The 71,797-nt window shown below is 41.5% G+C and overlaps 4 protein-coding genes across 6 annotated transcripts in view; 2 read left to right on the top strand and 2 right to left on the bottom strand.

The window, feature by feature from the left end:
* Positions 1-10,303, bottom strand: part of LOC133617950 (tetratricopeptide repeat protein 39C-like) — a 47,537-nt gene extending 37,234 nt beyond the window's left edge. For both annotated transcript variants that reach the window (XM_061978364.2, XM_061978365.2), the window contains exons 1-2: positions 9,897-10,303; positions 3,948-3,996 (exon numbers count right to left, since the gene is read on the bottom strand). In XM_061978364.2, coding sequence (XP_061834348.1) covers positions 3,948-3,996; positions 9,897-10,030 — 183 coding nt within the window. In that variant the 5' untranslated portion in view covers positions 10,031-10,303. The remainder of the gene's footprint in view (positions 1-3,947; positions 3,997-9,896) is intronic.
* A 9,119-nt stretch (positions 10,304-19,422) lies between these two features.
* Positions 19,423-40,082, top strand: LOC133617946 (allantoinase, mitochondrial). Its single transcript, XM_061978348.2, has 12 exons — positions 19,423-19,631; positions 24,016-24,211; positions 27,345-27,496; positions 32,276-32,390; positions 32,450-32,596; positions 32,660-32,702; positions 37,301-37,394; positions 37,463-37,649; positions 37,710-37,848; positions 37,908-38,080; positions 39,756-39,788; positions 39,846-40,082. Exons 2-12 carry the CDS (start codon positions 24,065-24,067, stop codon positions 39,993-39,995), a joined length of 1,380 nt encoding a protein of 459 aa, XP_061834332.2. The 5' UTR covers positions 19,423-19,631; positions 24,016-24,064; the 3' UTR covers positions 39,996-40,082.
* A 3,123-nt stretch (positions 40,083-43,205) lies between these two features.
* Positions 43,206-52,253, top strand: agxta (alanine--glyoxylate and serine--pyruvate aminotransferase a). Of its 2 annotated transcripts, none has more exons than XM_061978367.2 (10): positions 43,206-43,461; positions 45,042-45,234; positions 45,360-45,424; positions 45,483-45,583; positions 45,648-45,718; positions 45,783-45,966; positions 46,038-46,107; positions 51,744-51,839; positions 51,902-52,030; positions 52,106-52,253. In XM_061978367.2, the coding sequence occupies exons 1-10, from the start codon at positions 43,303-43,305 to the stop codon at positions 52,211-52,213; spliced, it is 1,176 nt and encodes a 391-aa protein (XP_061834351.1). In that variant the 5' UTR covers positions 43,206-43,302; the 3' UTR covers positions 52,214-52,253. The 2 variants fall into 2 exon arrangements, with proteins under 2 accessions (XP_061834351.1, XP_072771224.1); XM_072915123.1 differs by having other exon boundaries at positions 43,436-43,568.
* Positions 52,254-58,097: 5,844 nt separating this feature from the next.
* Positions 58,098-69,168, bottom strand: LOC133617486 (uncharacterized). Its single transcript, XM_061977419.2, has 2 exons — positions 68,766-69,168; positions 58,098-60,547 (listed from the first exon to the last, which is right to left on the bottom strand). The coding sequence occupies exons 1-2, from the start codon at positions 68,938-68,940 to the stop codon at positions 58,338-58,340; spliced, it is 2,385 nt and encodes a 794-aa protein (XP_061833403.2). The 5' UTR covers positions 68,941-69,168; the 3' UTR covers positions 58,098-58,337.
* Between the last annotated feature and the right edge of the window lie 2,629 nt (positions 69,169-71,797).

Here is a 71,797-nt window from a genome sequence, read left to right as displayed (position 1 = left end):
CTGGTAATGTAACCTGTGACATTCCTATCCCAAGTTTTATTGTCAAATGTTGCTGGTATTGTAACCCGTGACATTCCTACCCCAAGTTTTATTGTCAAATATGTTGCTGGTAATGTAACCTGTGGCATTCCTACCCCAAGTTTTATTGTCAAATATGTTGCTGGTAATGTAACCTGTGACATTCCTACCCCAAGTTTTATTGGCAAATATGTTGCTGGTAATGTAACCTGTGACATTCCTACCCCAAGTTTTATTGGCAAATATGTTGCTGGTAATGTAACCCGTGACATTCCTACCACAAGTTTTATTGTCAAATATGTTGCTGGTAATGTAACCTGCGACATTCCTACCCCAAGTTTTATTGTCAAATATGTTGCTGGTAATGTAACCTGTGACATTCTTACCCCAAGTTTTATTGGCAAATATGTTGCTGGTAATGTAACCTGTGACATTCTTACCCCAAATTTTATTGTCAAATATGTTGCTGGTAATGTAACCTGTGACATTCCTACCCCAAGTTTTATTGTCAAATATGTTGCTGGTAATTTAACCTGTGACATATTTCTACCCCAAGTTTTATTGGCAAATATGTTGCTGGTAATGTAACCCGTGACATTCCTACCACAAGTTTTATTGTCAAATATGTTGCTGGTAATGTAACCTGCGACATTCCTACCCCAAGTTTTATTGTCAAATATGTTGCTGGTAATGTAACCTGTGACATTCTTACCCCAAGTTTTATTGGCAAATATGTTGCTGGTAATGTAACCTGTGACATTCCTACCCAAAGTTTTATTGGCAAATATGTTGCTGGTAATTTAACCTGTGACATATTTCTACCCCAAGTTTTATTGTCAAATATGTTGCTGGTAATGTAACCCGTGACATTCCTACTCCAAGTTTTATTGTCAAATATGTTGCTGGTAATGTAACTCGTGACATTCCTACCACAAGTTTTATTGTCAAATATGTTGCTGGTAATGTAACCTGTGACATTCCTACCCCATGTTTTATTGTCAAATATGTTGCTGGTAATGTAACCTGCGACATTCTTACCCCAAGTTTTATTGGCAAATATGTTGCTGGTAATGTAACCTGCGACATTCCTACCCCAAGTTTTATTGGCAAATATGTTGCTGGTAATGTAACCTGTGACATATTTCTACCCCAAGTTTTATTGTGAAATATGTTGCTGGTAATGTAACCTGTGACATTCTTACCCCAAATTTTATTGTCAAATATGTTGCTGGTAATGTAACCTGTGACATTCCTACCCCAAGTTTTATTGTCAAATATGTTGCTGGTAATTTAACCTGTGACATATTTCTACCCCAAGTTTTATTGTCAAATATGTTGCTGGTAATGTAACCCGTGACATTCCTACCAAGTTTTATTGTCAAATATGTTGCTGGTAATGTAACCTGTGACATTCCTACCACAGGTTTTATTGGCAAATATGTTGCTGGTAATGTAACCCGTGACATTCCTACCACAAGTTTTATTGGCAAATATGTTGCTGGTAATGTAACCTGTGACATATTTCTACCCCAAGTTTTATTGTGAAATATGTTGCTGGTAATGTAACCCGTGACATTCCTACCAAGTTTTATTGTCAAATATGTTGCTGGTAATTTAACCTGTGACATATTTCTACCCCAAGTTTTATTGTCAAATATGTTGCTGGTAATGTAACCCGTGACCTTCCTACCGCAAGTTTTATTGTCAAATATGTTGCTGGTAATTTAACCTGTGACATATTTCTACCCCAAGTTTTATTGTCAAATATGTTGCTGGTAATGTAACCTGTGGCATTCCTACCCCAAGTTTTATTGTCAAATAGGTGCTGGTAATGTAACCTGCGACATTCTTACCCCAAGTTTTATGGTCAAATATGTTGCTGGTAAGATTACCTGTAATATTTGACAATAAAACTTGGGGTAGGAATGTCACAGGTTACATTACCAGCAACATATTTGCCAATAAAACTTGGGGTAGAAATGTCACAGGTTACATTACCGGTAACATATTTGCCAATAAAACTTGGGGTAGGAATGTCACAGGTTACATTACCAGCAACATATTTGCCAATAAAACTTGGGGTAGGAATGTCACAGGTTACATTACCAGCAACATATTTGCTAATAAAACTTGGGGTAGGAATGTCACAGGTTACATTACCAGCAACATATTTGACAATAAAACTTGGGGTAGGAATGTCACAGGTTACATTACCAGCAACATATTTGACAATAAAACTTGGGGTAGGAATGTCACAGGTTACATTACCAGCAACATATTTGCCAATAAAACTTGGGGTAGGAATGTCACAGGTTACATTACCAGCAACATATTTGCTAATAAAACTTGGGGTAGGAATGTCACAGGTTACATTACCAGCAACATATTTGACAATAAAACTTGGGGTAGGAATGTCACAGGTTACATTACCAGCAACATATTTGACAATAAAACTTGGGCATATTTGACAATAAAACTTGGGGTAGGAATGTCACAGGTTACATTACCAGCAACATATTTGACAATAAAACTTGGGGTAGGAATGTCACAGGTTACATTACCAGCAACATATTTGACAATAAAACTTGGGGTAGGAATATCACAGGTTACATTACCAGCAACATATTTGACAATAAAACTTGTGGAAGGACTGTCACAGGTTACATTACCAGTAACATATTTGACAATAAAACTTGGGGTAGGAATGACACAGGTTACATTACTAGCAACATATTTGACAATAAAACTTGGGGTAGGAATGTCACAGGTTACATTACCAGCAACATATTTGACAATAAAACTTGGGGTAGGAATGTCACAGGTTACATTACCAGCAACATATTTGCCAATAAAACTTGGGGTAGGAATGTCACAGGTTACATTACCAGTAACATATTTGCCAATAAAACTTGGGGTAAGAATGTCACAGGTTACATTAACAGCAACATATTTGACAATAAAACTTGGGGTAAGAATGTCACAGGTTACATTAACAGCAACATATTTGACAATAAAACTTGGGGTAGGAATGTCACAGGTTACATTACCAGCAACATATTTGACAATAAAACTTGGGGTAGGAATGTCACAGGTTACATTACCAGCAACATATTTGACAATAAAACTTGGGGTAGGAATGTCACAGGTTACATTACCAGCAACATATTTGACAATAAAACTTGGGCATATTTGACAATAAAACTTGTGGTAGGAATGTCACGGGTTACATTACCAGCAACATATTTGACAATAAAACTTGGGGTAGGAATGTCACATGTTACATTACCATATTTGACAATAAAACTTGGGCATATTTGCCAATAAAACTTAGGGTAGGAATGTCACAGGTTACATTACCAGCAACATATTTGCCAATAAAACTTGGGGTAGGAATGTCACAGGTTACATTACCAGCAACATATTTGACAATAAAACTTGGGCATATTTGACAATAAAACTTGGGGTAAGAATGTCACAGGTTACATTACCATTAACATATTTGACAATAAAACTTGGGCATATTTGCCAATAAAACTTGGAGTAGGAATGTCTCATGTTACATTACCATTAACATATTTGACAATAAAACTTGGGCATATTTGCCAATAAAACTTGGGGTAGGAATGTCACAGGTTACATTTAATATAAAAAATGTTTACACTTAATATATGTTTCTATTGCTCCTCATTTCCCACAGGCCATAAACAATATCAATAATGATCAATATCAACCGATATAAAACACCTATATGGCGATACAGTTTTCAGCCCTATTCCGTCCGATAGGTTCTACCTCGGACTGGGCTGGAGTACAACATTGAGACCCTTTGTGGTCCTGGAACAGCTCGATAAGAGCGACCTGGCAGCCCTAAATTGTACCTTGAGGGGCAGACGTGGATCTGATCAAATGTTCCGTGGACGCACACTCACCAGGAAGCTGACAAAACTGGCCCCGAAGCTCATCAGCGGGCTCTGGGTCCTGACACAAAGAAGGGAAAGAAGAGAAGTGGGCAACATGACAGACCATCCTTTGTATTCATCACACCTCCAACAAACGCATCCTTGTCATTGCAGTACATAGAACAGATGGCATCTGTAAAGCTGCCGTTGAACGAGCGTGACAAAGACATTTAGGAGTTCTTAGGGTGGATTGACCGACAAAGTAATGGCCGTGAAACGATATCAGTAAGGTTGGTTTTATGTTATAAAAAAGCACATTTGTATCCTAACAAAAACCTGGAGCCTCATGTATTAAGAGTTGCATGAATTTCCTACTAAAAATAGACGTTCAAATCCAGAAAAAACTATGTACGCAAGAAAAAATCCAAAGGTATGAAGGTGTAATTGTCACGGCGAGGGCTCGAACCCGCTTTTCTCCGGCAGCTGGGTCTGCCAGCACCTCCGTTGGCAGCGTGCCGAGACACGCCCCTGCTCGCACTGGCCGCATTACACCCACATGCCGGCAAGGCTGTGGGCGACCAGCAATCAGCACACCTGGGACTGATGAAGGCGAGCTGTATTTAGACCAGTGAACCCAAGGATCCTCGCCGGAACTTAATCTTCTGTCGTGTACCGTAAGCCGGTAACCCAGCTTTATGCTCTCTCTCGCTGCGTTTTCCCCTCCGTGTTTCATTGTTCTTCCTCGTCGTCCTCCCCAGCAATCTGCGTGATCGAGCTGTGCGCCTCGACTTCCCTTTCAGACTTTGGACTGCCACCCTCGATCCTCGACCCCTCGCATGGACACGGACTCTGACGCCTCTCTCTCTCGCCCTGGATCATCTGCCTGCCCCACGGACTGCCTTCCTGCCTTGCTCCTTCTCCTCGTTTCAACATTTGGTAAAACACTACAGCTAATCACACACATAGCCTCACACACATACCTTGGATCTAGTCACACTCAATTTCCCCCTGTTTAATTGATAGTACTATTTGGTATTATATATATATAATACACACAGCAACATTGCCCCCTTGTGTCTGTGCCGTCAACTCCCTCCTGTATCAGTTATTGTCCGCCATGTATGTCGCGGACTCGACGTCTAGGTCCAGAGTATATAAAGTCACCAAAAAGGAATGGACAGTGAAGGTGAAGGCAAAAGAGTGACCAGATCTCTAGATCCCTAGATTGATTGTTGTAAAATGTTCTTTATCACATTGAGTACTTTTACATGTCCATTAAAGATTTGATTAATTGATGATGGCTCAGGTGTGATTCACTACAATAGGGCCCCACAGCACACTGGATTCCAGGTAATTGAGATAGCACAACACTGGATATTGTTCAGATAAGTTACATTTAAGAACTTGCACACAAAGCAACACTGGAGGGGACTATGACGTGCGCATTTTCCGGGCATGCATATTAGTTTGCGTTGTGTAGGCTGACACAATAATAATAATGATGAATAACTATAGAAGAGATCAAATTTGGTATTTTTATAAACGACTGTAACATAGAAATGTTTGTCAACATTATTATGCTCCAGGCAACATTTTTTCTACATAAATGTCGATTTATGAAAGTGAGGCCTACATTTTCTAATTGGCTTAATTGTTTAAAATTAATAATCAAATCTTGGAGGATGATTAAGAGTACAAAAGCCCTTAAATGTATATATTTGTTAAAAACATTTACAGTGATTTTTTTTCATATGTTTTATTATTATTATTATTTATGAATATTTAATACTCGACCTGTATTTGCTTTGCTTGACACGTTTTGCTGATGTCGTGATTTGCTCAAACTGATGTGTATATTGTTGGTTATGTTGAAAGTGTCTTGACTTTTGTGTGCGTTATAAATGTATGTTTGTTGTTCAATAAAAAAATAAAAAATAAAAACTTGACAAGCTGGCTGTCATTGAATGTCCTAACTGTCTTAAAAACCCTTCTTAATCTCTTCTCGCTGGCCTTTAACCTGAGCTGAGCCCGCCCACTAGGCCACCATTTCTAGTTCCCCCGCCCCCCCCTTTAGTTTTTTTTCCAAATTTGTCCCACTTTTATTATTTTTTATCTTGCAATTTTACTTTTCATCCGAACCCTTTCATCGTATTTCTTCTGCACTATCTTGTTTAGCTTATGCATGGATTATGTTCCTTGTTTTGTTATTTGCTCTATGCTTTTTAACCTGTAAAGCACTTTGGTCCAATTTAAAAATTGTTGTAAAGGTGCTATATAAATAAAGTTGCCTTGCCTTAACAACACAACAACATTATGTTTGTTGGACTGTCTTAGTGTATGTGCATGCACCAACCACTTGATGACAAAATATAGGGTAACACTTTAGTATGGGGAACATATTTTAAGTAACAAAGACTTAATTTAGAGTTATTTGGTTACGGTTAGTTCATACTTGCCAACCTTGAGACCTCCGATTTCGGGAGGTGGGGGCGTGGTTAAGATATATATATATATATATATATAAGAAATACTTGACTTTCAGTGAATTCTAGCTATATATATATATACATATATATATATATATATATATATATATATATATATATATATATATATATATATATATATATATATATATATATATATATATATATATACACATACATACATACATACATACATACATACATACAGGTAAAAGCCAGTAAATTAGAATATTTTGAAAAACTTGATTTATTTCAGTAATTGCATTCAAAAGGTGTAACTTGTACATTATATTTATTCATTGCACACAGACTGATGCATTCAAATGTTTATTTCATTTAATTTTGATGATTTGAAGTGGCAACAAATGAAAATCCAAAATTCCGTGTGTCACAAAATTAGAATATTACTTAAGGCTAATACAAAAAAGGGATTTTTAGAAATGTTGGCCAACTGAAAAGTATGAAAATGAAAAATATGAGCATGTACAATACTCAATACTTGGTTGGAGCTCCTTTTGCCTCAATTACTGCGTTAATGCGGCGTGGCATGGAGTCGATGAGTTTCTGGCACTGCTCAGGTGTTATGAGAGCCCAGGTTGCTCTGATAGTGGCCTTCAACTCTTCTGCGTTTTTGGGTCTGGCATTCTGCATCTTCCTTTTCACAATACCCCACAGATTTTCTATGGGGCTAAGGTCAGGGGAGTTGGCGGGCCAATTTAGAACAGAAATACCATGGTCCGTAAACCAGGCACGGGTAGATTTTGCGCTGTGTGCAGGCGCCAAGTCCTGTTGGAACTTGAAATCTCCATCTCCATAGAGCAGGTCAGCAGCAGGAAGCATGAAGTGCTCTAAAACTTGCTGGTAGACGGCTGCGTTGACCCTGGATCTCAGGAAATAGAGTGGACCGACACGAGCAGATGACATGGCACCCCAAACCATCACCCAACCATGCAAATTTTGCATTTCCTTTGGAAATCGAGGTCCCAGAGTCTGGAGGAAGACAGGAGAGGCACAGGATCCACGTTGCCTGAAGTCTAGTGTAAAGTTTCCACCATCAGTGATGGTTTGGGGTGCCATGTCATCTGCTGGTGTCGGTCCACTCTGTTTCCTGAGATCCAGGGTCAACGCAGCCGTCTACCAGCAAGTTTTAGAGCACTTCATGCTTCCTGCTGCTGACCTGCTCTATGGAGATGGAGATTTCAAGTTCCAACAGGACTTGGCGCCTGCACACAGCGCAAAATCTACCCTTGCCTGGTTTACGGACCATGGTATTTCTGTTCTAAATTGGCCCGCCAACTCCCCTGACCTTAGCCCCATAGAAAATCTGTGGGGTATTGTGAAAAGGAAGATGCAGAATGCCAGACCCAAAAACGCAGAAGAGTTGAAGGCCACTATCAGAGCAACCTGGGCTCTCATAACACCTGAGCAGTGCCAGAAACTCATCGACTCCATGCCACGCCGCATTAACGCAGTAATTGAGGCAAAAGGAGCTCCAACCAAGTATTGAGTATTGTACATGCTCATATTTTTCATTTTCATACTTTTCAGTTGGCCAACATTTCTAAAAATCCCTTTTTTGTATTAGCCTTAAGTAATATTCTAATTTTGTGACACACGGAATTTTGGATTTTCATTTGTTGCCACTTCAAATCATCAAAATTAAATGAAATAAACATTTGAATGCATCAGTCTGTGTGCAATGAATAAATATAATGTACAAGTTACACCTTTTGAATGCAATTACTGAAATAAATCAAGTTTTTCAAAATATTCTAATTTACTGGCTTTTACCTGTATATATATATGTGTATACATATATATATATATATATATATATATATATATATATATATATATATATATATATATATATATACATATATATATATATATATATATATATATATATATATATATATATATATATATATATATATATATATATATATATATAAATAAAAGAAATACTTGAATTTCAGTGTTCATTTATTTACACATATACACACACATAACACTCCTCTACTCATTGTTGAGTTAAGGGTTGAATTGTCCATCCTTGTTCTATTCTCTGTCACTATTTCAGAACACACACATTTTACAAATATACATTATAAAATCAATAAGAAAACGGGAGTCTGAATTAGGATCAGAAGTTCCTACATAAACATTGCGTACTCACGTCGCCTTTTTGTATTGATTACTGCAGCTGTGCACTGGATTCATTCACAAATACAAACTACAACTCACAAACACTTTAGAGTTAGGCTCCACCATCAGAATGTGTACTTAAACTTATAAAGATCACATGGATATTATTCAGTGAGTTGATTCACCAAAACTAACCTGTTATACAGGAGGGAAAAGCACACAGGAAGTTTCAATTGTTCACAGACTGGTCGCGCTCATCAGAATGACAAGACACTTCCGGTCTGCAGGCGATAACATTCAATTGGGAAGAAACGCCCTACTGCCCCCTACTGACCAATGTGAATACTGATAAATGTATAATGACAGCTCCAAAAACGAATTCAAACCACAAAATAAAATAAATAAATCAACACAAAAATGTGACACATTATGGGTGGGTCACATATGCATGTACAGTAGATGGCAGTATTGTTCTGTTTAAAAGTGTCACAACATTGCTGTTTACGGCAGACGAACTGCTTTACAGTAGACGAAAACTTGACTGCTGTTGTTGTGTGTTGTTACCGCGCTGGGAGGACGTTAATGAAACTGCCTAACAATAAACCCACATAAGAAACCAAGAACTCGCCCTCGATCATTAGCTGTTTATATTGTGGGAAAGCGGACGTGTGAAGAGGCTGTCAACACGTCACTCAGGTCCGCATGGAGCTGGAGGGGGCGTGGCCTCCAGCTCCGCCTGAATTTCGGGAGAAAATTTGTCCCGGGAGGTTTTCGGGAGAGCCGCTGAATTTCGGGAGTCTCCCGGAAAATCCGGGAGGGTTGGCAAGTATGGGTTAGTTGTATAATAAGGCCATGCAGAATAAGTACTTAAACCTCTTAAGGTTTGCTTACATGCTTTTTTATTTAAGACCCCAATTCAGTAGTGTACACAATTTTGGAAATAAGAGCTAAAAGGTGCTGTGGCCAACTAAGCCTTTAGAGGTTTTTAATAATGACTAATTAAGAGTCAATATGTTACTAATTTGCATGTTAATAATTAATGGTGAATATGTTCCCCATACTAAAGTGTTACCAAATATAGACAATATGTGGGGAAAAAAGGCCAACATGATGGTGTTCTTGCTCTATTTGCTTTGAAACATGTAACTGTGAGGCACCTTTAATGCTTTTATATAAACTTGTTACAACTACTAAAAATGTCTTTAAAGTTGCAAACGGGAGGTTCATCCCATTCTCTCCGGATGTGACGTCATCAAGCCAATCGACCCTCGCACAGATGACATTTTGTACACACTAATAACGATGCAGAGTGCTTTGATGGTGCGCGCGCATGCGCAGGCCATACCTGTATCTCCGAAAGAGCTGGTCGCTCTCCTTGAAGCCGTTGTTGAGCAGCATGTTGATGCCTTGCAGAGCCAGCTCGGCGTCATCGATGTGCTCGGCCTTCTCCTCCTCCACCTGCTGCTCCGGGCCCGCCATTGCTCGTCAGGGCGGTGATGATGATGATGATGATGATGATGATGATGATTGGGATCCTGCCGCCCCGCAACAACGCCGCATTGGTTCCGATGGCACCTTCTTGGAACTCCGGAGAGAAAGTCCTCCAGTGGCGCAGCTCCGCGCTCTCCACACCTGGGCAGTGCGCGCTCAAAAGGGCCGAAGATCGTATACAAAAGTGACAAACTCCTCACTTGGACTCCAAAATCACTCCTCCACCTTCCTCGCCTCCATCACTTTCCCTCCTCGTCCTGCAGCATCCGGTGCATTACGTCATCACATCACACGCAGCATCCGGGGCATTACGTCATCATAACACGCAGCCCCCCCCGCCAGGCTGCTCAGCCAGTGGCACGTGACGCGTTGCGTCATGACGCACGCAAGGAGGTGCTGGCCGATACCTGGCATCATAGGCGCCGATCTACATTTCTGCCAGTATTGTCCCGATATCATGAAGTATTTCGGTACTTTTCTAAATGAAGGGCGCCACAAATAAATGTAATAGGCTTTATTTGAACAAAAAATCTTAGGGTACATTAAAGGCACTTGTCACGTTCAAAAAACAAACAATCGTGTTCCCATGTTTAGTTTTTACTCATTTTTACTAATTGCTTTTTATCTAGTTTGCACTTTGTCTGTGTTATTATTATTATTATTTTTTATCTAGTTTGCATTTTGTCTGTGTTATTATTGGGTTTTTTTTTTATCTAGTTTGCACTTTGTCCGTGTTATTATTATTGTTTGTTATCTAGTTTGCACTTTGTCTGTGTTATTATTATTATTATTGTTGTTTTTTATCTAGTTTGCACTTTTTGTTATTATTGTTATTTATCTAGCTTACACTTTGTCTATGTTATTATTATTATTGGTTTTTATCTAGTTTGCACTTTGGCTGTGTTATTATTGTTGTTTTTTATCTAGTTTGCACTTTGTCTGTGTTATTATTATTATTGTTTTTTATCTAGTTTGCACTTTCTTTGTTATTATTGTTATTTATCTAGCTTGCACTTTGTCTATTATTATTATTGGTTTTTATCTAGTTTGCACTTTGGCTGTGTTATTATTATTGTTTTTTTTATCTAGTTTGCACTTTGTCTGTGTTGTTATTATTATTATTGTTTTTTATATAGTTTGCACTTTGTCCATGTTATTATTATTATTGTTTTGTTTTTTATCTAGGTTGCACTTTGTCTGTGTTATTATTATTATTGTCTTTTATCTAGTTTGCACTTTGTCTGTGTTATTATTATTGTTTTTTATCTAGTTTGCACTTTGTCTGTGTTTGTCAGGACTTGGACTGTGGAGTTTTTGTTTTCCCAAGATGCAAAAGGATTTGGATCGGACATGGCTTGAAGGTAAATACATATTTAATAATATAACTATAAAGAAAGGATCAAACAAAAAGCGCGCACAGGGGCGGAGGTACAAAACTTGACTAATGAAAACAAAAGACTTGCACGGGGGCAAAAAACTATGAACAAATAAACAAAACACTAACTGTGGCATGAATCGAAACAAAACTTACTTGGCATGGACATGAAGTGCGCAGCGGAGGACAGAGTGTGACAGGGGGCATAAATGCGGGGATAGCAGGGTGAGAAAGGCTATGACTCCAGAACGAACAACAGAAAATCAAAAGCTTAAATAACACAGACATGATTAACAACAGGTGCGTGACATGACAGGTGAAACTAATGGGTAACTATGGTGACAAGACAAGGGAGTGAAAAGACAGAAACTAAACAAAACATGACTTAAAACAAAACATGATTACACAAACATGACAGAGCCCCTCCCTTAAGGACAGATACCAGATGTCCATAAAAATTAACAAGAGTCATGGGAGGGCGGGAGGGGGACATGGCGGTGGGTCGCCAGACCACGTGTCCCCTTATCCACCGGGGTAGAGTTAGGTGGCGGCGGCGAGTGGAACGCCGCTGCAGCAGGCGAGGCGGGCGCCCAGGGATTGGCCACATTCGTGGCCGACTGGGAGGTGGGCGCACTTGGCGTGGCGGGCGACCAGGTAGCGGCCATATCTGTGGCCGACGAGGAGGCAGGCGCGTCGTGAACTTGGCAGGCGTGGCAGCTCGGCGTGGCAAGTCAGGCGGCGAAGCTCGGCGTGACGCGTCCAGCGGCGAAGCTCGGCGTGACGCGTCCAGCGGCGAAGCTCGGCGTGACGCGTCCAGCGGCGAAGCTCGGCGTGGGTCTTGGTTTTGGTGTGGGTCTTGGTCTTGGCATGGAGAGTCTTGGTCTTGGCATGGCGAGTCTTGGTCTTGGCATGGCGAGTCTTGGTCTTGGCATGGCGAGTCTTGGTCTTGGCATGGCGAGTCTTGGTCTTGGCATGGCGAGTCTTGGTCTTGGCATGGCGAGTCTTGGTCTTGGCATGGCGAGTCTTGGTCTTGGCATGGCGAGTCTTGGTCTTGGCATGGCGAGTCTTGGTCTTGGCATGGCGAGTCTTGGTCTTGGCATGGCGAGTCTTGGTCTTGGCATGGCGAGTCTTGGTCTTGGCATGGCGAGTCTTGGTCTTGGCATGGCGTGTCTTGGTCTTGGCATGGCGTGTCTTGGTCTTGGCATGGCGTGTCTTGGTCTTGGCATGGCGTGTCTTGGTCTTGGCATGGCGTGCCTTGGTCTTGGCATGGCGTGCCTTGGTCTTGGCATGGCGTGCCTTGGTCTTGGCATGGCGTGCCTTGGTCTTGGCATGGCGTGCCTTGGTCTTGGCATGGCGTGCCTTGGTCTTGGCATGGCGTGCCTTGGTCTTGGCATGGCGTGCCTTGGTCTTGGCATGGCGTGCCTTGGTCTTGGCATGGCGTGCCTTGGTCTTGGCATGGCGTGTCTTGGTCTTGGCATGGCGTGTCTTGGTCTTGGCATGGCGTGTCTTGGTCTTGGCATGGCGTGTCTTGGTCTTGGCGTGGAGGGTCTTGGTCTTGGCGTGGAGGGTCTTGGTCTTGGCGTGGAGGGTCTTGGTCTTGGCGTGGAGGGTCTTGGTCTTGTTGAGCTGGTACCGGAGCTTGGCGTCGTGGAGCTGGTACCGGAGCTTGGCGTCGTGGAGCTGGTACCGGAGCTTGACGTCGTGGAGCTGGTACCGGAGCTTGGCGTCGTGGAGCTGGTACCGGAGCTTGGCGTCGTGGAGCTGGTACCGGAGCTTGGCGTCGTGGAGCTGGTACCGGAGCTTGGCGTCGTGGAGCTGGTACCGGAGCTTGGCGTCGTGGAGCTGGTACCGGAGCTTGGCGTCGTGGAGCTGGTACCGGAGCTTGGCGTCGTGGAGCTGGTACCGGAGCTTGGCGTCGTGGAGCTGGTACCGGGGCTTGGCGTCGTGGAGCTGGTACCGGAGCTTGGCGTCGTGGGGCTGGTACCGGAGCTTGGCGTTGTGGAGCTGGTACCGGAGCTTGGCGTTGTGGAGCTGGTACCGGAGCTTGGCGTCGTGGAGCTACTGGTGCAGGTGGAGGTGGTCTAGCTGGGGGTTGCGGCTTGGCATGGTGAAAGACCGGTGGTGGTGGCCGTGCTGGAGGCTGTGGCTTGGCGGGTCGGTAGACTGGTGAGGGCGGTCGTGCTGGAGGCTGTGGCTTGACAGGTCGGAAGACTGGTGGTGGCGGCCGTGCTGGAGGCTGTGGCTTGGCATGGTGATGCCGAGCCACCCCACCAACACAGCTCCCGACCCCAGCCCCCCCCCTCAAGGGGCGGATACCAGACGCGCTCCCTGCGGTCTGGAACTCTCTGTAGGGGTGGGCGGAGGAGGGCAGAAACTTCCCCATTAAATTGTCCAAATTGTCTTTTTTGTACCTGTGTTTTTGTGGGTGAAAAAAAATATTTTTGTGACTTGGGCATGACTTGAGTCCTGGGGGGCGGGGCATGAAATTTGGGTGGCTTGTCTTGACCGGATCTAATGTTCAAAATCATATTTTGGTAGTGTTGAATCATGGTCATGGGATTGGAGTCTTTTGCTGGAGGTGAGTGATCAAAAGAAAAAGAGTTGAAAAAAAAAATCCTGGTCTGTGACGTCATTTTGGAGCTGCGGAGCTGGCAGCAGCCTGCTTCCGCCCGGAGTGGGAGGAGCCTGCGGGAGCGCTGCGTGCGGTCTGCTCGCCTTCCCTGACGTCCTCGGTCTGGAGCGGCGCTTCCGGGATTGCGGTGACGCAGCCTCGTCCTCGGACCAAATGGAACTAATGGGAATAAGCTTCCCATTTGGCCCCCACGTCAGGTCTCGCTCCGCCATGGCTCCTAACGACTCCTAACGACTCCCAACTTCCTTCTTCGACCAAATTCTTTGCGGGAAAGCGATTAGCTGGAGTCATAATGTCAGGACTTGGACTGTGGAGTTTTTGTTTTCCCAAGATGCAAAAGGATTTGGATCGGACATGGCTTGAAGGTAAATACATATTTAATAATATAACTATAAAGAAAGGATCAAACAAAAAGCGCGCACAGGGGCGGAGGTACAAAACATGACTAATGAAAACAAAAGACTTGCACGGGGGCAAAAAACTATGAACAAATAAACAAAACACTAACTGTGGCATGAATCGAAACAAAACTTACTTGGCATGGACATGAAGTGCGCAGCGGAGGACAGAGTGTGACAGGGGGCATAAATGCGGGGATAGCAGGGTGAGAAAGGCTATGACTCCAGGACGAACAACAGAAAATCAAAAGCTTAAATAACACAGACATGATTAACAACAGGTGCGTGACTCAAAACAGGTGCGTGACATGACAGGTGAAACTAATGGGTAACTATGGTGACAAGACAAGGGAGTGAAAAGACAGAAACTAAACAAAACATGACTTAAAACAAAACATGATTACACAAACATGACAGTGTTATTATTGTGTTTTTTTTATCTAGTTTGCACTTTGTGTGATTGTTTTTTCATCTAGTTTGCACTTTGTGTTATTATTATTGTTTTTTATCTAGTTTGCACTTTGTGTTATTATTACTGTTTTTATCTAGTTTGCACTTTGTGTTATTATTATTGTTTTTTATCTAGTTTGCACTTTGTGTTATTATTACTGTTTTTATCTAGTTTGCACTTTGTCTGTGTTATTATTATTATTATTGTTTTTTATCTAGTTTGCACTTTGTGTTATTAGTTTTTTATCTGGTTTGCACTTTGTGTTATTGTTTTTTATCCAGTTTGCACTTTGTCTGTGTTATTGTTTTTATCTAGTTTGCACTTTGTCTGTGTTATTATTATTATTATTGTTTTTTTTATCTAGTTTGCGCGTTGTGTTATTATTATTATTATTGTTTTTTTTTATCTAGTTTGCGCTTTGTTATTATTATTGTCGTTTTTGATCTAGTTTGCACTTTGTGTTATTATTATTATTGTTTTTTATCTAGTTTGCACTTTGTGTTATTATTATTGTCTTTTATCTAGTTTGCACTTTGTCTGTGTTATTAGTTTTTTATCTGGTTTGCACTTTGTCTGTGTTATTGTTTTTTATCTAGTTTGCACTTTGTGTTATTATTATTGTTTTTATATAGTTTGCACTTTATTATTATTATTATTATAGTTGTTTATCTAGTTTGCACTTTGTCTGTTATTATTATTGTTTTTTATCTAGTTTGCACTTTGTGTTATTATTATTGTTTTTATATAGTTTGCACTTTATTATTATTATTATTATAGTTGTTTATCTAGTTTGCACTTTGTCTGTTATTATTATTGTTTTGTATCTAGTTTGCACTTTGTCTGTTATTGTTTTTTTAATCTAGTTTGCACTTTGTGTTATTATTATTGTTGTTGTTTTTATCTAGTTTGGACTTTGTTTTATTATTATTGTTTTTTATCTGGTTTGCACTTAGTGCAAACTAGATAAAAAATAAAGTAACACAAAGTGCAAACCAGATAAAAAACAATAATAATAATAACACAAAGTGCAAACTAGATAAAAAATAAAGTAACACATTGTGTTATTATTATTTTTGATCTAGTTTGCACTTTGTGTTATTATTGTTTTTTATCTAGTTTGCACTTTGTGTTATTATTATTGTTTTTTTTTAATCTAGTATGCACTTTGTGTTATTGTTTTTTTTATCTAGTTTGCACTTTGTCTGTTATTATTATTATTGTTTTTTATCGAGTTTGCACTTTGTATTATTATTATTATTGTTTTTTTATCTAGCTTGCACTTTGTGTTATTGTTTTTTATCTAGCTTGCACTTTGTATTATTACTATTATCATTATTATCGACTCATCTTTGCCTTATTCTTTTTATTTTCCTATTTTAATGATGTTGGATCTGTGTTGTTGTTGGGGACAAGTGTTGTAAATTAGCTTTGGCTACAAACACTATGATGCATACATTGGATCACTGCTTCAGATATCTATGTTTCTGTATCTGTCCCTATTTCAAATAAACCTTTAAATATATATATATAAACATATGTTTATTATTGCAATGTAGTCCTTAAATAAAATAGTGAACATATTACACTGCAAAAAGTCAGTGTTCAAAAACAAGACCAAAAAAAATACAAAAATGAGGGGTATTTTATTTGAACTAAGCAAAATTATCTGCCAATAGAACAAGAACATTTGGCTTGTCAAGACTTTCCAAAACAAGTAAAATTAGCTAACCTCAATGAATACCAAAAATACCTTAAAATAAGTATATTCTCACTAATAACAACTGTACTACTACTACATGAGTACGTATTTTCTATTGTTTCATTGAAAATAAAACAACAAAGTCCATTTGGCTGTTATCTGTTTTAATTATGAGACACAATTGTGTCAAAGTCATGATTTTTTATTTTTTTTTACATGCTTGAAACAAGAAATGAATACTTTAAAAAAGTAGTTTTTGTCAGGACTCGGACGATGGTGTGGTTTGTTTCCCCTTGGTGCAAAGCGACTGGACCGGACACGACGTGAAGGTAGTGACATCTTTTAATTTTAACTCAAAAGCTCCAAAAAGGGTATAAACAAAAGGCGCTCACCGCGGAGGTACAAAACTTGGCTATGAAAACAAAACTAGCACAAAGGCAGAACTATGGACAAAAAAAACGAAAACACTTACTGTGACAAGAAACGAGCAGCATGGATGATCAGCATAAATAACAAGGGTGTGTAGAGAGCAGAGGTGGGACCAAGTCATTGTTTTGCAAGTCACAAGTAAGTCTCAAGTCTTTGCCCTCAAGTCCGAGTCAAGTCCCGAGTCAAGACAGGCAAGCCCCGAGTCAAGTCCAAAGTCAAGACTGGAAAGTCTCAAGTCAAGTCCTAAGTCCTGCATTTTGAGTTTCGAGTCCTTTCAAGTCCTTTTAACCACAGACTAATATATTAACACAGATTGTGTAGGCTTTTCAAACGCTGTATTTATTTATTAAAACAAGTGCATTTTAAATTGCAGGAAAGAAAATTGTGCTGACATTGCACTTTATAATAGCACTATTAACCAGTCATTTTAAACATTAACTCATTCCTTTACAGAACAAACACATTGAAAAATAAAGTGCAAATGTACTTATTTGTACAAAAGTGTTAACATTGAAAAAACATGACATATACGTGAACATAACAAAAAAGTTGTACTTTTTATATGTCAGGGCCCTATGCTGCATTGCATTTGCAAAAGACCAAATTAGCCAAGAGTCTGTCAGTCATTTGTGCACGATGGGGGCGTAGTATGATGCCACCATGGCTGAAAACTCGCTCCACTGGAGCACTGGAGGCAGGCACTGCCAAGACTCTCATGGCCACTCGGAACAGTGAAGGAAGAGTCTTCATGTTCAATGCGCAGAACAAAAGGGGGGAGAGAGTTGTTTTGGGTTGGTGCACTACTTGTAAGTGTATCTTGTGTTTTTTACGTTGATTTAATTAAAAAGAGAAAAAGAAAAAAATTTTTTTTCTTGTGCGGCCCGATACCAATCGATCCACGGACCAGTACCGGGCCGCGGCCCGGTGGTTGGGGACCACTGAGGTAAACAACCAACAGTATGTCAGAAAGCTAGCTAAAACGGTACACATATTCATAATATAGTATACATTTTAACTGACCTTTATTTTACTATTTTTGTCTTTTTTTAGGTGGCTAAAATACGCGGTGCTGCTGACCGCCGTCTAACGTTACGTGTGATATATTGACTAACGTAACCCTGCTTAAAAAAAATCACTGAACAAAAAGTATGAATAAGGTAGTGAACTGCAACAGATTCCCGTGTTTGCAATAACGTTATAACGTTAGCAGTGAGTTTACAGCCTCACTGATTTAACTACACAGCAAATAAAAGTCACGTTACTTAGCCAATAAACGTTATCTTACATTCAAAACTTACCATTCTTTGTGCAACTTCAAATGCCGGACGAAGTTGGAAGTTGTTGCCTCTCCATCAGTAATTTTCGAACCGCATGTGTTGCATACTGCAAACCGTTTTGTGTTGACCACCTCGTAATTTTTATACCCAAACAAAATTATTTTAGGTATCATTTTTTGTTCACTGGCGTGTGGTTTGGACATGTCTTCTTCGTTGGTTGTCCTGCAATTTGATTGGATGAATGCTGTGTGATGAAAACAAAGTAGATCTAATTTGATTGGCTGTTGTACTGACATCACACCAGCTGACACACGCAACGCTGATAGACAAGTACACAATGAAAAATACGGAGCGCTCCCGAATAACTTTTTCATCTTTGGGTTTTGGGGAAAGTAGCAAGTCATGTCAAGTCATGTCAATTCAAAAGGCTCAAGTCCAAGTGAAGTCACAAGTCATTGATGTTAAAGTCTAAGTCGAGTTGCAAGTCTTTTTACATTTTGTCAAGTCGAGTCTAAAGTCATCAAATTCATGACTCGAGTCTGACTCGAGTCCAAGTCATGTGACTCGAGTCCACACCTCTGGTAGAGAGTGATGTCGCCAGGCTGACTGCCTGGCAACTACAGGCTTAAATAGTGATGTGGTGATTGACAACAGGTGCATGAGTCCAACACGTGAAACAGGTGAAACTAATGGGTCACTATGGTGACAAAACAAAGAAGAGTGCACAAAGAGTCCAAAAACCAAACCGAACATAACCAAAACAAAACATGATCACGCAGACATGACAGTTTTATACTTGTGAGTGATGACACAGCTTTGCAACAGTTGATATTCTAGTTTCAAGCATGTTTTACTCAATATAGGTCATCAAATCTCAGCAACAAGCTGTAATATCTTACTGAGATCATTTAGGACCAAAACCCTTAAAACAAGTAAAACATTAACATAAAATCTGCTTAGTGAGAAGGATGATCTTATCAGACAGAAAATAAGCAAATATCACCCTTATTTGAGGTATTTCATCTTACTTAGATGTCACTTTTTGCAGTGTAGTTCTGAGAGGACTCCACTAGGGGTCAGTGTGGCATCTGTGGTGTGTTTGCAACTTTGCAAAGGGGGAAGGACTGCGAAGAGAAATGAAGTTGTTGTGTTTGAGTGAACTTTGGGAAGTGTAAGCGCCATGTACCCTCTCTGTCTGTCAAGGTCATGACGTCCCTAAGGGGTTGGCTGAAGGTCAAGTGCAAGTCTACAGGGTCGCTTATTGGGGACAGACCATATCCGACCGGTGTTGACGCGGAGCAGCGTTGAAGCAGTCCTACAGCTCTGTGGTATGTTCGCGACGACATAAAGAAACAACGGCCATTGTTCAAATGTGCGCACACAAATATTGACAAATCCAATGCATTGGTGACTTATTTCACTTGTCTTGCGAAGTTGCGCGCGGGTTGACAAAACTTTGACTTTTGGAGGAGGAGGTGCGCAGGTTTTGCTGACGAACATAAACCGCCACAGGAGGACAATGTGGCTGAACGAGATCATGAACGTGACAATCTCCAGGTGGTATGCAGGCTCCCATCTAGTGGTATGCAGGTACCATCTAGTGCATACTTGCCAACCCTCCCTTTTCCGGGAGACTCCCGAAATTCAGCGCCTCTCCCGAAAACCTCCCGGGACAAATATTCTCCCGAAAATCTCCCGATTTTCAGCCGGAGCTGGAAGCCACGCCCCCTCCAGCTCCATGCGGACCTGAGTGAGGACAGCCTTTTTTTCATGACGGGAGGACAACAGGGTGACAAGAACTAAATCATCCAGACTAGAGATAAATTGTATTATTATGTTTATTTTACCTAAAAATAAATATATTTATTAATTAAAAAAAAAAAAAAAAACTAAATACATTTTTACTATATTTTGCTAAAAACATCACAATTAATTGTATTTTATCGTGACTCCTTATTACATCCAGCCATAGAATTATACATTAAAATAAACATATTTGAAATAATTGATTTTAAAATATCATAATAATTCATTTAAAATGACCATGTTTAATTATTAAAATAATTGCTTGTTTATCAACAACTTTAGCATTTTATTCATTACATTTGGAAACTCTCAGAAGCCAAGTTATGTTATATTCCTTAATATTTATTTATGCAAGTTTGAGGTATCAATCATCCAAACACAGTTTGTTTGCATATTTTCAGGGTGTGTATATATATATATATATATATATATATATATATATATATATATATATATATATATATATATATATGAAATACTTGACTTGGTGAATTCTAGCTGTCAATATACTCCTCCCCTCTTAACCACGCCCCCAACCACGCCCCACCCTACCCTCGACCACGCCCCCACCCCCCACCTCCCGGAATCGGAGGTCTCAAGGTTGGCAAGTATGATCTAGTGGTATGCAGGTGCCATCTAGTGGTATGCAGGCTCCCATCTAGTGGTATGCAGGCTCCCATCTAGTGGAATGCAGACGCCCATCTAGTGGTATGCAGATGCCATCTAGTGGTATGCAGGCTCCCATCTAGTGGTATGCAGGCTCCCATCTAGTGGTATGCAGGTACCATCTAGTGGTATGCAGGCTCCCATCTAGTGGTATGCAGGCTCCCATCTAGTGGTATGCGGGCTCCCATCTAGTGGTATGCAGGCTCCCATCTAGTGGTATGCAGCGCCATCTAGTGGTATGCGGGCTCCCATCTAGTGGTATGCAGGCGCCATCTAGTGGTATGCAGGCGCCATCTAGTGGTATGCAGGCTCCCATCTAGTGGTATGCAGGTACCATCTAGTGGTATGCAGGCTCCCATCTAGTGGTATGCAGGCGCCATCTAGTGGTATGCAGGCTCCCATCTAGTGGTATGCAGGCTCCCATCTAGTGGTATGCAGGCTCCCATCTAGTGGTATGCAGGCTTCCATCTAGTGGTATGCAGGCTTCCATCTAGTGGTATGCAGGCTCCCATCTAGTGGTATGCAGGCTCCCATCTAGTGGTATGCGGGCTCCCATCTAGTGGTATGCAGACGCCATCTAGTGGTATACAGGCGCCATCTAGTGGTATGCAGACGCCATCTAGTGGTACGCAGGCTCCCATCTAGTGGTATGCAGGTACCATCTAGTGGTATGCAGGCTCCCATCTAGTGGTATGCAGGTACCATCTAGTGGTATGCAGGCTCCCATCTAGTGGTATGCAGGTACCATCTAGTGGTATGCAGGCTACCATCTAGTGGTATGCAGGTACCATCTAGTGGTATGCAGGCTCCCATCTAGTGGTATGCAGGCTCCCATCTAGTGGTATGCAGGCTCCCATCTAGTGGTATGCAGGCTCCCATCTAGTGGTATGCAGGCTCTCATCTCGTGGTATGCAGGCTCCCATCTAGTGGTATGCAGGCTCCCATCTAGTGGTATGCGGGCTCCCATCTAGTGGTATGCAGACGCCATCTAGTGGTATACAGGCGCCATCTATTGGTATGCAGACGCCATCTAGTGGTACGCAGGCTCCCATCTAGTGGTATGCAGGTACCATCTAGTGGTATGCAGGCTCCCATCTAGTGGTATGCAGGTACCATCTAGTGGTATGCAGGCTCCCATCTAGTGGTATGCAGGTACCATCTAGTGGTATGCAGGCTACCATCTAGTGGTATGCAGGTACCATCTAGTGGTATGCAGGCTCCCATCTAGTGGTATGCAGGCTCCCATCTAGTGGTATGCAGGCTCCCATCTAGTGGTATGCAGGCTCCCATCTAGTGGTATGCAGGCTCTCATCTCGTGGTATGCAGGCTCCCATCTAGTGGTATGCAGGCTCCCATCTAGTGGTATGCGGGCTCCCATCTAGTGGTATGCAGACGCCATCTAGTGGTATACAGGCGCCATCTAGTGGTATGCAGACGCCATCTAGTGGTACGCAGGCTCCCATCTAGTGGTATGCAAGATACACTTACAATTAGTGCACCAACCCAAAAAACCTCCCTCCCCCATTCACATTCTTCACACTCATTAACACAAAAGGGTGGTTTCTTTCTGTTATTAATATTGTGGTTCCTACATTATATATCAATACAGTCTGCAAGGGACACAGTCCGTAAGTACTAACCTTTAACCGTTAATTTTACTCATTTTCATTAATTACTAGTTTCAATGTAACTGTTTTTATATTGTTTTACTTTCTTTTTTATTCAAGAAAATGTTTTTATCTTATTATTATTATTATTATTTTTTAAAGTACCTTATCTTCACCATACCTGGTTGTCCAAATTAGGCATAATAATGTGTTAATTCCACGACTGTATAGATGGAGCCTGCCTACCACTAGATCAGGGGTCGGCAACCCGCGGCTCCGGAGCCGCATGCGGCTCTTTGATCACTCTGATGCGGCTCAGCAGCTTACTTGCTGAACCCCCCCCCCCAATTTTCCCGTGAGACTTCCGGATGTCAGTGCCTCTCGCAGAAAACTCCCGGGATTAATTTTCACCGATTTTCACCCTCACGGGTATAATAAGGGCGTGCCAAGATGGTACAACATTTGTAGCCCTCTACAATCTGCATTAACAGCGTGCCAGCCCAACACTTGTTATACAATATACATCTTCTGCCTGCACACGTACGTGACAGCAAAGCATACTTGGTCAACAGCCACACAGGTTACACTGACGGTGGCCATATAAAACAACTTTAACACTCTTACTAATAATGCGCCACAATTTGAACCAAAACCAAACACGAATGACAAACACATTTCGGGAGAACATCTGCACCTTAACACAACATAAACACAACAGAACAAACACCCAGAATCCCATGCAGCCCTGACTCTTCCGGGCTACATTGTAAACCCCTGCTACCACCAACCCCCCCCCTCTCTCTGTGCGAAGAGTTAGGGCTGCATGGGATTCTGGGTATTTGTCCTGTTGTGTTTATGTTGTGTTACGGTGCAGATGTTCTCCCGAAATGTGTTTGTCATTCTTGTTTGGTGTGGGTTCACAGTGTGGCGCATTATTAGTAAGAGTGTTAAAGTTTTATTTTTTTTTCATACCGCCACCGTCAGTGTGACCTGTGTGGTTGTTGACCAAGTATGCCTTGCTGTCACCTACATGAGCAAGCGGAAGCCCCATACAACGTGTGGCTGATCAGGCACGCTGGCTGTAGTGGGTGCTATATGCTGTAGCATCACGGCACGCATGACGCTGACAAGCGCCATTCATTTAAAACCCGCGTGCCGCACTAGCTTTCAAATTCCACATAAAGGTGTGGGCAGCGTGTCTGAGACCCTTGGTTTATACATAGCACAAAGCAAAAAATAAAAATTGTATGCAGTATTATTTCATTTAAAATGAAATGTTTGCGGCTCCCATTGTTTTCTATAATTTGTGAAACTGGTCAAAATGGCTCTTTGACTGGTAAAGGTTGCCGACCCCTGCACGAGATGGAGCCTGCGTGCCACTACCACAGTAGAGAAAGAAGCAATTTGCCATTATTGAGCTCAGGAAGACTTGTTTCTTTGTTGAAAGGACTCACCTTGTCAAACAAGGTTTTCACTGAATGTAGCGTCTCAAAGTGTAAAAAGTACTGACAGTTGTCATCTTGCCACACCCAAAATGTGTGCAAAGCATATTTCCTTGTCTCCATGTGACTACAAGAAGGTTCTTTTGTGTCAACATGGATCATGTGACACAAAAAGTCAACAATGTCTTCAGGCTCCACGTGGTCCAGTTCCAGAGACACTCCCTGGGCGCCAAGGCAGACATGGAGCTGGGATCTACGCTGGTGGCTGTGAGGAGCACCAGGGTTGTTCTGTCGGGACAAGTCCGCCCCGCGGTCATCCTGATCAAGGATGGCAAAATCCACCAGGTGCTTCCAGACGGGGAGTTGTCCCAGGACGCGGTGTCTGAGGTAAGTCCACACATGGTCTTAAGTCTTCTCGATAGGGATGTGTACCGGATTCGGTACTTGGCTAGGCACCGACCAAATTTGATGCACGTGCGGTTTCAGACTAAACACCGGCTCACATAAGCAATCAGTCAAGCAGCACTGAGAGCGGACTCCGACAAACTCCCTCTAAGTAACGTTGCAATATTCTACACCGGGGGTCCCCAAACTACGGCCCGCGGACCGGATACGGCCCGCCAGCGTCCAATATCCGGCCTGCGGGAAGTCCCAAGTTTAAAAATTTTTTTTTTTTTTTTTTTATTATTATTTTCTAAAATCTGTCCTTTCTAATCCATTTTCTACCGCTTGTTACTCTTGGTGTCTCCTAGCTGCTCAGGCAAGTCATATTGTCTAAAAATGCATTTTCTCATCGATAACGTGACATCATTGCGGAATATATATATATATATATATATATATATATATATATATATATATATATATATATATATATATATATATATATATATATATATATAAAAATCACATGTGAATAATGCTGTATAATAGACTGTATTTATGTTATTCACATGTGAATAATGCTGTATAATAAACTGTATCTATGTTATTCACATGTGAATAATATATATATATATATATATATATATATATATTTATGTTATTCACATGTGAATAATGCTGTATAATAGACTGTATTTATGTTATTCACATGTGAATAATATATATATATATATATATATATTCTGCAATTATGTCACGTTATCGATGAGAAAATATATATACGTATATATATATATATATATATATATATATATATATATATATATATATATATATATATATATATATACATATATATTATTCACATGTGAATAACATAAATACAGTCTATTATACAGCATTATTCACATGTGAATAACATAAATAATATATATGGAAATTCACATGTGAATAATATATATATATATATATATATATATATATATATATATATATATTATTCACATGTGAATAATGCTGTATAATAGACTGTATTTATGTTATTCACATGTGAATAATACTGTATAATAGACTGTATCTATGTTATTCACATGTGAATAATATATATATATATATATATATATATATATATATATAGATATTCCGCAATTATGTCACGTTATCGATGAGAATATATATATATATATATATATATATATATATATATATATATATATATATATATATATATATATATATATATATTTATGTTATTCACATGTGAATAACGCTGTATAATAGACTGTATTTATGTTATTCACATGTGAATAAAATATATAGATATATAGATATTCCGCAATTATGTCACGTTATCGATGAGGGGAAAAAAAAAAAAATATATATATATATATATATATATATATATATATATATATATATATATATATATATATATATATTATTCACATGTGAATAACATAAATACAGTCTATTATACAGCATTATTCACATGTGAATAACATAAATAATATATATGGAAATTCACATGTGAATAATATATATATATATATATATATATATATATATATATATATATATATATATATATATATATATATATATATATATATATATATATATATATATATATATATATATATATATATTATTCACATGTAAAAAAATACCTAAGTGTTTATTGTCTATTGTGAGCGAACTGTGGTGCTGAATTTCCCCCAGGGATCAATAAAGTACTTTCTAGTCTATTCTATTCTATACACTATATTGCCAAAAGTATTTGTCCACCTGCCTTGACTCACATATGAACTTGAAGTGCCATCCCATTCCTAACCCATAGGGTTCAATATGACCTTTTGCAGCTATTACAGCTTCAACTCTTCTGCGAAGGCTGTCCACAAGGTTGCGGAGTGTCTTTATAGGAATTGTCCACCATTCTTCCAAAAGCGCATTGGTGAGGTCACACACTGATGTTAGTGTAGAAGGCCTGGCTCTCAGTCTCCTAGTTCATCCCAAAAAGTGTTCTATCGGGTTCAGGTCAGGACTCTGTGCAGGCCAGTCAAGTTCATCCACACCAGACTCTGTCATCCATGTCTTTATGGACCTTGCTTTGTGCACTGGTGCACAGTCATGTTGGAATAGGAAGAGTTCCCTGGAACTAAGGGGCCCAGCCCAACACCTGAAAAACAACCCCACACCATAATTCCTCCTCCACCAAATTTCACACTCGGCACAATGCAGTCCGAAATGTAGCGTTCTCCTGGCAACCTCCAAACCCAGACTGGTCCATCAGATTGCCAGATGTAAAAGCGTGATTCATCACTCTTCTGCTCTAGAGTCCAGTGGCGATGTACTTTACACCACTGCATCCCACGCTTTGCATTGGACTTGCTGATGTATGGCTTAGATGCAGCTGCTCGGCCATGGAAACCCATTCCATGAAGCTCTCTGCGTACTGTACGTGGGCTAATTGGAAGGTCACGTGAAGTTTGGAGCTCTGTAGCAACTGACTGTGCAGAAAGTCTTTGCACTATGCTGACCCCTCTCTGTCAGTTTACGTGGCCTACCACTTGGTGGCTGAGTTGCTGTTGTTCCCAAACTCTTCACTTTTCTTATAAAAAAGCCGACAGTTGACTTTGGAATATTTAGGAGCGAGGAAGTTGGAGAAAGTTTGGAGACCCCTGTTCTACACCAACAAAGCAAAGTATGCATGGTAGAAAATGCTCCGACGTAATGCGCTAGCTCGATGCTAATTTACATTGGATTTGCCATAGACAGGCTACTATTAGCATTAGCGATTTTGCATGGCGATTTCAACACCTCCAAATTTGGCAATGAAAACTAAGATGAATGTTAGGATCAAATAGCTGCTGTGTAATAAGCACCATACTTACAGTATCAATACTTTGTAGGGTGCAACATAACTCATTCAGCTACTTCCTAGTAAACAGTACTGCCATCTAGTGTCTTGGAAGTGCACCTGAGACTCACATGTGACAATAGAACACGATCTAATACTTGGACAGCACAGTTCATATTTATTACCACACTAATGTTCCTGAAATTGGTGCCGATGAGGACCGGTATCGAGTCCGAGGTACCGGCAATTGGTAGCGTATGTGTGTAAACTGTTTTGCAGGTGTGGGACGTGGGCGACCGCGTGGTGATGCCAGGGATCGTGGACTCCCACGTTCACGTCAACGAACCCGGCCGCACGACCTGGGAGGGTTTCTGGAGCGCCACCAAGGCGGCGGCGGCGGGAGGTGTGACGACCTTGGTGGACATGCCGCTGTAAGTTGCTCCACGGTCAGTAACCTCCTGGACTCAGTCCTCCTGGACCCAGGGGGAGGGTAAACACTTTGGGAAAGTTTAGAAACCAGGTCAGGGTCATCGTACTGGACTATGGGGAGTCCACAGGAGACTGCAGTCTTTGGCATTTATGGGTTTTTGACCTCAAACATTGCTTTTTCTTTGGCTTTTTGTGTTTTTTTGGACCACCAGTTCTGTTGGGGCGGCATGGCTCGGTTGGTAGAGCGGCCATGCCAGCAACTTAAGGGTTCCGGGTTCAATCCCCGCTTCCGCCATGATAGTCACTGCCGTTGTGTCCTTGGGCAAGACACCTGCTCCCAGGGCCACCCACACTGTTTTCACTATGTAAAGCACTTTGAGTCACGAGAGAAAAGTGCTATATAAATATAAGTCACTTCACTTTTTCTTTGCCTCTTATGTGGTTTTACACTTTGCTTTGTCTTTGGCTTTTTGTGTCTTTTATTGCTTTTATTTTGGCTTTTGGACTGCAATTGGTTTTTTTTTTTGTCTTTGTGTTTTTTGGTCCTCAATTTATGCTTTTTCTTTGGCTTTATGTATTTTTGGTACCATCAGTTTAACTTTTATTTGGTTTTTATGTCTTTTGAACCGCCAGTTTTGCTTTTTCTTTCGCTTTTTGTGTCTTTTGGACTGCAAGTTATGCCTTTTTTTTCGTCTTTGTGTCTTTTGGACAGCAATCTTTGCTTTTTCTTCGGCTTTTTGTGTCTTTTGAACTGCAAGTTTAGCTTTTTTTTGTCTTTTGGACAGCAATCTTTGCTTTTTCTTTGGCTTTTTGTGTCTTTTGGACCCCCAGTTTTGCTTTTATTTTGGCTTTTTGTATTTTTTGGACTGCAAGTTGGGTTTTTTTTTGTCTTTTTGTGTTTTTTGGTCCTCAATTTATGCTTTTTCTTTGGCTTTATATATTTTTGGTACCAACAGTTAAACTTTTTATTTCGTTTTTATGTCTTTTGAAACGCCAGTTTTGCTTTTTCTTTGGCTTTTTGTGTCTTTTGGACCGCCAGTTTTGCTTTTATTTGTCTTTTTGTGTCTTTTGGACAGCAATCTTTGCTTTTTCTTTGGCTTTTTGTGTCTTTTGGACTGCCAGTTTTGCTTTTATTTTGGCTTTTTGTATTTTTTGGACTGCAAGTTGTTTTTTTTTGGTCTTTTTGTGTCTTTTGGACAGCAATATTTGCTGTTTCTTTGGCTTTTTGTGTCTTTTGGACCGCCAATTTTGCTTTTATTTTGGCTTTTTGTGTCTTTTGGACTGCAAGTTGTTGTATTTTTTTTCCTTTTTGTGTTTTTTTGGTCCTCAATTTATGCTTTTTCTTTGGCTTTATGTATTTTTGGTACCAAGAGTTTAACTTTTTATTTATTTTTTTTGTCTTTTGAACCGCCAGTTTTGCTTTTTCTTTGGCTTTTTGTGTCTTTTGGACTGCAAGTTATGCTTTTTTTGGTCTTTTTGTGTCTTTTGGACAGCAGTCTTTGCTTTTTCTTTGGCTTTTTGTGTCTTTTGAACTGCAAGTTTAGCTCTTTTTTTTGTCTTTTTGTGTCTTTTGGACAGCAACCTTTGCTTTTTCTTTGGCTTTTTGTGTCTTTTGGACTGCCAGTTTTGCTTTTATTTTGGCTTTTTGTATTTTTTGGACTGCAAGTTGGGTTTTTTTTGTTGTCTTTTTGGGTCCTCAATTTATGCTTTTTCTTTGGCTTTATGTATTTTTGGTACCATCAGTTTAACTTTTATTTGGTTTTTATGTCTTTTGAACCGACAGTTTTGCTTTTTCTTTGGCTTTTTGTGTCTTTTGAACTGCAGGTTTAGCTTTTTTTTTGTCTTTTTGTGTCTTTTGGACAGCAATCTTTGCTGTTTCTTTGGCTTTTTGTGTCTTTTGGACTGCCAGTTTTGCTTTTATTTTGGCCTTTTTGTATTTTTTGTACTGCAAGTTGGTTTTTTGTTGTTGTCTTTTTGGGTCCTCAATTTATGCTTTTTCTTTGGCTTTATGTATTTTTGGTACCATCAGTTTAACTTTTATTTGGTTTTTATGTCTTTTGAACCGACAGTTTTGCTTTTTCTTTGGCTTTTTGTGTCTTTTGGACTGCAAGTTATGCTTTTTTTGGTCTTTTTTGTGTCTTTTGGACAGCAATCTTTGCTTTTTCTTTGGCTTTTTGTGTCTTTTGGACTGCAAATTTAGCTTTTTTTTGGTCTTTTTGTGTCTTTTGGACCGCCAGTTTTGTTTTTATTTTGGCTTTTTGTATTTTTTGGACTGCAAGTTGTTGTTGTTTTTGTCTTTTTGTGTTTTTTGGTCCTCAATTTATGCTTTTTCTTTGGCTTTATGTATTTTTGATACCAAGAGTTTAAGTTTTTATTTCGTTTTTATGTCTTTTGAAACGCCAGTTTTGCTTTTTCTTTGGCTTTGTGTGTCTTTTGGACTGCAAGTTATGCTTTTTTTTGTCTTTTTGTGTCTTTTGGACAGCAATCTTTGCTTTTTCTTTGGCTTTTTGTGTCTTTTGGACTGCCAGTTTTGCTTTTATTTTGGCTTTTTGTATTTTTTGGACTGCAAGTTGGTTTTTTTTGGTCTTTTTGTGTCTTTTGGACAGCAATATTTGCTGTTTCTTTGGCTTTTTGTGTCTTTTGGACCGCCAGTTTTGCTTTTATTTTGGCTTTTTGTGTCTTTTGGACTGCAAGTTGTTTTTGTTTTTTTCCTTTTTGTGTTTTTTTGGTCCTCAATTTATGCATTTTCGTACCAAGAGTTTAACTTTTTATTTAGTTTTTTTGTCTTTTGAACCGCCAGTTTTGCTTTTTCTTTGGCTTTTTGTGTCTTTTGGACTGCAAGTTATGCTTTTTTTGGTCTTTTTGTGTCTTTTGGACAGCAGTCTTTGCTTTTTCTTTGGCTTTTTGTGTCTTTTGAACTGCAAGTTTAGTTTTTTTTGTCTTTTTGTGTCTTTTGGACAGCAATCTTTGCTTTTTCTTTGGCTTTTTGTGTCTTTTGGACTGCCAGTTTTGCTTTTATTTTGGCTTTTTGTATTTTTTTGGTCTGCAAGTTGTTTTTTTTTGGTCTTTTTGTGTCTTTTGGACAGCAATATTTGCTGTTTCTTTGGCTTTTTGTGTCTTTTGGACCGCCAGTTTTGCTTTTATTTTGGCTTTTGGACTGCAATTGGGGTTGTTTTTTTTTGTCTTTTTGTGTTTTTTTGGTCCTGAATTTATGCTTTTTCTTTGGCTTTATGTATTTTTGGTACTAAGAGTTTAACTTTTTATTTAGTTTTTTTGTCTTTTGAACCGCCAGTTTTGCTTTTTCTTTGGCTTTTTGTGGCTTTTGGACTGCAAGTTATGCTTTTTTTGGTCTTTTTGTGTCTTTTGGACAGCAGTCTTTGCTTTTTGTGTCTTTTGGACTGCAAGTTTAACTTTTTTTTGGTCTTTTGGACAGCAATCTTTGCTTTTTTTTTTGCCTTTTTGTGTCTTTTGGACCGCTAGTTTTGCTTTTCTTTTGTCATTTTGTATTTTTTGGACTGCAAGTTGTTTTTTTTTGTCTTTTTGTGTTTTTTGGTCCTCAATTTATGCTTTTTCTTTGGCTTTATGTGTTTTTGGTACCAAGAGTTTAACTTTTTATTTCGTTTTTATGTCTTTTGAAACGGCAGTTTTGCTTTTTCTTTGGCTTGTTGTGTCTTTTGGACTGCAAGTTATGCTTTTTTTGGTCTTTTTGTGTCTTTTGGACAGCAATATTTGCTTTTTCTTTGGCTTTTTGTGTCTTTTGGACCGCCAGTTTTGCTTTTATTTAGATTTTTTGGGTCTTTTGGACTGCAAGTTGTTGTTTTTTTTGCCTTTTTGTGTTTTTTGGTCCTCAATTTATGCTTTTTCTTTGGCTTTATGTATTTTTGGTACCAACAGTTTAACTTTTATTTGTTTTTTATGTCTTTTGAACCGCCAGTTTTGCTTTTTCTTTCGCTTTTTGTGTCTTTTGGACTGCAAGTTATGCTTTTTTTCGTCTTTTTGTGTCTTTTGGACAGCAATCTTTGCTTTTTCTTCGGCTTTTTGTGTCTTTTGAACTGCAAGTTTAGCTTTTTTTTTTTTGTGTCTTTTTGTGTCTTTTGGACAGCAATCTTTGCTTTTTCTTTGGCTTTTTGTGTCTTTTGGACCGCCAGTTTTGCTTTTATTTTAGCTTTTTGTATTTTTTGGACTGCAAGTTGGTTTTTTTTTGTCCTTTTGTGTTTTTTGGTCCTCAATTTATGCTTTTTCTTTGGCTTTATGTATTTTTGGTACCAACAGTTTAACTTTTCCTTGGTTTTTATGTCTTTTGTACTGCCAGATTTGCTTTTTCTTTGGCTTTTTGTGTCTTTTGGACTGCAAGTTTTGCTTTTTTTGTTTTTTTGTGTCTTTTGGACAACAATCTTTGCTTTTTCTTTGGCTTTTTGTGTCTTTTGGACCGCCAGTTTTGCTTTTATTTTGGCTTTTTGTGTCTTTTGGACTGCAAGTTGTTCTTTTTGCCTTTTTGTGTTTTTTTGGTCCTCAATTTATGCTTTTTCTTTGGCTTTATGTATTTTTGATACCAACAGTTTAACTTTTCTTTGGTTTTTATGTCTTTTGTACTGCCAGATTTGCTTTTTCTTTGGCTTTTTGTGTCTTTTGGACTGCAAGTTATGCTTTTTTTGTTTTTTTGTGTCTTTTGGACAGCAATCTTTGCTTTTTCTGTCTTTTGGACCGCCAGTTTTGCCTTTTCTTTTTCTTTTTCTTTGTCTTGCCGTGTCTTTTGGATGAATCCTCTCTGTGTGTCACAGGAACAGCATCCCTCCCACCACCACGCTGGCTAACTTCCATTTGAAGCTGCGAGAGGCGACAGGGAAGTGTTTTGTGGACACGGCCTTCTGGGGCGGCGTGGTTCCCAACAACCAGGTGCGCTCTCACCAAACGCTCTCTTGGACACGCCGAAAACTAGTAAACATTTCCCACAGCTGGAGCTGCAGCCCATGATCCAGGCGGGTGTGGCCGGCTTCAAGTGCTTCCTCATCCACAGCGGGGTGGACGAGTTCCCCCACGTGGGCGAGTGCGACCTGCACGCCGCCATGAAGCAGCTGCAAGGCACAGGAAGCGTGCTGCTGGTGAGACAAGGACTCGCCTCTTTTGTCATCACAGGAAAGTGAAATATTCTTCCTTTCTTTTAGTTCCACGCTGAGCAGGAAGTTCAACAAACAAGTGACCACGGCGGTAAATGTCACCTACTTACTGCTTTTTGGTGGGATATGGTAGTGACGGCCAGTCTTTTCCAACAAGGGTCACATTAAACGTTTGTGGGTCACTTTGACACATTTTATGCATTTAAAGATGCTGAAACAATTACAAGCAATACAGAAGCTAAAAACGACTTTAAACTGAAGTCTTAAGTAACATCATCATAATGGTGGACCAATAAAGCCAAAGAAAAAGAAAACACTGCTTTGATGCTGATGAACTGGGCTTGTATATAATAGTGTCAACAATTCAAGAACTGCTGCTCTAAAAGACCCAAAAAGCTCAAGAAAAGCAAAACTAGACAGTAAAGCCAAACTGGTGGTCCAAAAAGGTACAAAATGTCAAAGAAAAAGGACAACCTGCAGTCCAAAAGACCCAAAAATGCAAAGAAAAAGCAAAACTGGCGTAGCAAAAGACACAAAAAAGGGGGAAGAAAAAGTGAAACTGGTTGTCCAAAAGACAAGAAGTTAAAGAAAAAGTAAAACTTGCTGTTTGAAAGACACAAAAAGCCAAAGAAAAAGTCAAACTGGATGTTTAAAGGACACAAAAAGCCAAAGAAAAAGTCAAACTTGATGTTTAAAAGACACAAAATGCCAAAGAAAAAGTCAAACTTGATGTTTAAAAGACACAAAAAACCAAAGAAAAAGTCAAACTTGATTATTAAAGGACACAAAAAGCCAAAGAAAAAGTCAAACTTTCTGTTTAAAGGACACAAAAAGACAAAGAAAAAGCACAAGGCCGAGGTCACAGCCATGTTGATAGTGACCTCTTTGAAGGTCACAGCCATGTTGATAGTGATTTTTTTTGACGGTCACAGCCATGTTGATAGGGGCCTTTTTTGAAGGTCACAGCCATGTTGATAGTGACCTCTTTGAAGGTCACAGCCATGTTGATAGTGATTTTTTTTGACGGTCACAGCCATGTTGATAGGGGCCTTTTTTGAAGGTCACAGCCATGTTGATAGTGACCTCTTTGAAGGTCACAGCCATGTTGATAGTGATTTTTTTTGACGGTCACAGCCATGTTGATAGGGGCCTTTTTTGAAGGTCACAGCCATGTTGATAGTGACCTCTTTGAAGGTCACAGCCATGTTGATAGTGATTTTTTTGAAGGTCACAGCCATGTTGATAGGGGCCTTTTTTGAAGGTCACAGCCATGTTGATAGTGACCTCTTTGAAGGTCACAGCCATGTTGATAGTGATTTTTTTGAAGGTCACAGCCATGTTGATAGTGACCTCTTTGAAGGTCACAGCCATGTTGATAGCGACCTCTTTGAAGGTCACAGCCATGTTGATAGTGATTTTTTTTAAGGTCACAGCCATGATGATAGTGATTTTTTTTGAAGGTCACAACCATGTTGATAGGGGCCTTTTTTGAAGGTCACAGCCATGTTGATAGCGACCTCTTTGAAGGTCACAGCCATGTTGATAGCGACCTCTTTGAAGGTCACAGCCATGCTTGATAGTGGCCTCTTTGAAGGTCACAGCCATGCTGATTGTAAACTCTTTGAAGGTCACAGCCATGCTGATAGTGACCTATTTGAAGGTCACAGCCATGCTGATAGTGACCTCTTTGAAGGTCACAGCCATGTTGATAGTGACCTCTTTGAAGGTCACAGCCATGTTGATAGTGACCTCTTTGAAAGTCAGAGCTATGGTGATAGGGATTTTTTTGAAGGTCACAACCATGTTGATAGTGACCTCTTTGAAGGTCAGAGCTATGTTGATAGTGATTTTTTTGAAGGTCACAACCATGTTGATAGGGGCCTTTTTTGAAGGTCACAGCCATGTTGATAGTGATTTTTTTGAAGGTCACAGCCATGTTGATAGTGACCTCTTTGAAGGTCACAGCCATGTTGATAGTGACCTCTTTGAAGGTTAGAGCTATGGTGATAGGGATTTTTTTGAAGGTCACAACCATGTTGATAGTGACCTCTTTGAAGGTCAGAGCTATGTTGATAGTGATTTTTTTTTGAAGGTCACAACCATGTTGATAGGGGCCTTTTTTGAAGGTCACAGCCATGTTGATAGTGACCTCTTTGAAGGTCACAGCCATGTTGATAGTGATTTTTTTGAAGGTCACAGCCATGTTGATAGTGACCTCTTTGAAGGTCACAGCCATGTTGATAGCGACCTCTTTGAAGGTCACAGCCATGTTGATAGTGATTTTTTTTTGAAGGTCACAGCCATGATGATAGTGATTTTTTTTTGAAGGTCACAACCATGTTGATAGGGGCCTTTTTTGAAGGTCACAGCCATGTTGATAGCGACCTCTTTGAAGGTCACAGCCATGTTGATAGTGACCTCTTTGAAGGTCACAGCCATGCTGATTGTAAACTCTTTGAAGGTCACAGCCATGCTGATAGTGACCTATTTGAAGGTCACAGCCATGCTGATAGTGACCTCTTTGAAGGTCACAGCCATGTTGATAGTGACCTCTTTGAAGGTCACAGCCATGTTGATAGTGACCTCTTTGAAAGTCAGAGCTATGGTGATAGGGATTTTTTTGAAGGTCACAACCATGTTGATAGTGACCTCTTTGAAGGTCAGAGCTATGTTGATAGTGATTTTTTTGAAGGTCACAACCATGTTGATAGGGGCCTTTTTTGAAGGTCACAGCCATGTTGATAGTGATTTTTTTGAAGGTCACAGCCATGTTGATAGTGACCTCTTTGAAGGTCACAGCCATGTTGATAGTGACCTCTTTGAAGGTCAGAGCTATGGTGATAGGGATTTTTTTGAAGGTCACAACCATGTTGATAGTGACCTCTTTGAAGGTCAGAGCTATGTTGATAGTGATTTTTTTGAAGGTCACAACCATGTTGATAGGGGCCTTTTTTGAAGGTCACAGCCATGTTGATAGTGACCTCTTTGAAGGTCACAGCCATGTTGATAGTGATTTTTTTTGAAGGTCACAGCCATGTTGATAGTGACCTCTTTGAAGGTCACAGCCATGTTGATAGCGACCTCTTTGAAGGTCACAGCCATGTTGATAGTGATTTTTTTTGAAGGTCACAGCCATGATGATAGTGATTTTTTTTTGAAGGTCACAACCATGTTGATAGGGGCCTTTTTTGAAGGTCACAGCCATGTTGATAGCGACCTCTTTGAAGGTCACAGCCATGTTGATAGCGACCTCTTTGAAGGTCACAGCCATGCTTGATAGTGGCCTCTTTGAAGGTCACAGCCATGCTGATTGTAAACTCTTTGAAGGTCACAGCCATGCTGATAGTGACCTATTTGAAGGTCACAGCCATGCTGATAGTGACCTCTTTGAAGGTCACAGCCATGTTGATAGTGACCTCTTTGAAGGTCACAGCCATGTTGATAGTGACCTCTTTGAAAGTCAGAGCTATGGTGATAGGGATTTTTTTGAAGGTCACAACCATGTTGATAGTGACCTCTTTGAAGGTCAGAGCTATGTTGATAGTGATTTTTTTGAAGGTCACAACCATGTTGATAGGGGCCTTTTTTGAAGGTCACAGCCATGTTGATAGTGATTTTTTTGAAGGTCACAGCCATGTTGATAGTGACCTCTTTGTAGGTCACAGCCATGTTGATAGTGACCTCTTTGAAGGTCAGAGCTATGGTGATAGGGATTTTTTTGAAGGTCACAACCATGTTGATAGTGACCTCTTTGAAGGTCAGAGCTATGTTGATAGTGATTTTTTTTGAAGGTCACAACCATGTTGATAGGGGCCTTTTTTGAAGGTCACAGCCATGTTGATAGTGATTTTTTTGAAGGTCACAGCCATGTTGATAGTGACCTCTTTGAAGGTCACAGCCATGTTGATAGTGATTTTTTTGATGGTCACAACCATGTTGATAGGGGCCTTTTTTGAAGGTCACAGCCATGTTGATAGTGACCTCTCTGAAGGTCACAGCCATGTTGATAGTGATTTTTTTGAAGGTCACAACCATGTTGATAGGGGCCTTTTTTGAAGGTCACAGCCATGTTGATAGTGACCTCTTTGAAGGTCACAGCCATGTTGATAGTGATCTCTTTGAAGGTCACGGCCATGTTGATAGTGCTTTTTTTGAAGGTCACAGCCATGTTGATAGTGACCTCTTTGAAGGTCACAGCCATGCTGATAGTGACCTCTTTGAAGGTCACAGCCATTTTGATAGTGATTTTTTTGAAGGTCACAGCCATGTTGATAGTGACCTCTTTGAAGGTCACAGCCATGTTGATAGTGATTTTTTTGAAGGTCACAACCATGTTGATAGGGGGCCTTTTTTGAAGGTCACAGCCATGTTGATAGTGACCTCTTTGAAGGTCACAGCCATGTTGATAGTGATTTTTTTTTTGACGGTCACAGCCATGTTGATAGGGGCCTTTTTTGAAGGTCACAGCCATGTTGATAGTGACCGCTTTGAAGGTCACACTCACGGCTGGCGTGTTGCTAGCTAACGAGTTGTAGTCAGGTGTGACACCTTCAATATGTCAGCCTTTTTTCACTTTGGCCACTGGACATTTGGGCACGCCCGTTTCATCTGGGAGAAAGAACTAGCTGTCAATCAAGACAATCGCCATGGCAACCGGCCGTAAAGTGTCACTCTCCCGTGTGCACTCAGACCCCAAAGAGTACCACACCTTCCTGCAGTCCAGACCAGACCTGATGGAGGTGGAGGCCGTCCGCACCGTCACACAACTCTGCCTGGAGTACAGGTGAGCGCATCCCCATCGCCATGACAACCAGCAGCTGCTGTAGCGTCTCTCTTGGCCCCGCCCCCCAGGGTGCGCTGCCACATCGTCCACCTGTCCTCCGCTCGGCCGCTCGCCCTCATCCAGGAGGCCAGGCTGGCCGGCGCCCCGCTGACGGTGGAGACCACCCACCACTACCTGAGCCTGAGTGCCGAGGACATACCTGCCGGGGCCACGCAGTTCAAGTGCTGCCCCCCCATCAGAGGAGCCCAGAACCAGGTCGGTGATTGAGGGGGGCGGGGGACACGGGGGGCACCTGCTGACCACTTTGACCCCCAGGAGGAATTGTGGACGGCGCTGAAAGGCGGCCAGATCGACATGGTGGTGTCAGACCACTCCCCCTGCACACCTGACCTGAAGAAGCTGGACTCTGGAGACTTCAGTCAGGCTTGGGGAGGAATCTCTTCTCTGCAGTTCGGTGAGAAGACTGGCAGAAGTCTTGGGACAACATGGAGGAAAACCTTGGTTCTTTTCCAGGCTTGCCTTTGTTCTGGACCTCGGCCGCGCCAAGAGGTTTTCAGCTGGCCGACGTGGTCCGCCTCCTCTGCCGGAACACGGCCCAGCTATGCGGTCTGGGCCACCTGAAGGGGAGCCTGGAACCTGGCTATGATGCAGACCTGGTGGTGTGGGACCCCGAGAGGGAGTTTCAGGTTGGTACTTGGAGCCTTCAAAGTATACAAGACAACAATGTTGGTGTACTTTTCACTTCAAAGTACACAAAACAACAATATTGGTGTACTTTTTACTTTAAAGTATACAAAACAACAATATTGGTGTACTTTTTACTTTAAAGTATACAAAACAACAATATTGGTGTACTTTTCACTTCAAAGTATACAAAACAACAATAATGGTATTATTGTGGTGTACTTTTCACTTCAAAGTATACAAAACAACAATATTGGTGTACTTTTCACTTCAAAGTATACAAAACAACAATATTGGTGTACTTTTCACTTCAAAGTATACAAAACAACAATAATGGTATTATTGTGGTGTACTTTTCACTTCAAAGTATACAAAACAACAATATTGGTGTACTTTTCACTTCAAAGTATACAAAACAACAATAATGGTATTATTGTGGTGTACTTTTCACTACAAAGTATATAAAACAACATTATTGGTGTACTTTTCACTTCAAAGTACACAAAACAACAATATTGATGTACTTTTCACTTCAAAGTACACAAAACAACAATATTGGTGTACTTTTCACTTCAAAGTATACAAAACAACAATATTGGTGCACTTTTCACTTCAAAGTACACAAAACAACAATATTGGTGTACTTTTCACTTCAAAGTACACAAAACAACAATATTGGTGTACCTTTCACTTCAAAGTACACAAAACAACAATATTGGTGTACTTTTCACTTCAAAGTATACAAAACAACAGTATTGGTGTACTTTTCACTTCAAAGTACACAAAACAACAATACTGGTGTACTTTTCACTTCAAAGTACACAAAAAAACAATATTGGTGTACTTTTCACTTCAGAGTATACAAAACAACAATAATGGTACTATTGTGGTGTACTTTTCACTTCAAAGTACACAAAACAACAATATTGGTGTACTTTTCACTTCAAAGTACACAAAACAACAATATTGGTGTACTTTTCACTTCAAAGTATACAAAACAATATTGGTGCACTTTTCACTTCAAAGTACACAAAACAACAATATTGGTGTACTTTTCACTTCAGAGTATACAAAACAACAATAATGGTATTATTGTGGTGTACTTTTCACTTCAAAGTATACAAAACAACAATATTGGTGTACTTTTCAATTCAAAGTATACAAAACAACAATATTTGTGCACCTTTCACTTCAAAGTATACAAAACAACAATATTGGTGTACTTTTCACTTCAAAGTTTTGTTATCAAGGAACTAAAATGTGCCAAACATGGATACGTTTGGAGAGTGTTTTACATTTTTCCCATCATGCTTTGTAATTGATTTAATTAGATGTAATTCTGAATTTTTTTGTGATGCATAGATGTTTTTTTTATAATATCCACAAATTGTGTTGGCATTTTGTGTTGGTTTGATTTTTTTGATTTTTTTTTGCACCATGACTAGGGAAGGTTGTTTGCATTGGGTCATATAAGTAAATGCTGCCATTATTGCTACCAAAGACATGGCAGCTTTGTGTTAATTACTATAACTTTTTCTCCTTACACTTCACCTCTCTTATTTTTAATGTTTTTGTTTTTTTGTAATAGTATTTTTAGAATGTTAGCTGTGGGCACAAATGGCTGTAGCATCATTTTGGAAGTGTACTGAAGCAGCCACTTCTGACATTGTGTTCCAGATTAAAGAAGAGAACATCCATCATAAGAACAAGGTAGGAGACCAAGAGTTGAGAAGGTTGTTCTCGCGCTGATTGTGCGTGCGTGTACAGGTAACGCCATACCTGGGCGTCACACTGCGAGGCGTGGTGACGTCCACCGTCGTGAGGGGACAGCTGGTGTACCACGACGGCTCCTTCAGCCCTGAGACTCTGGGGAAGACCCTCCTCATCCCTGCCAGGACCAGTCCAGGAGGAGAGTAGGACGCTGACATGACTCAGTCGTTGGTCCAAATTGGGCACAAAGTTACTGGAAGGAACGTGTATTCTAATAAAAGATTGTGAAATGCTGCATGTATTATATTTCCTCCTCAAGGCATATGGAACTTCACCATCGTTACTCAGAATTCATCCATCCATCCATCCATCTTCTTCTGCTTATCCGAGGTCGGGTCGCGGGGGCAGCAGCCTAAGCAGGGAAGCCCAGACTTCCCTCTCCCCAGCCACTTCGTCCAGCTCTTCCAGGGGGATCCCGAGGCGTTCCCAGGCCAGCCGGGAGACATAGTCTTCCCAACGTGTCCTGGGTCTTCCCCGTGGCCTCCTACCGGTCGGACGTGCCCTAAACACCTCCCGAGGGAGGCGATCGGGTGGCATCCTGACCAGATGCCCGAACCACCTCATCTGGCTCCTCTCGATGTGGAGGAGCAGCGGCTTTACTTTGAGCTCCCCCCGGATGGCAGAGCTTCTCACCCTATCTCTAAGGGAGAGCCCCGCCACCCGGCGGAGGAAACTCATTTCGGCCGCTTGTACCCGTGATCTTGTCCTTTCGGTCATAACCCAAAGCTCATGACCATAGGTGAGGATGGGAACGTAGATCGACCGGTAAATTGAGAGCTTTGCCTTCCGGCTCAGCTCCTTCTTCACCACAACGGATCGATACAGCGTCCGCATTACTGAAGACGCCGCACCGATCCGCCTGTCGATCTCACGATCCACTCTTCCCTCACTCGTGAACAAGACTCCGAGGTACTTGAACTCCTCCACTTGGGGAAGGGTCTCCTCCCCAACCCGGAGATGGCACTCCACCCTTTTCCGGGCGAGAACCATGGACTCGGACTTGGAGGTGCTGATTCTCATCCCAGTCGCTTCACACTCGGCTGCGAACCGATCCAGCGAGAGCTGAAGATCCTGGCCAGATGAAGCCATCAGGACCACATCATCTGCAAAAAGCAGAGACCTAATCCTGCAGCCACCAAACCAGATCCCCTCAACGCCTTGACTGCGCCTAGAAATTCTGTCCATAAAAGTTATGAACTCAGAATTCAAGTACCCTAAAAAATGTACACTGTGGAACAAACCCGCATATTACGCCTATACTGGCTCACCTGTGCACTTAAGATGCAACTTTAAGGTTTTACTACTTAGGTATAAAATACTACACGGTCTAGCGCCATCGTATCTTGCTGATTGTATTGTACCATATGTCCCGGCAAGAAATCTGCCTTCAAAGAACTCCGGCTTATTAGTGATTCCCAGAGCCCCAAAAAAGTCTGTGGGCTATAGAGCGGTTTCTATATTCCAGTACTATGGAATGCCCTACCGGTAACAGTTAGAGATGCTACCTCAGTAGAAGCATTTAAGTCCCATCTTAAAACTCATTTGTATATTAAATACACCCCCCTTTTAGACCAGTTGATCTGCCGTTTCTTTTCTGCTCTGCCCCCCTCTCCTTCACAGATTCGGCGACCACAGGTGAAGCGCTAGCTGTCCAAAGTCAGGACCCAGGGTGGACCACTCATCTGTGCATCAGTTGATGACGTCTCTGCGCCGCTGAGTTGTCTCCACTCAAGATGATCTCTTGCTGGCCCCGCTATGGACTGGACTCCCATTAGGTTTGAGTTTTTTCTTGCCCTGATGTGGGATCTGAGCCGAGGATGTGGCTTGTGTAGCCCTTTGAGACACTCGTGATTTAGGGCTATATAAGTAAACTTTGATTGATTGATTGATTGAAGATTAGACCATACTTGCCAACCTTGAGACCTCCGATTTCGGGAGGTGGGGGGAGGGGTGGGCGTGGTCGGGGTGAGACGGGGGTGTGGCTAAAAGGGGAGGAGTATATTTACAGCTAGAATTCACCAAGTCAAGTATTTCATAGATATATAGATATGTATATATAAGAAATACTTGACGTTCAGTGAATTCTAGCTATATATATATATATATATATACGTATATATATATGTATTTTATTATATATATATATACTTATTTGATTTTTTATATATATATAAATAAGAGAAATACTTGAATTTCAGTGTTAATTTATTTCCACATATACACACACATAACACTCATCTACTCATTGTTGAGTTAAGGGTTGAATTGTCCATCCTTGTTCTATTCTCTGTCACTATTTTTCGAACCATGCTGAACATGATGATGCATTGATGTGTGGCACGCACAAAAGTGCTTTCATCAAATGCACTAGATGGCAGTATTGTCCTGTTTAAGAGTGTCACAACATTGCTGTTTACGGCAGACAAACTGCTTTACGGTATACAAAAACGTGACTGCTGTTGTTGTTGTGTGTTGTTGCGCGCTGGGAGGACGTTAATGAAACTGTCTAACATTAAACCCACATAAGAAACCAAGAACTCGCCCTCCATCATTCTACAGTTATAACGTGATTGGGCAGGTATGCTGTTTAAATTGTGGGTTAATACTCAAATAAAATATTTGTTATTATGGACCTGAGTCCGCCTGAATTTCGGGAGATTTTCGGGAGAAAATTTGTCCCGGGAGGTTTTCGGGAGAGGCGCTGAATTTCGGGAGTCTCCCGGAAAATCCGGGAGGGTTGGCAAGTATGGATTAGACAAACATTGTTCAGGATACAGAAGAGGAACGGTGACGTAAAAAGTGGGGAAAAGGTCAAATGTGGGGGAGTATGAGTAAAAAAAAAAAAGTCCATCTCTGGGCTCCTAGTCTGGAGTGAGAACATTCATGGAAGACTCGTTCTGCTTCAGTATGCTCCTCCAAGTTAGCTAACTACGCGGTTTGGATGATATCTTTCTTTCATTCAATCGATATCATCCACTTCTTCTCAGCACTGTCCTTCAGGCTGGCTTTCTTCCGTCTCTAGCTATGAGCTAATGCTTGCCAGTGAGAGCGGAAGTTTTGCTCGGACCTTACGGCGTTCACTGTGACCTTCACTACTCCATCTAGTGGTGAGTAGGCTCAAAACCTGATTGATTTGTTTTTCTTGCAACCTAAAGCATCACGAACAACTCATAAACCGGGACACGACTCGTAAGACTCGCATCCTTGACTTGTTTGAAAGTCTGCAAACAAAATACTGGTTGTTCATTAACACTCGGGATGCTCTCAAGCCTGAAAGACTTTGAACTCACTGGACTTTAAAAAAACTGGATTGAGCGCTCAGTCAGGAGTCAATCATTAACGTGGACAAGAACGCAATGAGTGACTTCCTTATCTTTGCTAACGTGAAGGCGAGCTGGAAACAACATTTCCGAGATAGACCACCGTCATGAACTGAAGACCCCAGGCTGGAAACATGTCGTCTCTGTCCGTGCCTCCGCCCAGATGTCTGCAGACACCGCTGACGGTTCCTCACCGACACATGTTTGGACCGGGGCCGTCTAATGTTCCTCCACGCATCCTGCAGGCTGGAGCCAACCCAGTCATTGGTCACATGCATCCGGAGATCTTCCAGGTAGTGCGCATGTGGTCTACGCGGGCCACCTAGGTCTAGATTTGAATGGTAAAAAAGCATTGGGTGATGGTTCCGGGTGGATGAGAACGTCCTTGTCTTTGGTTGAGGTGAGATGCCCAGGTCCAAGTATGAGCTAGATTTCGGTGACTGAGGAACCTAGTAATAGGTTTTTAATATTGTCCAAGCTTAAGAGATGGTATAAGTTTTTTACCTTGATGTGGACTCCTACCCAGTCTGGGTTGATGGTGTTTCCCAAATGTTTCATATGCTGATAGCAATCTTTAGAACCTGGTACTAGGTTGATAGAGAATCTTTGGTTGGTGTGGATGCTGTCGGAGGCAGATATTTACATATATCCGTATTTAAGTGTTACTTCTTTAATTTCATAATCATATTACAAAACAGCTAGTGTTTTTCTTCCAATTGTGGTCTTTTGGTTGTCTGCAAATACTGTGTGCTAACCTTGGGTATGGAATGTAAGAAAGAGAGATACTCCTTCTTCTTATCTATTCTTCTGTCCTGATGCGGAGGACAATGGGCATGTGTTTAGGCTGGAAAGACAAGACAACGAGGGTGGGAGGGAGAGAGACTTTATAGAAGAGAAGGTTTCCATTTTTTTGGGCAGACCATCTTAGCTGCGTGATTGAATGTTCTATGCTGGACTGGTCTCATTTTATATTTACAAAGCTTTGCAAATATATACAAAATACCTATTCTGTCTCTGGTGGTTCTTTTACTCAGCTTTAAGTGTCGTAAAGAGCTTGGGAGCGACGACCAGAAACTTGAATTCCCTGGGAGGAACAACTGGTCCGAACACAACAATTCAAGTTTCTGGTCGTCGGCAGACCATCTTAGCTGCGTGATTGAATGTTCTATGCTGGACTGGTCTCATTTTTATTTACACAGCTTTGCAAATATATACAAAATACCTATTCTGTCTCTGGTGGTTCTTTTACTCAGCTTTAAGTGTCGTAAAGAGCTTGGGAGCGACGACCAGAAACTTGAATTCCCTGGGAGGAACAACTGGTCCGAACGCAACAATGCCTAGTACCAAGTTGTAGCTGAACTGGAAAACGTATCGGTGCTAGATTAAATGATATGCCTATTAGTAGAAGTTTTGCCCTAGATATGGATGTCGAGCCATCTGGGTTGATGGTGTTTCCCAAGTTCTTTTCAAAGGTTGATAGTGATGACTAGAACCTGGTACTAGGTTGATAGAGGTGCTTAGGTTGAAGTTGTATCTTGTTTTCGGTGCCTGGGCCAGGTCTAGGTTAGTTGGAATGCCGAGTACCAAGTTCAAACTGGACTGGAAAGGTCTTGGCTCTAGGTTAAATGAAGCACCTAGGTCCTGGTTTAAGCATGATATCAATGCCGAGGTCCAAGTCTAGCCTGAATCAGATCCCTTGGAAGTGATTGTAGATTAACTGGGGTGCCCAATTCCATTTCTGGACTGGCTAGAATACCCTGGTCTGGTTGGTTTCCAGGTGGATTAGAACACATAAGTCGGTAGAGCTTTAATCTTGTACGGTATGTGCGGCAGAACCTACAAGATCCTTCACTGCTGTCGGTTGTGGTTGCAGATAATGTCCGACATCAGGAGCGGGATCCAGTACCTGTTCCAGACTCACAACCCGATGACGTTAGCGGTGAGCGGCACCGGCCACACCGCCATGGAGTGCGCCATCTTCAACGCCGTGGAGGCCGGAGACGGCGTGCTGGTGGCAGTCAACGGCATTTGGGGAGAACGGGCGGCAGAGATGGCCGAGAGGATAGGTACCACTAAAATGTCCGCCTGTGTTCATTTGTTTACAAATGATGTCGTCATGACAAGAAAACCAAATCCGGTCTTTGGGCTATTCATGATTTGAGGATCTCTTTGACATCCTTTATTTCGACAGGTGCTCGAGTAAACACCATCGCGGCACCCCCTGGTGGGTTCTTCACGAACGCAGAAATAGAGCAGGTAAGAGACCTGTCCGGTATGAGTCCGTCACAAAACCGACGATGTCATTGGGCGGCAGGCGTTATCCAAACACAGGCCCGTGCTGTTTTTCCTGGCACACGGAGAGTCATCCACCGGAGTCCTGCATCCTTTGGACGGCATCGGACTGCTCTGTCATAAGTACCAACATTCACCAAGCTTCAGTCGCCGTGGTGTCTCCGGCCGCTGACGGGTCCGTTTGCAGGTACGACTGCTTGTTGCTGCTGGACTCTGTGGCGTCGATGGGAGGAGCTCCGGTTTGCATGGACCAACAAGGTGACGCATGAGTCCATTTCAGACGGTTCATAATAAACAGCTTTTTCATACCTGTGTCCACCAGGGATCGACATCATGTACACGGGTTCTCAGAAGGTTCTCAACGCCCCGCCAGGGACGGCGCCCATCTCCTTCAGTGAGAGGGCGTGTCAGAAGATCTTCAACCGCAGAACCAAGCCGGTGTCCTTCTTCCTGGACCTGAGCTGGCTGGCAAACTACTGGGGCTGCGACGACAAACCCAGCAGAATGTAAGAAGGCCATTGTTCCCCCCCCAAGTCCCAGGATGACAAGTCATGGTTTTGTGGTCCGGTCCCTGTAGGTACCACCACACCGCCCCGGTCTCTGCCTTCTACGCACTGAGGGAGGGCCTGGCCGTCTTGGCCGAGGAGGTGTGGTCACCTTTTTTGAAGTGGTTTGCATGCCAACACACACAGCAAACATTGTTTTGCCAGCAGTCAAAAAGGACCCAAAGTCCAGGAGTGTCCAAAGTACGGCCCGCAGCACATTTAAAAAATATAGAAAAGTGGAATAAAAGAGCAAATGTAAGGAGAAATGTTGACTATAATAACACAAAGCGGCTATAATAATGAATCAAAATCAGCCTTAGGAATTATTGTTCAAGTCACATCAAATATTCCACTTGGAAATATTTTTCGAGGGAAATTTTGCATATTTTGTGTGTTTGCCATTGAAACTTTTATTTATTTATTTATTTTTTACAAAAAAGGGCATAAAAACAAACAAAAGAAAAAAAGGTCAAGAATACGATGAAAAGCTATCATCAGCGGATATACGGGAATTTGATTTGGAGACATGACTTCTTTGTTTGACTCTTTTTTCAAGTGGGGCCCAAGAATGTTTGTGTTGGGGTTTTTTAAACCGCCATTGCTCAAAAATAATAATGAATCAAAATGAATGTTGTTATGAATTATTGACCTATTTAAGGCTCTAATGACCTAACTTTTAAATATTCCACTTTAAAACATTTGGGGGAAATTTGTGTGTTTGTCATAAAATCTATGTTTTTGTCTTATTTTTTGGACAAAAAGGGTATTAGGCACACAAACAAAACAAAAAAAAAACATAGAAAAATAATAAAAACATATAATCGACGGATCTGATTTTTTAAATTTGTTTTATTATGGATCCCTATTGGCTGGTTGCCACAACAACCCACTAATCTTCCTGGGGTCCACAAACTCAATACTATTACAACAACAACAACAACTGAAATTGATTCATATGTAGATTTAGGTGTTAAAAGTACAAATACAAAAAAATAGGATTTATTTTTAACACTTGATTGAGTGTGATTGTTTTAGAGAATGTTAGTGTTGTTGTTTTTTAAACTGTCATTGATTAAAAAAAAAAAAAAAAAAAAAAAAGAATCAAAATCAATATTGACATAAATGATGGATCTAAGGCTCCAATGACTTCACATCACATATTCCACTTTGAAAATCTTTTTGGGGAAAATATTGCATAGTTTGTGTTTTTCACAACAAAAAAAACAGGATTGTCTTTAATTAAAAAAAACAAATCTGAATTGATATCGTCAGATAGACCTGAAATAGTTCCACACATTTTAGCGTTGGGTAAAAAAATTAAAAATAATAATATATGACTTATTTTTTTAAAAATTATGACTGAGACTGAGAAGGGGAGCCTTAAAAGTTCAACAATATATATATATATATATATATATATATATATATATATATATATATATATATATATATCATATCATATCATATCAGGGTATGATATACACTTCAATGCATACATTTATAACATTTCAGTTACATTTATTAATGATATCAGATATCAACATCAAATCAGGACACGCCTTGGAAATAATTCATCATTTTTTTTAGACCGATGAGTGAAATGAGATCATTTCCTGCAGCACAGCCAACGATCTCTCTCTCACCACACACCAATGTGCAAATATTCTTATGAAATATGTAGATAATAGGGGTGGCAAAAAAAAAAAAAAAAAAAGTGATTATTATTCATCCCGATTCTAGTTTAATTAATAATTTTAAAAAACATTATTTTTTTAAAATGTAATATTTGTTTTAAATATGTTATTAAACATATTTTAATATATTAAATACTATTAATATATATACATATATATATATATATATATATATATATATATACACTGTATAATTATTTTTGTTAAGAATAAATGTTTTTAAATATATGTTAAACATATTTTTATGTATTAAAATATTAATAAATCATAATATAATATTAATTATATAAATATATACACTCTATAATTCGTTTTTTAAGTATTTTTTTAAATATCTGTTAAACATATTTCAATATATTATAATATTATTAAACAATATTAACATAATAATAATTATATAAATATATACACTCTATAATTAGTTTTTATAAGAATACATTTTTTTAAATATCTGTTATTTAACATACTTTAATATAAAAATATTAAATGATATTATAATATTAATTATATATATATACATGTGTGTGTGTATATATATATATATATATATATATATATATATATATATATATATATATATATATATATATATACTGTACAATTGTTTTAAGAATACATTTTTAAAAATATCTGTTATTTAACATACTTTAATATAAAAATATTAAATATTATTATAATATTAATTACCGTATATATATACGTATTAGAGATGCGCGGATAGGCAATTATTTAATCCGCAACCGCATCAGAAAGTCGTCAACCATCCGCCATCCACCCGATGTAACGTTTGATCAGAACTGCACCCGCCCGCCATCCGCCCGCACCCGCCCGTTGTTATATATCTAATATAGACGATGCAAGGCATTAGTGAGGCATACCTGCCAACTACTCCGGTTTTCCCGTAATTCGTATGGTTTTCATCAACCTATTCCGGGTTACGGTTGCAGTGATAAAAAATACGGTTTTTCATTAATTAAAAAAAAAAAAAAGGGTGAAAACTACGCGAATTGCACCTTGTGCAGACAAGATTTTTCGATCGGACACGGAGGAATTAGCGATGTAAAAGACCACGTTGGGACAAAAGTACACAAGTCTAATGCCGTTGCTAGCGATACAAGTGGAAAACTTTCAACGTTTTTCGTCGCCCAAACAGATTCTTTGGATGTGATAAATGCCGAAGTTTTATTTACGGAGGCAATAATTGAGCATGGACTTCCAATCGCACTGGCTGATCACATGGGACAGTTAAATGTTTGTAATGCAACCTTTAAAAATCATTACGCGGTGATCGCGGTCCCAAAAATAAACTTTTCTTGCATGATAATGTCCAGAAAAATTCGCTTTATATTACTATAGAGTCCTTTTAACGAATGAGTTTGATGGTTTATCACAAACCTTAAATGAAAGAAGTCCTTTGTTCTCCTGCACGTGCATGCGCTTTGGCCTTGCTTCGTGTTTGGTGCGCAATCCTGTCGGCTGTATTTCACAGCACGACATACTGTTAAAAGTGTTTATACTATTTATGCTTTCAAGTCCAAGTTGAAGAAATCTTGTTAAATGTTGACAGCATAACTACCAAAATACAGAAGTATGTCCTTAATATTTTTGCAGTGCTATTTCTGTTGAAAAGTTCAAATGATTACATTAGAGATGTGATGTGCCACTTTTCAAGTGTCTGATGGCTTAAATTAATTTTCATAAATTTTTCATATTTTGAATTCTTTTGAAAGGCTTACAAAAAAACTACATTTGAATTGTAATTCCATGCTATTGACAGGACTATTAATTTTAATGAAGTTAGCTTACCATGTTTACAGTATGATAATTGTGATAGAAATGTGAATTTTAGGCACAGAATATTTTTTACAATTGAACAAGGCAGTAGATTATACAAGCTTGGACAGAAAGTTAATAATGACACCAATTTTTTTTTTTTATGGAATTGTTTAGTACTGTTTTACCATTTGTTTACTGTAAAAAGTGTTTATACTGTTTATACTTTCAATTAACAAATTGAAGTCTTGTGAAAGGTTGACAGGATAACTGGCATTAACTGTCAAAATAATTTCAAACTATTGAAGTTAGCTTACAGAATAAACATGTCAATCAACTCATATGATTTTTGCTGTAATATTTTTGTTTTGAAAAGTCACTGTGACTGATAGAAAAGTGATGGTTTTAGCAACATTTTAACCTGTCTGAATGCTAATAATCATTTTGCGTCGGGGGGCGAAGCCCTGAACCCTCCACCAGGACTTTGTCCTGGACCTACCGGGGCCTGCGGCCCTTGGACCCTGGCTACTAGGTTTTTCTGATTTCAAAAGTTGGCAGGTATGGTGAGGTTATAAAGCTTTTGCCTGTTAAAGAAAGGAGACTGATCCAATGCAGCACAGACTTTCGCGTGCCACGCTGTCACGACCCAGACGCACACCAGTGCGCAATCATATGGGAGCCGCGCTGAGCGCACCTCCAAGCGCGTCTCGCTGCCGGCGACGGCCGGGTATGGGCCCGACGCCCCAGCGCCATACATTTTCAGGGCTAGTTGATTCGGCAGGTGGGTTGTTACACACTCCTTAGCGGGTTCCGACTTCCATGGCCACCGTCCTGCTCTCTATATCAACCAGGGTGAGCCCCACCCCTTTCGTGAGCGCACTGCGCGCGGAGTGACCCCTGTTACGCGCCCCCGGCAACAGGGGTGGCGGGCAGGTAAGCTGCGCGGGCGGAGCGCGCGGAGTGACCCCTGTTACGAGCCCCCGGCCACGGGGGTGGCGGGCAGGTAAGCTGCTTACCTGCTGCGCGTGACGCCGGCCGCGGCGAAGGCGGACGAGGCGGGGTGTCGGTGCGGTGGGCGCGGTGGTGACCCTGGACGTGCGTCGGGCCCTTCTCGCGGATCGCCTCAGCTACGACTCCCGGTGGGGCCCTCTCGGGGGAAGGGGCCTCGGTCCCGGAGGTCCCGAGGCGTCCCTTCTCCGCTCCGTAAAAGTGTCCATCTCTTTTCTTTTCTTTTCTTCTGTTGTGGCATATGCAGCAGGTGCCTGCTCGTTTTTCGTATGTGGGTAACAACATTTAACTATGTATATATATTTCCCAATTGGTTTAACTGCCACCCGCCTGAATCTATTTCAAATCTAATTTTTTTTAATTTCAATCGCCCGACCCGACCCGCGGATGAAATCTAATTTTTTTAAATTTCATCCGCCCGATCCGCGGATAATCCGCGGACTCCGCGGTTGTGCCCGCAAACCGCGCATCTCTAATACGTATATATATATGTATATATACTGTACAATTTTTTAAGAATACATTTGTTAAAATATCTGTTGTTAAACATATTTTAATATATTAAAATATTATTAAACAATATTATTATAATAATTATATAAATATAGACACTCTATAATTAGTTTTTTAAGAATACATTTTTTTAAATATCTGTTTTTAAACATATTTTAATATATTAAATAACATTAATATAATATAAATTATATATATACTTATATATATATACTGTATATATATATATATATATATATATATATATATATATATATATATATATACTATATATAGATATACTGTATAATTAATTTTTTTTAAGAATCAATTTTTAAAAATCTGTTGTTAAACATATTTTAATATATTAAATATTATTAAATAATTTCAATATATTAATTATATATATATATATACTGTATAATTTTTTTTAAGAATAAATTGTTTTAATTATCTGTTATTAAACATATTTTAATATATCAAAATATTATCAAATAATATTAATATAATATTAATTGTTTGTGTATGTATATATATATATATATATATATATATATATATATATATATATATATATATATATATATATATATATATATACACTGAATAACTGTATTAATTTAAAAAAAATAATTTAAGAATCAATTTTTACAAATAAGTTTTTAGGCCATCCCCATGCAACCAAAATGAGTTTTGGAGGACGTTTCATTCTACTTATTATAGCAAATATGCCATTCCTTTAAACACATGCACTAACTGTGACTGTCTCAGGGTCTGGAAAGTTCCTGGGAAAGGCACAGGAACGTGGCCGAGTACTTCCACGCCGGCCTGGAGCGCATGGGTCTCAAGCTCTTTGTCCCAGACAAGGTGACTATGTCCTCATCTCACCAAGTTGTGACACATAAATAAACCCTCCGATGTGACAAAAGACGGCGCGGCTGCCGACCGTCACGACCATCGTGGCTCCGCACGGATACGACTGGAAGGAGATCACGGCCTACGTCATGAAAAGCCACAATTTGGAGATCTCCGGGGGTCTGGGACCGACTGTGGGCATGGTGATGAAAAGGGGGGGCGATGTGGCAAGTTTCTTTGCAGCGCATACCTTCTCACTGTGTGTGTGGATGTTCCAGGTGCTGCGTGTGGGTCTGATGGGATGCAACAGCAGCCAGGCCAAGGTGGACATGGTGCTGGCGGCGCTCCGGGACGCTCTGGCACGCTGTCACAGGAGCAAAGTCTAAAAAAAAATTAAAAAATCAATAAAATACATCGACAAATGTTCTTAGTCGTCGACACTCGCTGTTTATTCAGCACACTGCAAATATTGAACATCTAAAAATGTCCCTTTCATTTAAGCGTATCTTTTTGTCTGTTCCAGTTGAAAAATGGCCAAATTGAGAAAATAACTTTAAATGTTGGTTTCCCCCCCCCACGTGTGAAAGACTCTGCATCAGCCTTCATTTCAGAATAATGCTTGTTTTCTGAATTAAACACATAAATAGGTATGTCAGTCCGGCTGCAGCAAGCAGCTGCAATCAGTCGCCTTCACAAGCCTGCACAACCTGCTATCCCGCCCCAGAATGTAGTCATCTGTTCCCGTACAGCGGGGGTGTCCAAAGCAGCCCGCGGCGTGATTTTTATTGGCCCGCAACCAGGCCCGGCCCTAACCAATCTGCCGCCCTAGGCAAGATTTTAGATGGCGCCCCCCCACATCGGCAGTGAACTGTATATACTCACAAGAAACCAAATAGCTTTGTCTTTGACCTTTTTTTTACTTAAAGAAAGCAAATTAACAATCAGAATAGTTAACAAGATAAAAAAAAAAAAGAATAAATAAATTAATGCAAAAAATAAAAAATGAATATATGAAATACAATATTTTTTACATAAATATTGCTTAATTAACATTAATGATGTGCACTTTAACAACTAGGCTTACAACTATACCTAATGGGTGGAAAAGTGACTATTACCTGCAGGGCAAACATTAGCTAACCAGAAGGCAATAACAATGTAAACAAAAAATACCTGCTTAAAAGATGTAATACAAATGTCCCTGAGGAATGTAAGGTGGGAGTACTGTAATTACCTAACGTTACATTATTATTTTCCATAACAATTTAGCCCCCTCCACAATATTAACCCGACGTTAAAACAGAACTAGCTATTTATTGATTAGCAATTGCCGAATCATGTAACATTAGCTTAATGCTAAAAAGCCAGGTTACTATCACATTCTGTAACAGACAAATAATTTCATGTAGGCTAACGTTACCTACCTGCTAACTCTGTCTTTTCTCGTTTCTACTCCTCTTCTTTTCTCTTTTTTCTTCCCTGGGCACCTGACAGTTTTGGCCGTTTTGACATCTTGTGTTGATTTTTGATGTGGTGACGTCCAAAAAGAGTCTTGATACGGGAAGGTAGGGGGCGCACCGGGCGAAGGGGGGGGGAGGGTTGTAATGTTGTAACAAATAATATTTCTATTAAATAGGCTTTACTTTGCATTTTAATTAACGTGGGATTATTTTTTGTATTTAGAAATAATAGTACCAACTTTTTTTTTTTTTCTCCAACATTTGTGGCACTGGCGTGGCGCCCCCTGATGGACGGCGCCCTTAGCATTTGCCTATACGGCCTATGCCACGGGCCGGCCCTGCCCGCAACACATTCTATAGACAAACTAAACAGGTCCCAAATTAGAACAAAAAACTAAAAAAAAAGACTGAGAAAGTTGAGGAAGGCTCATCAAACACTTATATGGAACATCCCCACAGGTGAACAGGCTAATTGGGAACAGGTGGGTGCCATGATTGGGTATAAAATCAGCTTCCATGAAATGCTCAGTCTTCACAAACAAGGACGGGGCGAGGATCGCCACATTTCTCAACCAGCTTTTGCAAGGAATTTAGGGATTTCACCATCTACAGTCCGTAATATCATCAAAAGGTTCAGAGAATCTGGAGAAATCACTGCACATACGCGATGATATTACAGACCTAGGATCCCTCAGGCGGTACTGCATCAAAAAGCGACATCAACGTGTAAAGGATATCACCACATGGGCTCAGGAACACTTCAAAAAACCACTGTCAGTAACTACAGTCGGTCGCTACAGCTGTAAGTGCAAGTTAGAACTCTACTATGCAAAGCCAAAGCCATTTATCAACAACACCCAGAAACGCCGCCGGCTTCGCTGGGCCTGAGCTCATCTAAGATGGACTCATGCAAAGTGGAAAAGGGGTTCTGTGGTCTGACGAGTCCACATTTCAAATAGTTTTTGGAAACTGTGGACCAAAGAGGAAAAGAACAATCCGGACTGTTCTAGGCGCAAAGTGGAAAAGCCAGCATGTGTGATGGTATGGGGGTGTATTAGTGCCCAAGACATGGGTAACTTACACATCTGTGAAGGCACCATTAATGCTGAAAGGTACATACAGGTTTTGGAGCAACATATGTTGCCATCCAAGCAACGTTATCATGGACGCCCCTGCTTATTTCAGCAAGACAATGCCAAGCCAAGTGTTTACAACAGCGTGGCTTCGTAGTAAAAGAGTGCGGGTACTAGACTGGCCTGCCTGTAGTCCAGACTTGTCTCCCATTGGAAATGTGTGGTGCGAGAAGGAGCCTAAAATATGAGAAGGGAGACTGTTGAACAACTTAAGCTGTACATCAAGCAAGAATGGGAAAGAATTCCACTTCAAAAATGTGTCTCCTCAGTTCCCAAACCTTTACTGAGTGTTGTTTAAAGGAAAGGCCATGTAACACAGTGGTAAAAAAAACTTTTTTGCTGCCATTAAATTCTAAGTTCATGATTATTTGCAAAAAAAAAAGAAGTTTCTCAGTGTGAACATTAAGTATCTTGTTCAATTGAATATAAGTTGAAAAGGATTTGCAAATCATTGTTCCACGGTCTGACTCCGTTAGATGTTCTGAACTTAGGGACCACAGTCCCCACAGACTGAGGATCTGGTCTTAGGTCTGCTAGAACCTTGCGGTCTGACTGCCAGATTAGAGACCAGCGTGCTAAAATGTACAAAACGTTCAAAGGTGTTACTTAATGACGTCACAATGATGCAACCTCACAGGTGTTCTCTCAAATACCTTGATCGTGTCCAGGATGTGACTGGATTCAGGACTGTGGGTGAAGCCCGGATTCAGGACTGTGGGTGAAGTCTGGATTCAGGACTGTGGGTGAAGTTTGGATTCAGGACTGTGGGTGAAGTCTGGATTCAAGACTGTGGGTGAAGTCCGGATTCAGGACTGTGGGTGAAGTCCGGATTCAGGACTGTGGGTGAAGTCCGGATTCAGGACTGTGGGTGAAGTCCGGATTCAGGACTGTGGGTGAAGTCCGGACTCAGGACTGTGGGTGAAGTCCGGATTCAGGACTGTGGGTGAAGTCCGGATTCAGGACTGTGGGTGAAGTCTGGATTCAGGACTGTGGGTGAAGTCCGGACTCAGGACTGTGGGTGAAGTTTGGATTCAGGACTGTGGGTGAAGTTTGGATTCAGGACTTTGAGTGAAGTTTGGATTCAGGACGGAGGGTGAATTCTGGATTCAGGACTGTGGGTGAAGTCCGGATTCAGGACTGTGGGTGAAGTCCGGATTCAGGACTGTGGGTGAAGTCCGGATTCAGGACTGTGGGTGAAGTCCGGATTCAGGACTGTGGGTGAAGTCCGGATTCAGGACTGTGGGTGAAGTCCGGATTCAGGACTGTGGGTGAAGTCCGGATTCAGGACTGTGGGTGAAGTTTGGATTCAGGACTGTGGGTGAAGTCCGGACTCAGGACTGTGGGTGAAGTCCGGATTCAGGAATGTGGGTGAAGTCCGGATTCAGGAATGTGGGTGAAGTTTGGATTCAGGACTGTGGGTGAAGTCCGGACTCAGGACTGTGGGTCAAGTTTGGATTCAGGACTGTGGGTGAAGTTTGGATTCAGGACTGTGGGTGAAGTCTGGATTCAAGACTGTGGGTGAAGTTTGGATTCAGGACTGTGGGGGAAGTTTGGGGCCATGAGGTTGGACACCAGGAGAGAAGATCAACAGGGCAGCTTGACCAGACACCCAAATTGGACTTGACCTTCTTATCTGACCTTGGAACTTTAGATTATTGTCAAGAATGATTGCACTTCTTGGATCCTGGTTTATATTTAATATGCCACAAATTAATCCCGCATAACAAACACCTCCCCCCTCCCGTCCATATAACCCGCCAATACAACTCAAACACCTGCACAACACACTCAATCCCACAGCCCAAAGTACCGTTCACCTCCCCAAAGTTCATACAGCACATATATTTCCCCAAAGTCCCCAAAGATACGTACGTGACATGCTCATAGCGGCACGCACGTACGGGCAAGCGATCAAATGTTTGGAAGCCGCAGCTGCATGCGTACTCACGGTACCGCGTCTGCGCATCCAACTCAAAGTCCTCCTGGTAAGAGTCTCTGTTGTCCCAGTTCTCCAGAGGCCAATGGTAAAGCTTGACTGTCATCTTCCGGGAATGTAAACAATGAAACACCGGCCGTGTTTGTGTTGCTGCAGTCGGCCGCAATACACCGCTTCCCACCTACAGCTTTCTTCTTTGCTGTCTCCATTGTTCATTGAACAAATTGCAAAAGATTCACCAACACAGATGTCCAGAATACTGTGGAATTTTGCGATGAAAACAGACGACTTAATAGCTGGCCACCATGCTGTCCCAAAATGTCCTCAACAATCCGTGATGTCACGCGCTGACATCATCATACCGAGACGTTTTCAGCAGGATATTTCGCGCAAAATTTAAAATTGCACTTTCATAAGCTAACCCGGCCGTATTGGCATGTGTTGCAATGTTAAGATTTCATCATTGATATATAAACTATCAGACTGCGTGGTTGGTAGTAGTGGGTTTCAGTAGGCCTTTAACAAATTTCTGTGTCCTCCCGACACTTTTGAAACCATTCTTATGCTTAAGCAGATTAGAGATGCGCGGATAGGCAATTATTTCATCCGCAACCGCATCAGAAAGTCGTCAACCATCCGCAATCCACCCGATCTAACATTTGATCAGAACCGCATCCGCCCGCCATCCGCCCGCACCCGCCCGTTGTTATATATCTAATATAGACGATGCAAGGCATTAGTGAGGTTATAAAGCTTTTGCCTGTTAAAGAAAGGAGACTGATCCAATGCAGCACAGACATTCACGTGCCACGCTGTCACGACCCAGACGCACACCAGTGCGCAATCATATGGGAGCCGCGCTGAGCGCACCTCCAAGCGCGTCTCGCTGCCGGCGACGGCCGGGTATATGGGCCCGACGCTCCAGCGCCATCCATTTTCAGGGCTAGTTGATTCGGCAGGTGGGTTGTTACACACTCCTTAGCGGGTTCCAACTTCCATGGCCACCGTCCTAGCTGCTGTCTATATCAACCAGGGTGAGCCCCACCCCTTTCGTGAGCGCACTGCGCGCGGAGTGACCCCTGTTACGCGCCCCCGGCAACAGGGGTGGCGGGCAGGTAAGCTCCGCGGGCGGAGCGCGCGGAGTGACCCCTGTTACGAGCCCCCGGCCACGGGGGTGGCGGGCAGGTAAGCTGCTTACCTGCTGCGCGTGACGCCGGCCGCGGCGAAGGCGGACGAGGCGGGGTGTCGGTGCGGTGGGCGCGGTGGTGACCCTGGACGTGCGTCGGGCCCTTCTCGCGGATCGCCTCAGCTACGGCTCCCGGTGGGGCCCTCTCGGGGGAAGGGGCCTCGGTCCCGGACCCCGGCGAGGCGTCGGGGGCCTTCTCCGCTCCGTAAAAGTGTCCATCTCTTTTTTTTTTTTCTTCTGTTGTGGCATATGCAGCAGGTGCCTGCTCGTTTTTCGTATGTGGGTAACAACATTTAACTATGTATATATATTTCCCAATTGGTTTAACTGCCACCCGCCAGAATCTATTTAAAATCTAATTTTTTTTTATAATTTGAACCACCCGACCCGACCCGACCCGCGGATAAAATCTAATTTTTTTTAATTTCATCCGCCCGATCCGCGGATAATCCGCGGACTCCGCGGTTGTGCCCGCAAACCGCGCATCTCTAAAGCAGATATTTGGATTGCTGGTCAACTTTGAGACAAAAAGAAAGACAAACATTTAAGCCGACAAGTTTAATCATAAATTGTGTGCACGCTGAAAATAACGACACTTTTCCCCGCAGGTGATAAACATTCTTTCACACAAACGAGCTGCATTGAGTTAGGAGTGATCATATTGTGTATCTCTTGGCATTAAAATAAAAATACAGTTCATTATTGGCAAGAAAGACCATTCGTTTGCTTTGTTGCCTTTAAAACAAAACGAACTTGAGCGTCTTGAATGTACATGATGCTAAAAAGAAGACCTTATCAGTGTCCCAAATCGTGTGAACGGGTGTGAGAGTCAGCGAGTCCTGCTGTGCTGTCAGCAACGACACATTTGTGTTTCCTCATCTGCTTCCTGTAAGCGAAGCTTTTCTGGCACACGTCGCAACTGAAGGGTTTCTCTCCGGTGTGCGTCCTCATGTGGATCCTCATGTCCTCCTTGCGAGAGAAGCTTTTCATGCAAACCGAGCAGGGAAAGCGTTTCTCGCCCGTGTGCGTTCTCATGTGCCTCACCATGTCCCCCTTCAGCGAGAACCTCTTGGCGCACACCGGACAAGAAAAGGGTTTTTCCCCGGTGTGTGTCCTCACGTGGGTCTCCAGTTCCGTTTTGGTGATGAACCGTTTCGCGCAAAACGAGCAGGCGAAGTGTTTCCTCGCCGTGTGTCGCCGCGCGTGCGTCAGCAGGGATTTCTCGGACGGGAAGCGTTTGGAACAAGTCGAACAGTTGAAGGGTTTCTCGTCCATGTGCGTGACCGCGTGTATCTTCATGTCGGAGTTGCGAGCGAACCTTTTGGCGCAGACGGCGCAAGCAAAGGGTTTCTCTCCGGTGTGCGTTCGCATGTGTCGTTTCAGATCTCCCTTGTAGACGAAAGACTTGCCGCATTCGGAGCACGCCACTCGGTTGCTGTCGGCGTGATGTCCAGTGTCGCCCAGACACGCCTTCTCGCCGCCCTTGGCGTTGTCGCTGTGCTCGTTCTCCGAAGAGTGCGACATCTTGTCGTCCGTGTCTGACAGGAGAGCAAAGTTTGTGTCCTCGTGAGATGGAGGCTCCGCCCCTTTGTTGTCCTCACTCCCGCTGTGATGAAGCTGCGACGACTCCGCTTTGTCTTCATCATCTTCATGCTTCAATGTGAACTTGCTTCCTTCAAGCTCCTCCCACACGCCCTCCTCTTTAAAACGAGGGGGCTGTGGCTCCTCCTCTCCTTCGTCCTCACTTCCCACCAACACCTCGCGGACGTCCCCGGTGCACTTGTGTCTTTTGAGCAGACCCTTACTAATGAACTTTTTCTCGCACACGGTGCAGCTGAAAGGTTTTTCCCCGGTGTGCCTCCTCATGTGGACGACCATGTCCCCCTTGTTCAAGAAGCCTTTGGCGCACACGGAGCACGTGAAGGGCCTGTCCCCGGTGTGGATGGCCACGTGCCGCTCCACCTCCGCCTTGGTCGCGAATCTTTTATCGCAGAACGGGCAGTGAAAAGGTTTCTCCGTGGAGTGTCTGATCATGTGTTTGACCAAATATATCCTCAGCGGGAATCTTTTGGCGCAGATCAAACATTTGAAAGGCTTCTCGTTGGTGTGCAACGCCATGTGAACCTTCATGTTGGACCGGGTGGGGAACCTTTTAGCGCAAACTGAACAGCTGAAAGGTTTCTCTCCCGTGTGCGTCCGCAGGTGTCGAGTCAGACCCCCCTTACGGACAAACGTCTTCCCACACTGCGAGCACGTAAAGCGCTTGCTGCCCAGGTCGCTTTTCGGGTCCTTTGGAGGTTCTAAGGCTTCGTTCTCAGAAGAGTGGGACTTCCTGTCGTCCACATCTGCCGGGGACCCCCCACGGTGCTCTTCGCCAGCTTCCGTTGTCATGTAAGATTCCATCTCTGCTTTGGTGGCAAATATTTTGGCGCAGACGGAGGACGCGGAAGGTTTGTGGGCCACGTGTCTTCTGGCGTGTATCATCAAGTACTTCTTGACCGGGAAGCTCTTGGCGCAGATGGGACACCTGAAAGGGTTGTGGGCCGCGTGCGTCGCCAGGTGCAACTTCATGTCCGACTTGCGGGCGAATCTTTTGGGGCAAAGTGCGCAGGGGAAAGGTTTCTCCCCGGTGTGTGTCCTCAAGTGGACGGTCATGTGACCCTTGTGAGCGAATGTTTTCCCACATTCCGAACACGTCAAGTCCTCGGTCCTTTCCAAAGGTTCTTTAGCGTCGCGTTGTGATCCTCCACCAGTTTCTCTTGTGCGGTGAGTGAGAGGCTCCGCCCCTTTGCTGTCCTGATGAAGCTGAGAGGACTGAGCCTCACTGTCTTCGTCGTCTTCATTCTTCACCGTGAACGTGCTGATGTCCGCCTCCTTCAGTCCTTCAAGCTCCTCCTCTTCTTCTTCTTCTTTAATGTGGGGGGGCTGTGGCTCCTCCTGCTCCACACACTTTTGCTGCTCACAGGGAATTTCTTCTTGACTCTCCAGTGAAACCCGCTGGATGTCTGCAAGACAAGAAGCGAGACCTGAGTCACTCTGACTATGTTTTACTCTTTTTATAAATATATTTCATGTAAATCTTAGTCAAAGTAGTAATTTAGTCAAGCTAATAGACAAAATTATCTTCCATCTTAATCTTCTACGTCAAATAATCATCCATCCATCTTCTTCCAGACCTCCCTCTCCCAGTTCCTTTGTCTATCTTCTCCTGGGGAATCCAGAGGTGTTCCCAGGCCAGCTGGGAGACATAGTCTCCGTAACATGTCCTGGGTCTTTCCCGTGGTCTCCTACCAGCCGGACCTAAACTCCCCAGGGAGGCGTTTCAGGGGTCATCCTGACTAAGGCTGCAGCTAACGATTATTTTTCTATCGATTAATCTATAGATTATTTTTTCGGTTAATCTATAGATTCTTTTTTTTTTTCGATTAATCTATAGATTATTTTTCCTTTTACCGATTATTTTTTTAATTTAAAATAAAGATGAAAAAATAAATGTAGGCCAGTTTTTTCAAAAGGCATGGCTTTTATTTACAAAAAAAAAAAAAAAGTATGGCCACTCAGTCAACATTGACAACAACATGACAAAATATTCTGTAACAATGTAAACATTTAAAACTTTTAACATTTAACAAAATTAAAAGTAGCTTATTTGCTTTTTAATGTGCAAATATAAAAGTAAACATCCAGTGCAAATCTTAATATTCTGCAATAGTATAAGCATTTCAAAAGTCAAAGTATTGCTTATTTTGCTTTAAAATGTGCAAAAATAAAGATAAACATCCAATACAAAAAAGTGCAAAAGGAAATATTCTGTAACAGTGTAAACATTTCAACAAAAGTAAAAGTATTGCTTATTTTGCTTAATAACGCAACAATGATAGTATGATTAAAGTGAAAGTTAATTGTTGGTTTGTACATAGTATATGTAACTGTTAATGTTGTAAAAGGTATTTGCACAACTAGTTAACGTTAGCGTTAAAGAGGAGCGCGTCTTTGTAAACACTGAACAGGCACGCCAAACGCTCCTCTCAGAGCGAAACGGTGCTTTAGTTTATGAATTTACAACGCAGATACAAATGACACATTCATGTTTTTGTGTAATGATGACAACGTATACTCACGCGGACGATTGACTAGTTGATGGTGATGGCAAGAACGCTGTCGGGTGTTTTCTTTTCAAATGTTCCTTCATAGCCGTTGTGCTGCTATGATAGGCCATTTCCGCTCGACACAGTGTGCATACAACAACATTATTAGGCCGTTTATTTAAATACTCCCACACTTTTGATGACTTTTGGCGTGCTTTTTTCCCCTCGCTCGCACCGTCTGCTTTGCGATCCGCCATGACAGTAGTGTGACGTAAATATGCGACGCATCGACGCACAAAAATGGCGTCGACGTATTTACGTAACCGATGACGTCGACTACGTCGACGCGTCGTTTCAGCCTTAATCCTGACCAGATGCCCGAACTACCTCATGTGGATCCTCTCCATGTGGAGGAGCAGCATCTTTACTCTGAGATCCTCCTAAATGACAGATCGTCTCACCCTATCTCTAAAGGAGAGACCAGCCCCTCGACGGAGGAAATTCATTTGGGCCGCTTGTACCTGAGATCTTGTCCTTTATGTCATAACCCAAAGATCATGACCATAGGTGAGGATAGGGTTGTAGATCTTGTACCCGTGATCTTGTCCTTTAGGTCATAACCAAAGATCATGACCATAGGTGAGGATAGGGTTGTAGATCTTGTACCCGTGATCTTGTCCTTTAGGTCATAACCAAAGATCATGACCATAGGTGAGGATAGGGTTGTAGATCTTGTACCCGTGATCTTGTCCTTTAGGTCATAACCAAAGATCATGACCATAGGTGAGGATGGGAACGTAGATCGACCGGTAAATTGAGAGCTTTGCCTTCCGGCTCAGCTCTTTCTTTACCACAAAGAATCGATACAGCGTCCACATCACCGCATCCACCTGTTGATCTCACGATCCACTCTTCCCTCACTCGTGAATAAGACTCAGAGGTACTTAAACTCCTCCACATGAAGCAAGATCTCATCCCCAACCCGGAGATGGCACTCCACCCTTCTCTGGGCGAAAACCATGGACTCTGACTCTCATCCCAGTTGCTTCACACTCGGCTGTGAATCGATCCAGTGAGAGCTGAAGATCCTGGCCAGATGAAGCCATCGGGACCACATCATCTGCAAAAAGCAGAGACCTAATCCTGCAGCCACCAAACCGGATCCCCTCAACGCCCTGACTGCGCTTAGAAATTCTGTCCATGAACAGGTCCAACTTACTGCCGGCAATGCAGACCAAACTCTGACACTTATCCTTCAGGGAGCGCACTGCCACAATTAGGTGGTCACTCTCTGAGCACTCCCCACAGGACTTCCCAAGGAACACGGTCGAATGCCTTCTCCGAGTCCACAAAACACATGTAGACTGGTTGGGCAAACTCCCATGAACCTTTAAGCACCCTGCTAAGAGTATAGAACTGGTCCATAGTTCCACGACCAGGACAAAAACCACACTGCTCCTCCTGAATCCGAGGTTTGAGTATTCGGCGTAGCCTCCTCTCCAGTGCACCTGAATAGACCTTACCGGGAAGGCTGAGGAGTGTGATCCCACCATAGTTGGAACACACCCTCCGGTTCCCCTTCTTAAAGAAAGGAACCACCAACCCCGGTCTGCCAATCCAGAGGCACCGCCAATGTCCACGCAATGTTGCGGAGTCTAGTCAACCAAAACATCCAGAGCCTTAAGGAACTACGGGCGGATCTCATCCACCCCTGAGGTCCTGCCACCGATGAGGTTTTTAACTACCTTGGCAACCTCAGCCCCAGAAGTAGTAGAGTCCACCACATATTACCCAGGCACTGCTTCCTCATAGGAAGACATGTAGGTGGGATTGAGGAGGTCTTCGAAGTATTCCTTCCACCGATCCACAAAATCCCCAGTCGATGTCAGCAGCACACCATCCCCACCATACACGGTGTTGACAGTGCACTGCTTCCCCCACCTGAGGCAGCAAACGGTGGTCCAGAATCACTTCGAAGCCGTCCAGAAGTTGTTTTCATTGGCTTTCCAGAACTTCTTCCCTGTCCCAGTTTTTGCCTCTGTAACCATTGAAGCCGCACACCGCTTGGCCTGTCGATACCGTCTCAGTGATTTCCAGCGCGGAACTGTCATAGGATGCCACCTGTGCAACAAATCCATTCACGAAATTTCCTCGCTCCTGAATATTCCAAAGTCAACTTTATTATAAGAAAAGTGAAGAGTTTGGGAACAACAGCAACTCAGCCACCAAGTGGTAGGCCACGTAAACTGACAGAGAGTGGTCAGCATAGTGCAAAGACTTTCTGCACAGTCAGTTGCTACAGAGCTCCAAACTTCATGGGACCTTCCAATTAGCCCACGTACAGTACGCAGAGAGCTTCATGGAATGGGTTTCCATGGCCGAGCAGCTGCATCTAAGCCATACATCACCAAGTCCAATGCAAAGCGTGGGATGCAGTGGTGTAAAGGACATCACCACTGGAGTCTAGAGCAGTGGAGACGCCTTCTCTGGACTGATGAATCATGCTTTTCCATCTGGCAATCTGATGGACCAGTCTGAGTTCGGAGGTTGCCAGGAGAACGCTACATTTCGGACTGCATTGTGCCGAGTGTGAAATTTGGCGGAGGAGGAATTATGGTGTGGGGTTTGTTTTTCAGGAGTTGGGCTTGGCCCCTTAGTTCCAGTGGAAGGAAACTTTGAATGCTCCAGGATACCAAAACATTTTGGACAATTCCATGGGATGGCACTTCAAGTTCATATGTGAGTAAAGGCAGGTGGCCAAATACTTTTGGCAATATATATATATATATATATATATATATATATATATATATATATATATATATATATATATATATATATATATATATATGTATATATATATATATATATATATATATATTAGGGGTGTAAAGGTACGTGTATTTGTATTGAACCGTTTCGGTACGGGGGTTTCGGTTCGGTGGTGTACCGAACGAGTACACATGCTAGCAGCGACCGGGCTAGGACAACATGTAAAAGCCAGAGCTGGTAGACCCTCCTGCCTCGTTAAGATCTCCCGTTTGGGAACACTTTGGCTGCGCGATACAACAATGGAGGACGGAGGTTTGCCGACATTGTTCAGCAGCTGCTTCTGACAACACGTCAAACATGTGTTGCGCCTTTCCTGCTTCCGGCTCCCAGACCGTAGTCGAGGAGCGCAGGGGAGACACTCCTCCAGGGCTGATGTATTCTAGGGGGGCAACACCCTTCACTCTACCCGGCAGTGGGTCTCCACAGCTCCGGACTCCAGGGTAAATGACGAGTCCGGCGATTAGTTGCAAATCGTGGCTTCATTGAGGTCTTGCACACAGCCAATCCAACAAAAACACTAGCCACTTCCCGCACTCATGCTACCGCTCCCTCACCTCGCTCGCCCACACACTCACCTCACATGCTGTCACATATTAAAGGGCCAGACACACACATACGCTACTCTCATAACGCATGCTAACCCATTTGAAGCGTCACCATCGCATTCAAGCAGCCTCTCCTCGGCGAGTCAGGCAGGGCTAAAGCAATAACAAATGTTTTTATAGCAGCAGATTTAAGACCATATTGCATTAAAAACTAGATTTCGACCCACTTTTATGGTGGAAGAACAATGAGCCCATATATCCTCTTACTGCCAAGTTAGCCAGGCTAGGGGGGGAAGAAAAGTTAATCTGAGGCTGACTTGAAAAAAATGTTGCACTTTTTATATGTAGAAGAAAAGTTTTGTCATTTTATTTAATTTGAGCAACAACTTAAAGGCAGTTTAATATTGATTAACGTGACTTAAACAAGTTGAAAAACTTATTGGGGTGTTGCCATTGAGTGGTCAATTGTGCGGAATATGTACTGTACTGTGCAATCTACTAATAAAAGTCTCAATCAATCAATTAAAAAAAGCACTTTATATGTAGAAAGGTTTTGTTAAGAAACCATTCTGAGCCTTATCTTATTTAGTTTTTATTTTATATATGTTGACCACAATAACCCTGGCAATGGACTCTGTGTGTGTGTATATGTATGTTATGCCATTGTTTACAAATTTGGTAAATAAATAACCAATAAATTGATATTTTGTTGTTTTCTTACTGTACCGAAAATGCACCGAACCGTGACCTCTAAACTGAGGTACGTCCCGAACCGAAATTTTTGTGTACCGTTACACCCCTAGTATATATATATATATATATATATATATATATATATATATATATATATATATATATATATATATATATATACATACATACAGGTAAAAGCCAGTAAATTAGAATATTTTGAAAAACTTGATTTATTTCAGTAATTGCATTCAAAAGGTGTAACTTGTACATTATATTTATTCATTGCACACAGACTGATGCATTCAAATGTTTATTTCATTTAATTTTGATGATTTGAAGTGGCAACAAATGAAAATCCAAAATTCCGTGTGTCACAAAATTAGAATATTACTTAAGGCTAATACAAAAAAGGGATTTTTAGAAATGTTGGCCAACTGAAAAGTATGAAAATGAAAAAAAAAGCATGTACAATACTCAATACTTGGTTGGAGCTCCTTTTGCCTCAATTACTGCGTTAATGCGGCGTGGCATGGAGTCGATGAGTTTCTGGCACTGCTCAGGTGTTATGAGAGCCCAGGTTGCTCTGATAGTGGCCTTCAACTCTTCTGCGTTTTTGGGTCTGGCATTCTGCATCTTCCTTTTCACAATACCCCACAGATTTTCTATGGGGCTAAGGTCAGGGGAGTTGGCGGGCCAATTTAGAACAGAAATACCATGGTCCGTAAACCAGGCACGGGTAGATTTTGCGCTGTGTGCAGGCGCCAAGTCCTGTTGGAACTTGAAATCTCCATCTCCATAGAGCAGGTCAGCAGCAGGAAGCATGAAGTGCTCTAAAACTTGCTGGTAGACGGCTGCGTTGACCCTGGATCTCAGGAAACAGAGTGGACCGACACCAGCAGATGACATGGCACCCCAAACCATCACCCAACCATGCAAATTTTGCATTTCCTTTGGAAATCGAGGTCCCAGAGTCTGGAGGAAGACAGGAGAGGCACAGGATCCACGTTGCCTGAAGTCTAGTGTAAAGTTTCCACCATCAGTGATGGTTTGGGGTGCCAGGTCATCTGCTGGTGTCGGTCCACTCTGTTTCCTGAGATCCAGGGTCAACGCAGCCGTCTACCAGCAAGTTTTAGAGCACTTCATGCTTCCTGCTGCTGACCTGCTCTATGGAGATGGAGATTTCAAGTTCCAACAGGACTTGGCGCCTGCACACAGCGCAAAATCTACCCGTGCCTGGTTTACGGACCATGGTATTTCTGTTCTAAATTGGCCCGCCAACTCCCCTGACCTTAGCCCCATAGAAAATCTGTGGGGTATTGTGAAAAGGAAGATGCAGAATGCCAGACCCAAAAACGCAGAAGAGTTGAAGGCCACTATCAGAGCAACCTGGGCTCTCATAACACCTGAGCAGTGCCAGAAACTCATCGACTCCATGCCACGCCGCATTAACGCAGTAATTGAGGCAAAAGGAGCTCCAACCAAGTATTGAGTATTGTACATGCTCATATTTTTCATTTTCATACTTTTCAGTTGGCCAACATTTCTAAAAATCCCTTTTTTGTATTAGCCTTAAGTAATATTCTAATTTTGTGACACACGGAATTTTGGATTTTCATTTGTTGCCACTTCAAATCATCAAAATTAAATGAAATAAACATTTGAATGCATCAGTCTGTGTGCAATGAATAAATATAATGTACAAGTTACACCTTTTGAATGCAATTACTGAAATAAATCAAGTTTTTCAAAATATTCTAATTTACTGGCTTTTACCTGTATTTGCAAAGCTTTGCAGATATACATTCAGACCAGTCCAGCATAGAACATTCAAATGCGCCCCTAAGATCGTCTGCCCCCCCCCCCGACCAAAACCCCTCTCCGCTTAAGTCTCTCTTCCTCCCCCCCCTGGCAGTCATGTCTCTCTAGCCAAAACAAATGCTTATTATTGCTCTCTCTAACATTCCTCACTTCAAGGTTAAGCACACAGTTTTGCAGACAACCAAAAGACCACATTTGGAAGAAAAACACTAGCTGTTTTGTAATATGACAATGAAATAAAAAGAAGTAACACTTAAATATGGATATATGTAAATATCTGCCTCCAACAATATATATATATATATATATATATATATATATATATATATATATATATATATATATATATATATATATACTGTGTATATATATATATATGTGTGTGTGTGTGTGTGTGTGTAGGTATGTGTACATGTATAAACAGAAGCTTGGCCAGTTTCAGCGCTATAGTTCATAACAGTGGTTCTTAACCTGGGTTCGATCGAACCCTAGGGGTTCGGTGAGTCGGCCTCAGGGGGCAGAGCCTCCGTCGCGGAGGTCGAGACACACTTGACTAATCGTGTAAATAAAAACTTCTCCCTATCGGCGTATTATGGATACCCCCAAACAATGTTCCCTCTAATTTAATGTGAGCGTACCAGCAGCACACCTGTCCCAAACCTGACTAAATAACAAGTTCAATGTTTTATTATTATAATCAAATGACAGCAGTCATTTCCATGAGATTATTTTGTAATATAAATATTTTGGCCCAATTACAATGACAATAACAAAAAAATATTGTTTTTCATGAGCTGTGTACTAGTATTGTATGTCTGGGTGGGGGTCCTGCTTTGGAAATAATTTGTACTCCTTTCAGATATCGCATTTAGTTCCCACTTAAACATTCACATGTTGCACAATGAGATGTAAACATGGCATCATGTGTACATTCCTGTAACTTTGTTTGTAAAATATATCTTTATTAGTATTTCTTTAATACAATAACATAATTTCATGGTTAATATTTATAAATTAAGATACAATTAAGAACAAAAACATTTTATTGTTCACTAAAGAAGGGTTCGTGAAACTGGTGGGGTTCGGTACCTCCAACAAGGTTAAGAACCACTGGTTTATAAGAATCAGATGAGTAAATGATGACACTAAGACGATGGTCTTGTGTCCAAACGTTGCTGTTGTGTATTTAGCGTGAGACTTTGTAAACATTGAGAAGATTGCAGCTGAGTTGCTTGTTTGAAACCCACCTTGACTTTTGTAAACATTGCTCAACAGCTCGCGTTGTCGCTCGTTCTCCTCTTTGGTCCGACATAGTTCCTCCTCGTACTCTGCTACGGCTCTTTCAAACACCACAAATATTTCTTCAATGGCAACATTTAATCGCTGCCTCACCAACGCTCTAATCTTTTGGAACTTGCACATTTTTCCACAAAATTCCAAAATATGCTAGCCGTGTGATGCTAACCACAATGTAGCTATGTTGTTAGCCTGCTCAGCTCATTCGCGCGCCTATTAAAGCGATCTAGTTGATCTTGACACGAAGACACTCTAATTGTATTTAATGTAGTTCGCCCTATAAATATGTAGATTATTTTAAAAAAACACATGCAATAAACGACACTAACGTTCAAATGACGCACAGGTCAACAATGGCTCGCTAACTTCCGGTATGTTCCGTCCTTGTTGGCCGATTTACGGCAGTACACACAACTCTCGAGTTGCATCTTCTTTGGACTTTCGACACCGCATTAAGCCTTAAAATAACGTCCCTCCTTAACATAATTATCCTCAATTCATCCCACATCATTATTAGTAATATTGTGAATTATGAGCATACCCCATTAAAAAGTATAACCCATGATATCAGATAACAGTTTTTTTGTTTTTTTGTTTTTTTAGATAGATAGCTAGGTCTTTATTGTCATTGCACAAGTACAACAAAACTTTGTTTTCAGCACAAACCCGTTCAAGATGAGACAAACAAACACTGTACAGGGTTACAGAACAGGAACGCTGATGGGTCACCACAAGGCGCCCCGTAAAAGGTGGGAAAAATCAATCAATCAATCAATGTTTATTTATATAGCCCTAAATCACAAGTGTCTCAAAGGGCTGCACAAGCCCATACTTGCCAACCCTCCCGAATTTTCCGGGAGACTCCCGAAATTCAGCGCCTCTCCCGAAAACCTCCCGGGACAAATATTCTCCCGAAAATCTCCCGATTTTCAGCCGGAGCTGGAAGCCACGCCCCCTCCAGCTCCATGCGGACCTGAGTGAGGACAGCCTTTTTTCATGACAGGAGGACAACAGGGTGACAAGAACTAAATCATCCAGACTAGAGATCAATTGTATTATTATGTTTATCGTACCTAAAAATAAATATATTTATTAATTTAAAAAAAAAAACTAAATACATTTTTACTATATTTTGCTAAAAACATCAAAATTAATTGTATTTTTATTTGTATTTTTTCGTGACTCCTTATTACATCCAGCCATAGAATTATACATTAAAATAAACATATTTGAAATAATTGATTTTAAATTATCATAATAATTCATTTAAAATGACCATATTTAATTATTAAAATAATTGCTTGTTTATCAACAACTTTAGCATTTTATTCATTACATTTTGAAACTCTCAGAAGCCAAGTTATGTTATATTCCTTAATATTTATTTATGCAAGTTTGAAGTATCAATTATCCAAACACAGTTTTGTTTGCATATTTTCAGGATGTAGATATATATATATATATATATATATATATATATATATATATATATATATATATATATATATATATGAAATACTTGACTTGGTGAATTCTAGCTGTCAATATACTCCTCCCCTCTTAACCACGCCCCCAACCACGCCCACCCCACCCCCGACCACGCCCCCACCCCCCACCTCCCGAAATCGGAGGTCTCAAGGTTGGCAAGTATGCACAAGCCACAACGACATCCTCGGTACAAAGCCCACATAAATGCAAAGGAAAAACTCACCCCAGTGGGACGTCGGTGTGAATGACTATGAGAAACCTTGGAGAGGACCGCATATGTGGGTAACCTCCCCCCCTCTAGGGGAGACCGAAAGCAATGGATGTCGAGTGGGTCTGACATAATATTGTGAGAGTCCAGTCCATAGTGGATCCAACATAATAGTAAGAGTCCAGTCCATAGTGGGGCCAGCAGGACACCATCCCGAGCGGAGACGGGTCAGCAGCGCAGAGATGTTCCCAACCGATGCACAGGCGAGCGGTCCATCCCGGGTCCCGACTCTGGACAGCCCCCCCTCCACAAGGAAGAGGGGAGCAGAGGAGAAAAGAAAAGAAACGGCAGATCAACTGGTCTAAAAGGGGGGTATATTTAAAGGCTAGAGTATACAAATGAGTTTTAAGATGGGACTTAAATGCTTCTACTGAGGTAGCATCTCTAATTGTTACCGGGAGGGCATTCCATAGTACTGGAGCCCCAATAGAAATCGCTCTATAGCCCGCAGACTTTTTTTGGGCTCTGGGAATCACTAATAAGCCGGAGTTCTTTGAACGCAGATTTCTTGCCGGGACATATGGTACAATACAATCGACAAGATAGGATGGAGCTAGACCGTGTAGTATTTTATATGTAAGTAGTAAAACCTTAAAGTCACATCTTAAGTGCACAGGAAGCCAGTGCAGGTGAGCCAGTATAGGCGTAATATGATCAAACTTTCTTGTTCTTGTCAAAAGTCTAGCAGCCGCATTTTGTACCAATTGTAATCTTTTAATGCTAGACATAGGGAGACCCGAAAATAATTTGTCACAGTAGTCGAGACGAGACGTAATGAACGCATGAATAATGATCTCAGCGTCCCCCAAAGGTCAGCTTTGGGGAAGGATGAGTAAAAAAAATACAATCTAGACTGAGCTCCTAAGGGGGTCCAGTCTGGAGTGGGAAAAAACCTCCATAGGAAAGCAACGTACATCTCCAGATATCTAGCAACAGAGGGAAGGGAGTGCGGGGTCATGGTGGTAGGCCGCAGCTCTCAGGCACTGACCATCCTTTTCTCACCCCTATGGGATTTGCGTCAAGGGCGTTGGGTTGGGTGGGGTGTGTATGTGTGGCGTGTATTTTTTTGGATGCATGTTTGTGTGTAAGCCTGCAGTGTGTCTCTGTTCCACAGCCTTGATCTTGTGCAGTCGCTAGTCCAAAGTCAACAACAACAAGTGTGTGTCCATGAGAGACAAGAAGGGAGTTTGTTGTGTCTTCGCCGCACTGTCCTTCGGGAGAGTCTCC

Source organism: Nerophis lumbriciformis, linkage group LG18 (assembly GCF_033978685.3).
Source record: "Nerophis lumbriciformis linkage group LG18, RoL_Nlum_v2.1, whole genome shotgun sequence".
Taxonomy (NCBI): Eukaryota; Metazoa; Chordata; class Actinopteri; order Syngnathiformes; family Syngnathidae; genus Nerophis; species Nerophis lumbriciformis.
The sequence above is the reverse complement of the archived record's forward strand: the minus strand, read 5'-3'. Positions and strand labels throughout refer to the sequence as shown.

What these genes read in the sequence shown, in the direction of transcription:
- agxta (XM_061978367.2), top strand. Translation starts at nt 43,303, where the DNA reads ATGTCGTCTCTGTCCGTGCCTCCGCCCAGATGTCTGCAGACACCGCTG. An exon ending in GGTTTGCATGGACCAACAAG is followed by an intron (nt 45,719 to 45,782) that starts GTGACGCATGAG and finishes TGTGTCCACCAG; the next exon opens with GGATCGACATCATGTACACG. An exon ending in AGCTCTTTGTCCCAGACAAG is followed by an intron (nt 51,840 to 51,901) that starts GTGACTATGTCC and finishes ATGTGACAAAAG; the next exon opens with ACGGCGCGGCTGCCGACCGT.
- LOC133617946 (XM_061978348.2), top strand. Translation starts at nt 24,065, where the DNA reads ATGGAGCTGGGATCTACGCTGGTGGCTGTGAGGAGCACCAGGGTTGTT. An exon ending in TCAGAGGAGCCCAGAACCAG is followed by an intron (nt 37,650 to 37,709) that starts GTCGGTGATTGA and finishes TTTGACCCCCAG; the next exon opens with GAGGAATTGTGGACGGCGCT. An exon ending in ACATCCATCATAAGAACAAG is followed by an intron (nt 39,789 to 39,845) that starts GTAGGAGACCAA and finishes GTGCGTGTACAG; the next exon opens with GTAACGCCATACCTGGGCGT.
- LOC133617486 (XM_061977419.2), bottom strand. Translation starts at nt 68,940, where the DNA reads ATGTGCAAGTTCCAAAAGATTAGAGCGTTGGTGAGGCAGCGATTAAAT. An exon ending in CAATGTTTACAAAAGTCAAG is followed by an intron (nt 60,548 to 68,765) that starts GTGGGTTTCAAA and finishes CTTGTCTTGCAG; the next exon opens with ACATCCAGCGGGTTTCACTG.